At 48.1% G+C, this 71,322-nt stretch overlaps 1 long non-coding RNA gene across 2 annotated transcripts; it reads left to right on the top strand.

Annotated features, from left to right (window-relative positions):
* The first annotated feature begins 34,633 nt into the window (after window positions 1–34,633).
* On the top strand, window positions 34,634–62,300 carry LOC119142246. 2 transcript variants are annotated; one of them, XR_005102201.1, is made up of 4 exons: window positions 34,634–35,633; window positions 48,925–49,552; window positions 51,953–52,164; window positions 60,592–62,300. It is a non-coding gene; the product is annotated as an uncharacterized LOC119142246 (long non-coding RNA). The 2 variants fall into 2 exon arrangements; XR_005102200.1 differs by lacking the exon at window positions 60,592–62,300 and having other exon boundaries at window positions 51,953–59,454.
* The last annotated feature ends 9,022 nt before the right edge of the window (window positions 62,301–71,322 follow it).

Raw genomic sequence — 71,322 nt, 5'->3', positions numbered from 1 at the left:
CTTAAGAGCCTTGCAAGAACATTTTTTCTTATCTTTTCCTCCTAGATGTACCCTCTCTCCCATCCCAAATACCTCCCCTAAGTAATCAGTAGCACCAAAGTCCTGATGCCCTCCTCAGGTGGCAGTCCTGAAAGCAATAGAGCTACCCCAAGAGACTGTTTGGCCCTGCTACAACCAGAAAATTAACTGCTCCGACAGTCTGCTGGAAAAATAACCATGCTCCGTCTCTGCTCCCCTCTCCAAACTGCTTAGCAATGCTGAGCATTTGCTGGCTGCCTCTAACTCCCCCTTTAGATAAAGCCACAGCATAATGAGACATAGAAGGAGCGAGCCACTCGCCTCAAGACACCTCTTCTTTCCTCCCCTTCTTGCCTTGCAAGGAGGGGGGAGGCTCAGAGGCGCCTGCGCTGCCCCAGAGCCTTTCGCTTAAGCAGCATGCAGCTAACACCGCACAGCCCTCCCAAGGATTTCAGCTCATTTTCCCCAAGGCTGGTGTAGCATTAAGTTCTTATATCCAAAAGCAGCCTTTCAAATTGCTGCCTGGTGTGTTACATAAATCCTCACCAGGATCCTCGAAGACTGCAGGCAATTACACTAGGTGCTGAGGAAGCAAGCGAGAGCTCAAAGAAAGGTTAAAAGAAGAAGGAGGGGGGGGAAAGAAACAACAAAAATCCCAGCTTTGGTAGCAGCTTGGAGTGGGAGGGAAGCCCACATGCTCAAGACAAGGCTGCGTGACTTGTGTGGAAGTCACTACATCTTGGCCCATTTTGGCCAAGGCGCAAAGGAATTTCACCCATCTCTTAACCGTGATATTATTTGGTGAGGATCTGGAACATTCATTTAGGCCCTAAAACAGGATAAACAGTTGTCAACAGACCCCAGAGAGTCTGTAGATGGTTCCTAGAAGTGCATGCTCATGAAGGCATTACCTGGGTGCTGTCCAGTCAAGGACATTCCCCTCTGTATAGACCTCCCCATCTCCTCCACCCACTTCTCTGGGCATGCATGGGTGCTCTGGGAAGGGCTATTCACACCATCTCACCTTGCTCTTCAACAATAAATTGCAAAAAGCTGAAGTCTGCCTCCTTACAGCCAGCAGAAAGCATGAGAGGCTTCTCTGGAGAGCATTCAAAGCTGAGACTGGCCTGCTCCACGCATGTGTTAGAGCCCTCCCAGGGTCCATCTGCAGCCTGAGATCAAGTGAGAAACCAGGACCCAGAGACTGAATTGAAAGACCTGAAATTCCCTGGGGCAGGTCTGTAGTGCAGAGAAGACATCTCCAGTGATGAGCTGAGTGTCCCTTGTGCTCTGAGCAGGCTCCTCAGCTCTGCCAAGGCAGCAACTCCGCTTTGGGTCTGGCTCGGTCAGAGCCAATGTGGGATTCTCTCCAGTGCCTTAAAATCAGCTGCAAATGTAAGCTGTTACCTTCCTTGCCTCCCCATTTCCCCGCAGGGCAATAATATCCATTAGCAAATGTCTCCAAAGTGCTTCCAGATCAGTGTGTGGAGCCTGATGTCTCAAAAGCTTCCCCCGCACTTGATGCAGAAGTGATGTTTTCCCAGAGCTGCCCTGTGCCTAATGCAGGCAGCATGAAGTAAGCTTGCTTTCCCTGATGTTTTGCTCTCCGTTAGTCCCATAATGTTGTTATCCTTCATGACCTGACAGCTCTAGTGCCTGGCCGATAGGTAACTTTTGGGAGAAGGGGGGGTTAGGTTGAAGTGAATACATCAAATAGATTTAACAGGGCTGCCTGAATTCATGGTGCTCATAACACATGCATTTCCCTAATAGACATCGGCATGGATTTAACTGTCAGGCAGTTGCATTAAGAAAACGGATAGCAGATCCTGGAGACATCTGAGCTCTGGGTAGAGAAGGAGGTTTAATCCAGGTATGCTGTTCTGGCAAATGTGTCACTGACTGGTCAGAGGATCCAATAATAAATATCATTCTTAGCTATTCCCTGGTGGCAAGGCAGATCCTGATAACCTGCCTTTATCAGAAGCAAAAGCAAAGCGCAGGGCAGCTGGAACAGTAAGTCAGTAGCAAGAAAGGAGCCCACGTGCTAACCCACTGGACTGCTGAGGAGAGACTGCTGAATGATCCTTGGGACGGAGCACAGTCAGTCTGTGGACAACTGAATTAGCAAAACATCCAGACTCCTTCGGGGAGAGGGGTGGTGTGGTGTGTGTCAGGGAGCTGCAAGACAAGTGGGTGATGCAAAGCCATTGGTCAGTCCAGAGAGGGTGGCTGATGCTCCCCAAAGCATCCCGAGGAGCAGCACTGAGCAGCACTGGGTTGCTGCTTTGTTCTCTCTGCAGGTTGAAACATGGCCTCAACTGGGAAAAATCCCCATCTTTGGATGTCCAGGCACAGCCTCATGCTCTTGGGCTGTGTCCCCAGGCCCAGCAGTGCCTGGCTAAGGACCCTCACTTCTACGATATTTTGGTTGTTCCTATTTGACATCAGGCCCTTTCCCTATTTCTTTCCCAGGTGGGAAAGTAGTCTGCAGAACTGCCCCGTTCCTCCTCAGCGCAAGCTGACAGAGACAAGAGGCTGAAGAAGCTAAAGAAAATCTAAGAGAAGGGGGAGGAAAAGGAGAATCTGTGGGCCACTGACATCTTTCCTAGTACCTCCAAGCATCTTTGAAAGACTTTTCTCTTCCTTTGACAGAGCCAGCTACCCCTTCATCTGGGAACTGCACGAGTCTCAGACAGCTTCAAAGCAGGATGGCTACATTCACATTCCCAGCTGTGGGGACTTTCAGAGTCTATATTTAGGCTTTTCTATAGGATAAGGGACAGACAGCATGGTTTCTGCTGAAGAAAATTGTGTTTCTCTGACCCGCTTAAATCCTTTGGATGAGTTAAGAGACCAGTGGATAAAAGGGAATGAGAGAGTATATATACACACACTCCTTCTTTTGAATTTCAAAAGCCTTTTCTGATAAAGACCCTGACAGAGATCTATCGAGGCATGATGGTGACCAGGGGGTGCAAGTTAAAACCCCTATGATAGATTAATGCTGTTGGAGAGAATAGGAAGAAATGGGCAATTCTCAGCAGGGGAAATTGTGATTGTCAAGGGGTTCTTGCAGGTCAGTGTTAGATGGGAATATTGCTCAGTCTATTTAGTAATGGTTGTGGCCAGGGCTGACTAGAGAGGTAGGTAAGTTTGCTGATGACACATTGTTGTTTTCAAGACTACAAGGGAGTAGAGAGTAACTTTAACAGAGCTGGGAGTCTGCTGTCCTGATTTCCACCTCTGACTTAAGCTGGCCCAGCTCTGCTGCCAAGGAGTGCCTCTGATTTGCGCTCAAGGCCCTTTTGTTTGCAGGCGGTAAGGGAAGCAGGCTGGAGAGCGCTTGCGACTGAGCCGGACTGCTCATTCCCAGCTGCCGACATTTTCTGACAAGCCATGCTGCTTCGTCTGGCACATTCAGCTGCCATATGTCTGTAATCTGAGGGCTGCGGCCGTGAGTGCCCAAGTCAGGATAGCTTCCCAGTATAGGAGAGGGGTTCCTAATTAGTCTGCAACCCTGCCAGGATGTTGTGAGAAGGAAGTTAATTAGCAGAATACATCTGGACAGCTTGCCAGGAAAGTCAGACTTGTGCTTCACCTTTCACTCCCAGTTTCTCTGTCTGTTCCTCTGTCCACCCATTCCCATGCACAACCCTTTATCAGCCCCTATGCAGAGCTGTCTGCCTGTATCTACCTGTCCATCCAGCCATCCGTCATCGTTGTCCTGTTCTTCATCTCTTGCTCTTAGATAGATCTTACTGCTTCTCCCAATGGGAGCACCATTTGGGATCACACTTTTACCTGCTAGCTGAGTCCTGCTCCCCAGGCTCTGTGCACCAGGCATGAGCAAGCTGTGCTGGGCATCTTCTTGTAAGCAGAGCTAAGCTCAGAAGACCTGCAGATTCCTCAGGAGTCTCTACCACAGCTTTTCTGCCTCTGCTCCCTTCTCCAGCATGTCACCCACGCTCTCTTCTCTATTCCCCCACAGGAATTGTAGCTAAATTGAATTAGAGTAATTAACTTTTGGTCACACTTTTAATTGAATAGTCAGGAGGGAGAAAACAGAAGGGAAGTTAATTGAGATGAAAGGAGATGACATCAAGCCACAAGCTCTGGTTAATGTGTGCTGGTGAAGCCCAGGCAAGTGTTGCAGTGCTTGCACTGGTCATGGAAAACCTCTGACATCTTACTCATAGACCCTGTGTCATACTGTGCGCTGGATTTTGGGATGGGGAGGGATTCTCCTCTCTGAAAAGGACTGTTGGGATTGAATTTTTGTCATTTTTCTTTCCAAAATTTTCTTTTCACCATATTCGAAAATTATACAGTTTACACCTACACTGTGAATTCTAATTGGACAAATTGTTCTCGCTTGATGGGCTCCGAACACTAACATAAACTCAAGCATCTGGGTGCTGTGCTGGTCTGAGAAGACCTTGTGGAGTTGCCTTTCCCTGTAAACAAGGATGTTAGCTGCACATCCCATCACAGCTTTAAGACCCTCTGGCATTTCAATCTGCTCTAGGATTTATGAGCAGGATGATGATGTCTCATCTGTTAAATGAAGTGCCTCAGATAAGGCATTTCTATTTATTAAGACAGTTATTATATAGTAATTAAGCACCAGTTGCTGACAGAAAACGTATTTATGGGGGTTTAACAATGCAGCTTGTGAGAGAGAAATAGATGCTGTGGAAGTGACTGGGGTTTCACACATTTGCAGCTATCCATTAAACCTCAGAGAGAGGCAGAACCTGGTGCTTAGGACACTTTCATGACCAACAGCTGGATGAGAGCTGTTAAAAATGGGAAGTTTTTCCTGGAAAGGGAACTACAGCTGCTCTGTTGAGAAAAGGCACTTTCCAAAGCCGAGGGAGCCTTGTTCATGAGGGATCACACTGAGAGTCAGGTGTCCCCTTCATCCCCCTGCTCCTGCTGAAAGCCTTGAGGGCCTGGGTGGTGCTGGCAGCTAGACTACATAACGGAAAGCTTCACCTCTTCTTCCAAGAGTCACACTGAACATGAAGCTCAGGATCACCTGGAGCAGACCACTGCAGATAAAGGTGTCATCCTCTGCTTCCACCATCCCCATGGGAACGTACTCCTCCTGCCCATCCAAAATCTGCTCCAACCCTGTGCATTCATTGCTCCCCCTGATACCCAGTGTCAGCATGCCATGGCAAGGACTCCCGCTAATGGGGAGAGGAAGGAGCTTGCGTTTCAGAATGGCTGATTTTCATGCAGGAGGAGATTTCAGAAGGTGGCTGAGTTTCAGTGCCTGTTTGGCCTAATCCCAGTGCTCCCTGACTGAGCTGTGCTCCTGGAGAGGGAAGAGGACAGTAAAGGGCACAGGTTCTTGCTAAATACTCCTCTAATTAAGATACGTTAATCCTTATATACTACAGAAAATAGGTTGCAAGCAAGGAGAGGAAGAAGAACGACTTGCTGCCTTCTGTGAGGTCTCAGGAGTGTGACTCAGATGTGACTGGAGGTGGCCTGGATTCGAGTCCTACAGTTTCTTTGCATGACCCTGGCAAAAACCTTTCCTTTCAGTATGGCATGAGCAACCCTCAAAGATGCATGCTGCAGCTGCTCCTAATCTGGAACCGGTACCATCAAACACTGCCGGATACGAACATGCTGCCATGATGCAGTCTGTAGAAATATTTGCCCTTCCTTCAAGCTGTCATTGCTGGGTCCTTGCACGGCTGCAGGGCTGTGCCGGTGTTCACTTCTCTGACAGCCCAGCTCAGCTGCAGTAGCCAAAAGGGAGGAGGGTAACAAGGAGGGTGGAGAAATCGGGGGAAACATGAAAAAGAAAACTCTCTGAAGCTTGGTATTAGGCAGGAGGTTGGGAAGATATAAAAAGAACTTGAGATGCATTTTCTCTGGGATTAAGACCACAGAGTCCATCTCACTGTGGCTTTTAGCTGCCTTGAGGCTGTGTAACACAGCAGCTTCAAAGAGGAAATCTAGAGAAACAGAAAATTAATGGTGCTTCCTCTCCCTGTGCCCCGCCTGTCCTGCTGCACTCCGAAAGGGAGAACACTAAAAACTCAGGATGAGCAATTAATTTTAGAGATATGGTCCTGTTTGGAGGTCACAGGCTGCTTGGCTGCTGTTGGAGTGTTGGGGCACATGCTTCCTCTTAAGTCCATCACATGCTCAACCAGACATACTTTCAGGTGCTCCCTCCTGTCCACGTGCATCATGCAGGTGTCCCCCATTCCTGCCCACATGTGTGCAAATAAGAGGGTATAAAACACACACGCTCAGAGCATCTTTCCTCGTTCTCCCTTTCTTGGCATGTCATTGCTGCAGTGTCTCCTTTTTTTTAGACTGTAGTTAAACCCAATAAAATAATCATTATTGCTGCAATTATTTCCAAACAGATTAAATATCTGCCATGCTCCCAGTTACAGTATAAAACAGGAGGAACCATAAACTATCTCAGTGCATAAAAATGGGGAAGGGAGAAGGGAGGGATGACATTTCATCTGGCTTCCTCATGGGCCTGTGTAGTTACTGGGAACGTTTGCATATTTTTAATGCAGTGCCTCTTTAATAAATTCCTCCCTCCAGACACATTAAAAATGGTGTGCTTGCCTGAACATCAGTGAAGGATAGGGAGTGTTAGACTCTTATTTTTGCGGCAGAACAAACAAGAAGGGGTACACGTGTGGTATTTGATGGTAGGGGAGGAGTGTAGGTATGGAAAGAAAGGCAGATCACTTTTTTTTGGTATACACCATCAGAGAATACCATCTGTTTAATTTTTGACCTTTTTGTTGTCTGACCTCCTTTGAACTTCACCAGAATTCTCCAGGGTAATATATTTCTTTTGCATTCAGGGGCAGGATTATTTGCTATTAAATTGGAATTCAGGAAAGGAGACTTAAATTCTTTCCTGACCCGTTAATCTTCTTGTGGAGTAAAAATATTGCCTGTAATTACAGGGTTTTCTTTTTTTTTTCTTTTTTTGGCTTGAGTTCAGGCCAGACCCCAAACTTTCACTTTAAGCCTCTTATGGCAAATACCTCTTTTCTGAGAACAGTCTGTGCTGTTACATTCCCCTGTCAGCTGGAGATCGCAGCATAGCGGCAACCATGTCCTGCTCATCGTCACCAGCAGTGCTGCTGCCTGCTTGCAGCTGTGGATCCAGCACTGAATATGAAGGGAAGGGGGAAACTGGTGCTGGGTTTAAATATACTCTGGGCACAGGAGCTCGGCAACAACTCACATGCAAACCCAATAAGGTCTGAATAATCCAAGTCCATCAGGATGCTGTTTGAGGGATTCACCCAGGTTGTAGAGGTCAGTTTGTTTCCTTATCCTGCCACTGGCTCCCACTTTGACTTCAAAAGGACCTCCTCATCTTGCCGGTCTCCCTGGTGCCACAGATACCTCTTTTCTTTGACTTTTTCTCTCTGGTTCACTTCTTCTCACCCCCATGGGACTGCCTGGGCAGAGGTTTATGTCAGTATGATGATGGGATGGCAGATGTGGTCCATAGCTGTAACTCTGGCCAGTGCAGAGTGTTCCTCTGGGGTTCCTAATTTCTGAGGATGGTTCATATAGAAGTTTCTGGTGGTTTTTTTTATAGAAAATGTATCATTTTCTGAACATTATCATCTCTCCCCAGAAAAGTTGCTTTTGCTTTTCTCCCAGAACACCTGAAAATTGGAAGATGTCCAGTCCACAACTGCTGGAATTCCAGCAAAATGGAATAATTTCTATCTAGGTGGACTGACATGATGCTGAGCAAGACCTGTAATTTGGAGGCAGTTGATTCTTCATGTCCTTTTTGGGCCAGGAGCTCTCAAGGAAACTTCCATCTCCAGTGACGCATTGCAATTGCCATTTCTATGCCACTCCTGGCTACTGAAGGTGGGAGGCAATTGTAGTATATCCTGAAAGAGGGTGTCCACAGTGAACCCTACCTCTCGTGGAGCGTTACAGCATCCTCATGAGACTTCAGCATACTGAGGTTGGCTTGACAATTCTTTCCCCACCATCCTGTTGCTGTTGGTTCCTGGCCAACTGAAATACCACTGTCAGATGTTAGTAAATTAAGAGGGCTATGTTCCAGGGTCCTTTTTGCACCATACACATATTGGGTCTAATTCTGCCTGGCAGGCCGAAGGCACAGAGAATGCATATCGAATGAAGAATAAGAAGAGTTTTAGTTAATACACTCCAGAAAGTTGCTTTCCTCAGCACCTCAACTGACTATTTTATCAGCAGAACAGAGCACAAGAGAAATTGTAGATGAAACAAATACAGAAAATACATTAAGAGAGTAAGTAATGAGATCTGGGTAAAATTGCATCTTATGAAAAAGTAATCTGCAGCTTAGTGTGCAAGGAGGAGGAATTTGATGGAATGGAGGGACTCTCAAAAAAGGAATGAAGGAGCGCATTACAAACAGACAAAGACAGCCAGGTGTGTCATGCAACGCAGGGAAGTAGTTAAATTAGGATGTAATGGAAAAGGTTATTTTAATATTCTCCTTTATGGATATTGGTGTCAATATTATCTCACAGAAGGAGAGTGAGGGAGAAGGAAAGTGGTGTGTATTTGTAAAAAATGCAAATAAATTGCATCATGTGCAAATTCTGGAGTCCTTTCATCAGAAAGAACAAAGACACAAACAGCGGATATTGCTGGTGGTATTGTGGCAATATGCAGAAGTCGCAGGGTTTTCAGCATTACCACGCTCACAGCAACACAGCCACAAACACATTTATGTGTGATGGGATGGCAGCTTCTGCTTAGGAGGGCAGAGCCTGAACTTCCCGATTCCAGGGCCTGTGTCTGGTCTGGCTGTGATGGGAGGAAAGTGATCCCACATAGGACAGGATTATTTAGAGATGTCCCATGGCACAGCAAAACCTTCATACTGCTTCAGTCTGTATTTCAGTTATTTAGCCTTTTCCTGCAGCAGGATTTCTGTGTGTTCCAGTGCCACACAATACAGTGGGGAGAGGGGGAGAGCAGGGGTGTGGGACACAGAGACCTGTTCTTAGATTTTCCCATTTGAGGATGCTGTATGGAAGGGCTTCACTGGATGTGCCTTTCCAGTTTTCAAATCAAAGGCAGCCCCCTGGACTTTGCTCTACAGGCAACGGAGAGGCAGCAGTACCTTCTCCAGAGGTTTTGTCACCTGCTCCATCTACTGCAAATGTCCACTGCAAGTGTCTCTGCTTAGCTGCAGAGGGAGCCCAGATGCTGGATTTTGGGTGGAGGGGTAGATCCATCCTTAAATGACAGTCCCTGGGCACAAAGGAAATGGATGCATGGCACAGAGCAGTTCCTGAGGACGAGGCAGCCAAAACTCAGCCTTCCTCCTCCTTCCCTTCTGCTTGCATCCCTCAGCCTCCCCTGCAAGCACAACCTCTCCCATCCTGTGGCAGAGGGCTTCCACTGGCTGGTGAGACTTCACATACCTGGGACTTATTAGCCTCTCCCTGAGACAGCCGTAATTATGGAGTTGACTCATTAGACAGACAAGGGGAGGTCATGTTGACTTACCAAGGTCAGTCAGGCGTATCTGTAAACTGCACATTTGTTTATTCCTCCCCTCTTCTTGCGGAAAGCTGGAGGTGCTAATAAAGAGGAGTGGAGCCATTTAGGACACAGATTTGTTAAGAGGCGCCACTTGTGTTTCTCATTAATGAGCCCAGGATTTGAGCTGAAGCCTGGCATACACATTCCTTATTGGGGAGGTTTGTCAGTCCTGCGTGTTGGCCTTTGTCTCCTCCTCCAAAAATCTTGGAGGGGAGTATCTCCTGCTGTTGGAGATCTCTGGCACACAAGAAATCCAAGGTTCAAGTCTTCCAGCCAGCAGCCAAGGCTCCCAGCATAGAGCTGTTGTTCTCAGGGTTATTGCTGCTCTTGGCTGACTATAGAAAGAGTCAAGGCTGGATTAATTTAGTCCAGAGTGGAATTTTTGCTAACTAAAGTCTGATGAGCTCATTTACTACCTGCATTGCAATCTGGTTCTAACACCTGCCATTCCCAAACAAGCTGGGAAATGAATTCATTTCAGACCAAGCCAGAGTGGGTAGTTTTCTTTTGTAGTTTTGAATTTTTAGTGGATGGAGAAATCAGCAATGATTTCATTTGGGACTAAAGGAAATGCTTTGTTCAATCTCAAGTAAGAAGTGGGAGGATTTTACCCTTTCGAGTATGGTCATATATAATGGGAGTCTGTGTGAAAAGAGAAAGCCTTGTGAGCTGAGAAATTAGAGTGGTCCCTATGAAAAATGTCACACAAAAGTATTTCAGACATAGGTTGGAGGGGTATATTGCTTTCTGCTTTGGCTTTTTCAACTGGATATTGCCAACACAGATAAGCTGGGGTTTTTTTAGCCCAGCCTACGTGCTAATGTCACCCAGCTCTTGTGGCGTCAAAGGACTGACCCACAGGCCCCTGACCCCCAGTGTAATTACCCAGACAGGGAGTTCGCACACACTGTTCCTGTTGGTGTGTGCTCCTCCGACAGCACAGCCTCCTGCTCTGCTTTAGGCATCTTCAGCTGGGAGGTAAGGCACTCTACTGAGCTGTACCGGTTTGCTTCACGCCTGGTCTTTGCACAGCTTCATCCTCAACAGCTCCTCCTGTTTCTTAGCTGAAATGAATCCCACTGCATCCTCTCAATGTTGCTGAAGCGAAAAAAAGATATATTAAAAGGAAGCCTTTTAAAAAAGACTTCTTACACAGGCACCTTTTTTCCTGAAAAAGAGAACGGTATTTTCATAGTCAGGGCTGTTGAAATGAATGTAGATGAAAATGGTACAATGTAATTAATTAAATGATCTCCAAGACCCTAGGAGTATCGCCAATGTACAGAAGACCTAATTGCATACACACTGTCTGAATAGATCATTACACACACATACACGTGTAGACTGTGTGCCAAGTCCAGCCGCTGAAATCCAGAAGGATTACAGATGGACAGTCCTGTAGACCTACTCCAGCCAGCATCAGTGAGAGCCCAAGGCAGGGTTGCCTTCTCTGGGACTTTCCCAAGAGAAACGTGTCCTGACAAAACATACCACTCATGCAACGAACCTGGTACTTCTGCAACGAACCTGGTACTTCCAGGAATCACAGGATCTGCTGCACATCTGCTGCACATGAACACAGGCTTGCTGGGACACATTTTGGATATGCCAGGCTTTACTGTACCTGCATGAATCACCTGTGCCAGCAAGAGTTGTTTTGGCTAGTTTCAGAGTAGTTTCTCTCTGTGACGATAGTTATTACATGCCGAAGCACAGTGATTTTTTTATTTTGCCTTATTTCTTTATATTTTGGTAACCCGTTCTGTGTTGGAAGGAATCTAGTGTAGGCAGGACAGTGTAGTCAGCAGTCTGATGGACTAAGCCGTCTCAGCCTGCCTACATCTGTGTGCCATGGTTTGGGCTGATCTCAGCTTCTGGCTTCTCTGGTGGATTGACACAAAACATGCTGCCATTGAAAGATCTGTCACCTGATTTAATTGAATTTTAGACTGGACCATGCAGGGTCAAGGCAGATCCCCCAAAAAACCAGAGCTGCGAGAGAAGAGAGCCAGGGATTCATGAGGAAAAGGTGTTTTAAAACATTCAAGAAGAAAAGTGGCTAAGGAAAATGATTTTTAAAGCTCACTCCATGAAGACTGTGTTAGGGAAAGAACACAATGTGCAACGTGTCTTGCAGCACAAAAGATGCTCTGTGAGCAAGCAGAACAAGCTACCTAGTGATTAAACTTTCCAAATGAGCCACTGTTGGAGGAGCAGACAATAACTGGAAATAAATTGGTATCAAATTTCCTTTTTCTTTCTTGCCACAGGGAAGAAGGAAAATAACTTGCCATTAGCAGCTGCAGGAGCTCTGGGGAGGGTTCAGTGTTGCAGTGAGCTGTGATGGGCAGAGGCATGAAGCAGAGGCCATGGGGACGAGGGGGAGAGGTGAAAGAGCAGAATTAGGGCCACAGCAGAGCCAAGGAAGAGGTCAAGGTTGAAAAAGAAGAGAGACCAGAGGATGGTAATGAAATGCAGCAGCATTGCTGCTTTGTTACCCTGAAATCTTGCATGTCCCTTCCTGGTTAGACCTCAGTTCTCTCACAGAGGAGGCTGCTGCCCTTTGCTTTCTTTACGCATAGGGAAACAGAGGCATGGAAGAGCCAGGTGCCTGCCTGCTGCATGGGTGGCTCTGACGAGGTTTGGGCTCAGATGAGCACCTGGAGGAGCATGGCTCCTGCCTTGCCTGTTGTGTGCATCCTGGCCCAGAAGGCTGATGCTTGGGTGAAAGCTGCCTGCACGTGGAGTCCCCATTGACAGAGGCACCTAAGGCAGATATTCAGGCTGGAAAAGTCAACAGGAGGGTCCTGTTGTCACTGCTCTCAGGGAGTTCTTTATGGTCGCCACCAGCCCAGATCTGCAAATGTATTTTTTGCTGAGCAGCTGTGAATGAGGGAGTTTTTGCTTGGCAGGTACGAGCGCAACAGTGAGAGACCCTGGTGTTTCATAAATGCCCTCCTCCCAGCTGTGTCCCCAGGGCATGCTTTGGTCTGGGGCCTGCAACGGGCTTGGTTGTATGTCTGGGCAGTTGTCATGCCACTCTGTCCCTCCATGCCTCAGCCTTGGCATTCCTATCTTGATGACAAATTCACCGATCTCATTTACAAGATGCTTTTTAGGGGATGCTGGAAAGCACCGCCCAAGGCAAGGATGGTTCCAGGCAAGTCAGAATCGTCCCAAGTACATCGTCTCAGGGTGGGCTGCCACTTCTCAGAAATGCCACAGCAGTCGGTCTTGCCTACAGCCCAAGGCAGGAGATTGCTGGAGGGTTTCTAACACTTGTTTTCCTCTGGCTCAGCACCTCTTCAGATGAGGTGCTGGGGTCTGTAAAGCTGAGCTTGAGGGCAGCAAGGGGACAGGAATGTCCCATCTGGCAGCTAGCCAGCACAGTCTCCAACACCACATGCTTGAAGAACTGGCCATTTTGTAGGCCTGATCTAGGCAGCTTTGAAAGGACATGCTTTTCAAACATGTTTCCTGAAAACCAGGTCCATGAGGGGCACCACTTGATAGGACAACCCTCATGGCAATTTCTGCTTTGGAAAAATTAGGGGTTTCTTCCTCTCCTGCCTGTTATATGCCTCTCTCCTTTCCCTAACCCCTACCTTTCTCCTGCTGTCCAGCAAATAATTTCCTTTGGCTCCTTCTCCAAGGTACTTTGTGCATGTCACAAAATCCACAAGATCTGAAGAGGGGGAGGAAGGGGAAAAGTACAACTTTATAGCACAGGCAGTAAGAACCCAGTTTATTATTTATAATGCTCAGCTGTAAGCAATAAACACAGGCACCAAATGTAAATTCTGCCACTTCCCTTACCCTCTCTCTATAATTCCCTGGTATATTCACATCATTCACTGTCGACCTTAATGTGCTTCTATTTGTCTGAGTTACAGATTTCTCTGTGTGATTTTTTTTTTTTCTGATGAAATAATATCTTCATGGATAGTTCTCTTCCTCTATCTTTAGTCTTGTAAATTAAATTAATTTAAAATTCAAAGGGATAATATTCTGCTAAAATGATCTGCTATATCATTGCAGGTCATGGTGTTGGACTGTAAAATAACAGCCTGTTTATATCATTTACAAGTCTTTCTTCTCCCAGAAGCCAGCAGTGCAATGGGTAGAGCAGTCTGAGGAGTTGGAAAGATGTCGATTTTCTGTATAACCAGAGGGAGATATTCACATATCCTGGGCCTGTGGCATCCAAAATATTATCTAAGTGGACTTTTAAAATCCAACTCACCGCTGTTCGAACATCCCCCTTCCCCAAGGTCTTAACTTCGCTCTTTAGTCTGGTGCTTTGGGGAGTTCAAGGAGATCCAACACTGGCAATCTCACTGTTCCCATGCTCCCAGTTTCCTTCACTTAACACTGTGGTATCGAGCAGAAGCAAAGCCAGGAGAAAGACCAAAAAACCACATCCCATTTTCTTGTCGGGGATCTGCTCTTCAATATACTAAATTTCAGGAGTACAAAACTTGATTTTTTCTGAAGGGGAGATGAAAAGTTGCTACTTCAAATTTCCTCACATCTTGGAAACAGCAAAAAACTTCTGTCAGAATTATCCAAGATAACTTTCTTCAATATTTCATTTTCCTGTTATATATCAGAATGAAATGAAAAGATTGAGAACAACTTCACTTAGGTTTGTAATGAGCTAGAAATGTTATCGCTGTCAAAACCAGCTCCACTCCCACAAAATCTGTTCAGCTAGCAATACAAAGGAGTCTTTGGTTACTGCACGTCTAGAAACACAAAAGCAGCAGGTGTAAAATCTTCTCCAGCTTCTGCAAAGTGTTTCTGGAGTCCCCCGTCCTTAGCACTGGGCAATTTACTAAACTTGAGTGAGAGACACAGAAGTGTCACCTCCTTTTGATGGGGAGATTATGGAGAAAGACTCATTTTTGCTACCCTCTCCTACACCCAAGCCCCATTTGCAGGTACTGCTCCAGTGGTGCATTTTTTCCTGCTGAAGTACCCTTACCTCCAGTATCGAGAAATTGAACTTGCAGCCATTCCAGGCACTGCGGATGCTGCATTCCTCGGTGAGACAAGGCCAGTTTCCCCCTCCCTTACTCAGCTGTGAGCAGGAGCATGGCCGAACAGCAGCAAAACACGTCTCATTAGTGATGCAGCATGACTGACTTTAAGGTTTCTTCACAGCGCGACCAAACCCCATAATGGTTTTCTTTCAGTCACTTAATGAAGACTGTTTGTTCGCACTCCTCATACATCATATTTGCAATGGTTCCTTCGGTGTGGTTGGTGCTTCAGTGGTAGTTTTGTAATTTATGAGACTCTTAGTGGCTTAATTATGCCGTCAGCTCCATCTGTCACTTAACTGATATGAGGAATGATGGGATGCCATTAGCCAGCTAATAGTTGCTGTAAAGAGTATTGTTTTATGCCATTAAATAGCAAGAACATAAACAGTTTTTGCTCCCCGATATCCATGCTTGCTTTGGTAATGATATTTAAGAGGCTGGTCTTGACATCTGTCCCTCTGCCTGAAAAAGTGCTGGAGGAAATAAAAGGAAACTATCAGCAACAAGTCTAATTAGATTTGCCATCAAGATGATGATCATTTGGCTTCATTTTTTTCTGTGCTGATGGAACTTTTTCTTTCAGCGTTGGGGCCTTCCTTGCTTCCCATCTCAATCTCTCGTGGTTAAGGCAAGAATGTGGTGTCTTCATTCCCATGAGGTAATTACTGGACTTACAAAATTTGCATCTGAGCCCCTCAGCTTCTTCAGCACATCTTCCCTCTTTGCACATCCGTGAAGTATCATTATTCATTGAATAGATGGAGACCTGAGGTACAGGAGACCATGAATTAGATCTGCTGGAGGACAGAGGCACTTGGTTTCCATTTCAGATGACAAAGTTAAAAATTTAGAGCCTATAAATCACTCTCAATTATTTTTTCAACCCTGGAGCTACCTGGAACCTAGTTTTCAGCATTGGAGTTTCTCAGGTGTCAACATTCCTGCTTCTGAGCACACCAGAGATGGTTTCAGCCCCAGCAGGACTTTGCAGCTCAAAGCATCACCTGAACCCCTGCATATCTAGCAGTTTTTGGCAAGGTGTCTGCTGCCAGTCTCAGTGCTGTTGGACGGTGGGCATATGTGGAGGATGAGGGCATGGTAACTGGGAGGGAACTGGAACTGCAGAAGTGTGTGCATCTTTCTCAGTTCTGCTATTTTAATCCTAGACAGAGCTGTCTCACCCACCCTTGTTCTTCTGCTCCTGCTCATCCCATATTTGATTTGGTTTCTGCAAACATTGCCTTCTCCCTGCCTGACAGCATCTACTATGCCAAGCCAGGAGAAATCCCTCTGTTTCAGCTGTGCAGTGTTTTCAGCTTTTTCAGTTCTAAAAGTTGCACATGGAGAGCCCAGCACCAGAGGCAGGAAGCCCAGTGCCCAATGGGTTAAGGAGGCAGTGCCCTACGTGCCCAATGATCCTCTCTGCAACAAGTCTGTGAGCCCCATTCCCAGGATACATTAGGAACTGAAAAGAAGCAAATTGCTGAGAACACTCCGTTCCAGTCCTCTTGGACGGTGCCCAGATTTCCATTAAACTGCCGTGACTCCTTGACATGACCTACATCCTCATAAGTGAGGGGTTAATGCACGTTGGCTGCTGGTCACTCTCCTGCTCAGATAAGTAGCCATCAATCAGCCGGCGATCTGCTGTAGTCACACAGTAATAAAACTGGAGAGATTATTTGCTACTGTGTCATTCATAATAAATGTATCCCAAAGTGCTTTGTAGAATTAATTAATAGACAAAGGAGAGAGAAATTAAGAGCTGAAGAGTAGGAATAAAAGCTCATGAAATGAGATGTGGAAGGATCTCTTGAAGTAACTGTCTGCAGTGGGGCAGCAGCATGGAGGGGGACTGCTCTGGGGCACCATACACCACTGGGTGGTAAGGCAGAGAAAAGCAGTGCAGGTTTGGCCTGTAACGTGTCATCCCCCATGTCGCTGATGGCAGTTGAGGTTGCAGCTCAATACAGGAGCTCAGAGGAGGATGTGGGTGCTCCTGGCAGGCCCATTCCTGGCTAGCTGTGGATGGAACTGCTGCCTTCCTGTGTCCCTCAGTTTCCTCTGTATCAGGCAAAGACTGCTGTATTTTGTGGGGCACTGCACGGCTTCGTTCATCCGTGCCTATAAAGTACATGGCAGTGTCTCATTGAAAGGCACTCCATAAATCCCAGACTTTATGGCTTATCAGTATTTATAGGGACATGCCACTTAGGGACTCCCCCTCTATAAAAATGGTGTAATGCATCAGGGTCAGTCCAAGAACATGGGCTGTCCTTGGTCAGGGTGAGGAGGATGGAGACAGGAGGGGTAGAAGGGAGGAGCTCTCTGTTTTAATAAGGAGCATCTGTTTGCCTGCAGTCCCCTCCCACACAGTGCTGTGCACCTCGGCAGGTCACCAGCATTTTCAGGTTCTGCACAGTTCATGGAAGCAGGTGGAGGAGGAGGTAAGTGGCTGTGTTAGTATTGCTGCTGAGGGACAGGCTGCAGGTGTGCTCAACCTTTATTAGACACTGGAGAACCCACTTGCGAGCAAGGTGTTTGATTGTCCTAAGTGATGGAAAAGGCTCACTCAGCATCTCCACCTCTGCTGGGTCCAGGCAGTGGGAAAATCATCTCCACCACGTTACTGCTCACCAAATGAGTTGCTGTAGGATGAGACGTGCCTGGCCCTGGGGCAAGACACAGGTTTTGGTTCGTGGGACAGACCCAGAGCTGCTGGCCATCAGCAGAGCGGTGGGTTCAGCTCTGCTTAATGCTGCTGCAGTGCCTTGAGCTTCTGCTGAGCCCATGCTGGGGATAACCTTTATGTCCAAAGCGTGACCTTCATCCCTGGAGTCCTGGTGGACACTGGTCTCCAAAGTAGGAGGACTTCATTTGGGGCTGGGAGCAAGACAAGTCCCACACTGCTCATCAGAGCAGCCGTGTGAAGAAGCATGGGTCCTCCAGCCCTCATTCCCCCTTTGTTAAATTGCAGCGCTATAAACCAAAATGTCAATTTTCTTTTCAAATGTCTTTTATAGCAGATTTGATGCAGCTTGGCAGATTGATAGCCCTGGTGAATGACGGCTCCCATTTATCCTCACCATGCAGGCACTGGGCATACAGGCTTCCCTGGCACACACAGCCCTGGTGGGGAAGGAGCACTGGGAGGGGGCAGCAGGAGGAGGCAGTCATGGCCCTCTCAGTCAGTCCAGGCACTGTCTGCATTATCAGACTGCTGGGCTAGTTCATGGTGTCTGCTTCCTATTGGGCTGAATTATCCAACGCAGCATTAGATCTGTCTCTTGCAGTCAGCAGCTAGCTCTGAATGGACCTGTGCCACCATGACAGAGGGGAGAAGCTGGGTAAATTAACAAGATTGCTAATGAAGGTTGAAAGCGGGCTCCACCTCAGACCTTTGGGAGAGTAGCTAGAAATGTTTCACCGTCGGGGCAAGAGGGTGGTGGGCAGAGCTGCGCAGACACATCCCTTTCCAGCCAGGTGCTCTGCTGTGGTTTGGTGTGGAGGGTTTGCTGTGTTTGTGTGGAGCATTTCTGTGCAAGTGTGGGGAGTCATTTCTGTACAGCCTCACACAGTCCTGTGGAGCTGACAGCCCAAACAGACCCTGCACCCTGTTGGATGATGCCTGGGGTGAGCATCCTCCCCTTCCAACCCATCAGGGCAGGTCAGCCAACACTGCCCATAAGGACTGGGCAATGCTTCAGCACCAAGCTAACTCCAAGCCTTGCCCAGCATGTGTACACCTTCCTTTCAACTCCTTTCTTTTTTCCCTGTATTGATTCAAAGGGAGAAGAAGAAAGCAGGAAGCTGTAATACCAGACAAAAAGTCCCTGCAGTTGCAGGCTGTGTGGGTAGCGATGGCCCCGCCGTCTGTTCTGCTGACTTGGTGCTTCCGCTCAAGTGAGAAGACGCCGTTGGGAGCTGGCGGTGGGAAGGGTGGGATCAGCCGTGCCATTTGTGCTGACAAGAGCAATATTAGCATAACAAAGGCTAAATTTTTCAGCATCGGTAGATAAACTAAGAGATGCAGAAACAGCAAAGACAGCCCTGCGTAAATAGACTCTTTTCTTCCTCTTCTCATCTGTTCTTTCCTCTTTGCCTCCCTCACTTCATTGCTAGGCTTCATAGCACCTCCGACACACTCCAGCTGCCAGCAGTATCCAAAATAATCCAAGCAAGAAGTTTATCTGAGCTGCTGTGTTCCCCCCTCCCTGAGAGGATGCTCATAGAGAAAGGCAGAGCTCCTCTGAGCAGGAGTGCCAGCTGGAGAGGAGAAGCCCACTGTATGGCTGACATGCTCCCTGCACCGGTGCTCGGCCGAAGGAAGGGAAGAAGGCAGCTGTGCAAGGGCTAGCGAGGACAGGATGAAGGCCCTCTTGGCAAGGGGTCCCCGGCTGTTGGCCAGATTGGCCCGTTCTTTGACTGACGCAGCACAGCTGGAGTCAAGGACATGATTAACACCAGGACACCCTGCCAGCGGATTGCTTTAGACAAGGGTCACTGGCCCATGGAGATATGGCTTTGAACTAGGGATATCTGCACCTGGCAGCTCCTCTTCCCACCCACCATGGCTATCTTTCATTGTGGTGCTTCACTCAGAGGGTATGTCGTGTACAAGAGGTCAGATTCTGCTCCTTGCTGCAGAAAACACAGCCGTGTCGATTATTCATTTAACACATTCTTTGGCGGCAGTTGCTCAATTCACTGTGAAACTGGGTGAGAATGCAGAAAACAAAGGAGCTATTGTATAATTCAACTGCATCTCTTCAGTAGAACAGGCTTTAAAAATGGCACTTTCTCTGAGAAAATTCTAACAGGATTATTTTTTCCAATGGCTTAATTAAAAAAAAAATCAAAACCTCAGCATCTTCATTAAATACTTATCGGTGGTAAACCCTAAAGTTTCAATTTCTTGGCTTAAAAGCTTTTACCGGGTGACTGAATGTGGTCAGTGTTTGAACTCAGATGTCTCAGTCAAAATACTCTTCAGGTTTTGGACCACAAGTAATTTCCCAGGTTTGCAGACACTGTGAAAAGTTTGGTTTCCTTTGAAGCCTTTCTACTGAAAAGCTGTTTCATTAGGAAAGTGTCATCCGTCCTTCCCTATTAATATTAGAGACTCTCGGGGTTAATTTTAGCAGCCTGTGTAGTCAGGGGAAAGCAACAGAGGTGTTGTGTGGTGTCCATACCAAATGAACTCCATTAGTCTTGATCCTTCTTTCTTCTTTTCTAAAACAAAGTATAAATATCTACCACCACTGCCTCTTCAAAGGGGAGAAGGATGGGGGTGCCAGGTGAGCAAAACTACAAAAATACTCTATTCCTTGTTGGGCCTTTAATGAAGCATTTACAAGATCAAACAGGAAGAGGTGCCCTCCCACAGCCTTCTTAAAGCTGTAATTAATTGCAAAGTAACTAGCATATAATTGCTTTCCCAAGAGCACCCCAGAGAGCAGGGCAATACCTTGACAAAGGTGCTAGAGCAAGCAAAAGTTAATTAACATTAAGAATTAAGTGGCTAATTGCATTGTTCTGACAGCGCAGCTCACCCTCCCAGCGAGGTGGCATTCAGAGAACGTTTCCTCATGGCGCTGACCTGGGGGCCATTCCTGGCCGTGTCCTTCCACATGGGCTCAACCCACATTGATGTGCCATGTCAGGAGATGCTGGCAGCATTGCAGTGCCAGCGATGATCCAAAGGACCATCTTGCAAATGAGATTCTGCTGGATTTTGGTGGGTCAGTTCCAGCTCTTGGCCCCATGCTGGGGTCCTCCACCTCCACAGGGGACAAGGCAGAGCAGATGCTGTGGCTGCTTCTTAGCCAGCAGTAATATTAATGCAAAGCAATAGCAGTTAAAGTAAAGGGTAGAGGACACACCAGTCACCTCCTCACACAATAACCCTTGCATTTCTGGAGATTCCAAATTTCCATGTAAGCCTTCACCACTTCTAGGTGAATTCAATTAGCCAGAGGGGTCAGGAATGCCAGAGAATTAAAGGATTCAGCTGCCTGCTTTTAACATGGGAGCAGTGCTTCAGTCTCCCCATCTTCAGGACAATGAGAACTGCAATTAGGAGGATCCCAGTTAAGTTCCCAGGGTTGGGAGCATTACACAGATGTGGCTATCACTGCTACACTAATGCGAGCTGGGGTGGGGGCTTAGAGCTAGAAGCAGCCTTTGAGTTTCAGAAGGCATCTGCATGGCCTTAGGAGAAGGGGCGAGTGAGCCCCTTTGCGCGATGACAGCTCCAAGCACTGGCCTCCTGCATGTGGCTGGCTGGTCCATGGGGCAGTGAGCCAGTGTGCAAAAGATGTGGCATCTGTGGAAGGGAGAGCAAGACCAGTGTTTGAGGGAGCAAAGTCATGTGTCTGGGACATGGGTGGCCCGGTGGAGAACCTGACTTGGCATTGCAGAGGCAGACACTACCCATTCTTGTAGGTTTCTGCTGTATGGAGGGCATTTTCAACGCACCACCCGTGCATAAACCTGCTTCTTCTGGCGTGTCCCCCTTGCATGTGCTGAGCAAGAGTGCACACACAGGCTGGCCATGTGCAAGGACCCGTGTAACCATCACATCCAACCCACCTCTGCCTGAAGGGCAACCTATGGAGTAGGGGCTGGGGGGGCTAGCTGTCAGAGGTGTTTTACTCTGGAGACGTCTCTTCTTCATACTGCCCTGGCCAAAGGAGCACTGTATCTGCAAGGGTGTTTTAGCACTCCTGGAAGTCTGCTGGATAGCTGGGCAAGCAGGAGATTTTACCTTTCCGTGCTATTGTGTTTCACTCTGGGTAACAGGATGTGCTTTTCCTTCTGGCTTTGCCAAGCCAAATGCCACGAGCTTAATTGGTCATTTCTATTCCACCAGACTGCAGCTGGTGCAGAGGGGCCTGGGGAGCAGGCTGCAGCTCTCCAACACGACAGGCAGCAAGTGAGATTGAAATTGCTTATGTGTGGGCATGAAAATGTTGGAAAGGCCGTCCTGGTGCGGCTACCACCAAACATTGCTTGTGCTGCCTTGTTCCCACCCTGTCACAGGCTCCGTGATGGAGGTGCAGAAGGAAAATTGCTTGCTGGTCAGGGAGTCCTGAGGTGGGCATGGTCAGGGACCATGGTTGGGATTATCATCTAGAGTTCTTGGGGAGGGCGAGAAGGGCAGCTGCTGAGATTGGCTGTGAGGCAGCATGTGCTGGGAATGGTCTCCTCTCTTCCAAGTGGGACACGCCTGAAGCTGTCCTCCCATCTCCAGATTGGTCTGTGACACTATGGATTGATACTGTGAGATCTGGAAATGGTTTTCCTGTGCTACCTCCACCATGGGGCCAGATCCCCCTTGGTGGAAGGAGGCCAGTAAACAATGTAATCCATGGCTCTTGTCAGGGGGTGCTGTGTGGGTGCAGGCACAGTGCCAGGGCCACTTTGTTTGCTGCAGGGCTTGTGTGAATGCCCAGGCTAGGAGAAAGGTGTGACTTGCCCTGCACTGAGGTACTCTCATCTGACAGCTCCTTCCTTGGAGGCGCTTTAAAAACAAATTGAAACATATTTGCAGAGGATTAGTGAAGCGTGGCCCCAAGCTGATTCCACTGTGGGAGCTGTGTCGGGGGTGTGGCGAGTGCTTTGCTTTGCACAGGTTTTTGTGAAATGTGTTAAGTGAGAGGCAGTTTGGAAGTGGTGTACCCTTTGGGGATGGACAGGAGCTACTTGTTCGTGTGTCACTTCTGGCCTGTGCTGGGACACATTGCCAGGAGACCTGAGGGGATGCAGGGTGGACTGGGATTCACTGTGGTCTTTGGTTGATCAAAGAGCAGCATGTGTTTCGGCAGAGAGTGTGTTGCCTTCCTCCCCTGCCAGTCTGCTCAGCAGAGTTTGCATGGAGCAACTCCATGTCCATGGTGGTGTCGCTTGGTTTTCTAGATAAAACAAAAGCATGAACAAGAAAATAACCTGTGCAGGTGAGAAGCTCTTGGTTGGGAGATGTTGAAAAGGAAATTCATTTTGGTGCCAAATGCAAATGACAGCTCAATGAACTCAGCGCTGCAAACTACTTTCCACTGTTTGTTGTATGCAAAGATACGGACAGACACCCTGCAGCTCCCTTCCAGTCTGTTTCATTCCTGTTCATATTCAGGTCCCTTTGGAAGCAATAATACACCAAGCCCTGGTGCTTCCTATAGCTTGGACTTGCATTCCTGCTGCTGCAGGGACCCCACAAAGGACTGAGCACAGTACGTCACACTAACAGGACTGATCACACAGCATGTCTCATAGCCCTCTCGCAGCATCGCAGGGTCATGAACTGCGAGGAGAGGCTGTGAAAGCTTCATGGCTTTTCTCCCAGATGTGAAAGGCCAAGGCAGCACCAGCTCTGCAGGATTCTGGCAAACAGAGGCTGGATGACTGTGAGACCCACTAAGGGACATGGAGTTTTTTCCACCTAGCAAGGATGTGCGGTGGTCAAGCAGCACACTCAACCTGTGCTTCTTCAAGCCCTCTCCAAAATAAGTGGAGGTGCCTTGCTGGCCACTGGAAAGGTCTTCATCCAAAGCTTGGAGACTTGAGAGCTCCAGATCTGTGAGCAACACTGGGTTTATTTTATTTAAGATCTTGTATGCTTGACTGAGCTTATCCTGCCTGCTCTATATGCTCCCACTGCTTGTAACCAGACAAGCCCCTCTCTGGAGGGCACATCATGCCTCAGCCAGCAAAAATGAAGGTTTTCCCAGTATCATCTTCCTGAGCTTTTCAGTTCTTCATCCATTTTGACCCTTTCTGCTTTCCCCCAGTGTCCCCTGCATTTAAGTGCCTTCTGGATTCCTCAGCTCAGAGATTCAGCCTTTAGTGTGATGGGCTTCCTTCTGTCCAGTCTTTAATTTCTTTTGCTGAGAGTTTACAATCTGGCGTTGGGTGCTAATGAATTTCATCCTCTCCCTGTGACCAGGCCACCTGAAAGCAATAACTTGAAGTGTGGCTTCTCATGGTAAGCACTGTACGTATACAAAGACTACTCAAGACTTTAGGGACTTAATGCTCTTCATAGGACTAGACATATTTTCATGGTCTGAGCATTAGCTCATGAAGGCATGAAGGCAAAGGTGGGGGGAGGAAGAGGCCTGATTCTCCCCTGGTGCCTTGCACCCAACCTGCTGTGTGTTCAGGTGCTGCAGCAGAGAGGAGACGCCACAGTTCCCCTCTCGGGTACCAGGAGGGGTGCTGCTATCTAAGTACAAGCCGTTTGCAGTGAAGAGGGTTTATGAGCCTGTTTCTTAGATAACAGCACTTGCCTTAACCTCTCCCCTGGCTCTTCTCCCTCTGTTATGTTGCTGTTAATTCTGGGGATATTTCTTCATCTCCTGACAGTCCAAATGCAGCAGTGACAGTAATAAACAGAACATTAGCCGTGCTTTGTTAGAGTGAACGAGGTTTCTCTGATAGTCGCCGGAGCTCGACAAGAGGAGTTGCTCTCCCGGGCAACATCTTCATTGTGTATGGCTCCGAGTCATTTCCTCCCACTCAAGAGCCGTGCTCGCCTCCCAAAAGCTAGGTAGAATAGTGACAGCCCCAGTTCACCTGCTTGCTGTGGCAGGGGAGGAACAGACTGATTCTGTGGCAGTGGCCCTATCTGGGTCTGGGGGCAGAGGAGGAGGAGGTGGAGGAGGAAGAAGAGGAGGAGAAATCGGGTGTGATTCCCAGCAAGCCCAAGGGAGCCCTGAGTTGCTATAGCAATAGCTGGGGTGACCAAATCGGGCTGAGTTGGTCCTCACTGTGTGGGAAGAGGTGATGCGAGAAACTCCATCATTCAAGCCAAGGACTTGACAGTGGTTTGCCACCAGCCCTCAGGCTGCTTTTCAATGAACATCCCCAGGACAGTCTCCAAGGGGGCGTGTGGGGTTCAGTTCCCGCTGGATGGCTTTGAAGAGGTTCCTTTAGCCAGGTCCCCAGAAAGGGGCAGTCAGGTCCGTGCTGAGCCAAGATATGTCCTCACACTGACAAACCCTCACCCACTCGGTGTGCTGACACTGAGCTGGGTACAACAGGGGACCCACAGGGATAGCAGGGCATTAAGATTTGGCTCACTGGTGGGACAGCAAAATCTTGAAGCTTGTGTCTCGGTCTCACTCTGCTGCACATAGCTATGAATGCATACGTGCTTGTCTGAGCTGGGGAGACGGGGCAGTGGGATAGGATGGCAGCTGCCGTGCTCCTCGCTCTGCCCTCAGAGGCAGAAAGCGGTGGGTGAGTGTTGCAAAAATATCGCCCCACGGCACGATTCTGCTTGTGCCACCAGAAGGCAGGTGCCTGCCCTCAGACTGGGACAATTTCCCTGGCCCTCTGCCCTTCCCTTCCTAAGCATCCTGTCTGAGCATCCTTCTGCCCTTGCCGTCTCCCAGCCATGTCTTACCCGCCAGCAGCGAGTTAATACTGAAACGAGGATAATAAAGTGTGTCAGGCAGGGAAGGGAGAGGAGGCTGCTCGCTTGTTTGGCCTCTCGCATTCCTGTTTGTGTTTGGGTGTATGTGAAATATCTGCCCAAAGGGGCCTAATGTAGCAGAACACTGGAAATGCTTTCAGGCTGTTAGGTAGCTGCCCAACATGGCATTACCCCAACAGCTAATTAAACTGGTGCCCGTCCCAAAGTGATGAGTTTGCAGGGAGGCTGTGAATCTGAAAGAGATTGATGTTGCATGGCTTATCAATTTTCAATCTCAACACAGCGAGATATTTATCAGGCTGCAGAGAACAAACACTTGTAATATTTAAAGGGGAAAGACTTTAATGGAATCCATTGCAGATCACCAGTTTCTGTTCTCCTGGGCTCATTCCTTCCCTCTTCTTTCAGTCTTTTTTTTTTTTTTTTTAATCTTATTTTCATCTTCTTGGCATACAATAGTCAATGAAGGAAGGAGGTTTTCATTTAAAATTCTTGTTCCCTTCATCTCCTCCACCCTCTTTCCCTTCCTAAAGGTTTATGCATTTATTTGGATAAAAGGTTTTAAACAATAAAGAACTGTCTGCAGTAATTTGTGAAGATAATAGATTATCCTGGGAGGAGGCATAGGTTGAAAAATTTCCTACTGCAGAATTCAGTCCTTGTCATTTAGGTATTTTATTAGGAAAGGAAAAAAAAAAGGAGGGCAAGAGAGTAGGAGAGAGAAGAATACAATTACTGGACTGAATTAGTTTCTGGAGTAAATCCTCCCATTTTTATTGAGCAGAATCTGGTCCTTTCATACGCTTGCTCTCAGGTCAGGGCTGTGCAATCAGTACTGAGGGCTGCCAGGTAATTTTACTAAAGCCACCTCAATGGGAAATAGCATGATGGCTCCATCCCCGGGAAGTCAATTGGATATGGTCCTGGATGAAAAATACTCTTAAACCTTTCTCCAAGGAGGCCTAGAGAAAAATTGCCTGATCTACAGGAGCAACCCCAGGCGTGGGATTCAGGCAAGGTCAAGCTAAAATTCATCAGTAGTTCAGAGCTGGACCCAAGTTTGCCATTTAAGAGCTCAGCTTTAGATTACAGGTCTATTCATAACTGCTCATTAGTACACCGCAAAGAGATATTGTAATGAATACGGGCTGGCTAAATCACTAATCAATAGCTAAAGGGTTTAGCTGATTCTTTTCAGCCACAGCTTATAACTGTCTTCAACACCTTCCACTGAGGGCTTTAATAAACACATGCTGCTCCTGTCTAGGACATGCGTCTAAGATTGACTAATCACTTATAAACAACTTGTAAATGGATGGTTAATGAGAACTGCATGAATAATTGCTTTTTTATTTTACTGCCTAACCAGAAAAAATGCAAAATGAGATTTCTTTTTCGGAGTGGCCCAAAATAGAAAGATTTTCAGCTTTTCTCTTGCCATAAAGGAGCTCATGCACGCGAGCCCTCTCCACCTTCACAAAGCCTTTGAGATGAAATAGAAGAGTCTGTGTAATCCAAAATAAAACAGATTTCTGTTTCTTTTGTTTTACACTTATTTTCCTCACTTTTTAAGATATTTTAAAAGTTAAGTTGAGGCAAATGTAATCTTAAAGTAGTGTTTTGAATGGAAATTATTTTTTTTTCCTGTTCTGGGAATAAAAGATCTTCTGGCATAGAGAAGAAAAAGCCCTTTCTATCCTTTATTAAAGATCGCTGAAAGAATCTCAGATCATTGCGTTCTTCAAACACTCCTGTCATTCCTCCTGCAGCTCTGTCACTAGAAGGATGGTATGATTGTGTGGTGGATTGGCCCTGGCTGGATGCCACGTGCCCACCAAGCCCACCAAAGCTGCTCTTTCACACGCCTCCTCAGCTGGGCAAGGGGGCAGAAAGTATAACAGAAGGCTCGTGGGTCAAGACAAGGGCAGGGAGAGATCACTCACCAGTTATCGTCATGGGCAAAACAGACTCAACTCGGGGAAATTAGTTCAAATTATTACCAATCAAATCAGAGTAGGGTAATGAGAAATAAAAACTAAATCTTAAAACATCTTCCCCCCACTGCTCCCTTAGCTTCACTCCTAATTTCCTCTACCGCCTCCACCCCAGCAGCGCAGGGGATGGGGAGTGGGGGCTGCGGTCAGTTCATTACGCGCTGTCTCTGCTGCTCCTTCCTCCTCAGAAGGCAGGACTACTTACACTCTGCGCCTGCTCCAGCGTGGGGCCCTCCCGCAGGGTGCAGCCCCCCAGGCACAGCCAGCCACAGCGTGGGTCTCCGCAGGGTCCCCAGCCCTGCCCCAGCCCGGGCTCCTCTCCCCACGGGCCGTGGGCCCTGCCAGGAGCTGCCCCTGCGCGGGCTCCTCGTGAGTCACGGCTCCTTCGGGCACCCCCTGCCCCGGCGTGGGGTCCTGCCTGGGCTGCGGGGGGGGTGGGGATCTGCTCCCCCGTGGGCTCCATGGGCCGGGGGCACAGCCTGCCTGGCCGGGGGCTGCCCACGGGCTGGGGGGAATGTCTGCTCCGGGGTCTGGAGCCCCCCGCCCCCCCTGCCCTGGCCTGGGGGCTGCAGGGCTGTGCTCTCACATAGTCTCACTCCTCTCCAGCTGCAGTCGCACAGGGTTTTTTCCCCTGTCTTAAATACATTACCCCAGAGGCGCTGCCACCATCCCTGCTGGGCTCAGCCTCAGCCAGCGGTGTGTCCATCCAGGAGCCGGCTGGCATGGGCTCCACTGGACATAGGGGCAGCTTCTGGCATCTTCTCACATAAGCCACCCCTGTAGCCCCCCACTACCAAATCCTTGCCACACAAACCAAATAGAGATTGTAACCCACATATGAAAACTGACCTCCAAGAATATATGCCTGTGGACAATTTGACATTCCCACAGGCTTTCTGGATTTATTGGGTTGGTTGCTGCCTCCTTCCACAGATGGTTCCACCTCGGGAACTCAGAAAGTGGCATGGACTCAATGCAAATAGGATCTGGATCCAGTTTATTTGCACTTGCTCAAACTTCTGTGAGGATGTTTTATTCTTTTTTAATGGTAAATTTGGGTTTGGCTTATAAAACCAATGCCTAATTGAGCAAAAGAAATTCAAGTTTCAAATGCCCTAAAACAAAGTAGTTCACACCAGGTTATAAGCCCATTTTGCATTAAATCAGGTTTTCTCTGTAAATGAGACCTTCACTGTAATTGCTCTGGAGCAGCTTATTCTGATTTCTTTGCCTCTCTGGTTCTGGTAATTTTCCTCCAGCAAAACACTCAGGGCAGGCAAACCACAGAGGAACGCAGGGGATGCTCAGTAGTGCAAGTTTTGCTGGCACAAGCTTCTCCTGTCTTCTACTCCCATCTTACATCTGACCAGCTCCTCACCTGTGTCAGGAGGACCCTACATGGGAAGACTGAGCCCAGGTCAGTATCTCCTCCGATGAGTGACGAGACCTGTGACCTCAGTTTCAGGGGTTGGTTCTCTGAGCAGGAATTTGGGGACTCTGTGCGGGGTGTCTGGTGAATCAAGTGTCTGCAACCACTATACCCTCGTTGTGGTGATGGCAAACGGACAGAAGGCTGGGATAGTGGGGTTGAAAAATGAGTGCTTTTTGATCCCGGTAGGTGCAAAAGCCTTGCCTTGTTAACATGGTGGATTTTGCACAGCTGGACAAACGCAGTCTCACCTTGTATACTGGGAATGGGTTCGCATGGCTTTTTCCCCACAGGAAGGCAACACCATGGTACCTCATGGGCGTGCTCCAGCCCTTGCTCTGTGTAGCCAAATGCATCCCACTGTGCTGGAGCACAGGGAGTGGACCCAGCTCTGAGCACTCAGACACATCTGGGTGCAGGCACATCTGGGCAGCCACATCCCACTCTTGCTCTCACACCCTCCTGCCAGCCCTGCTGCCAGGGCACGGGCCAGGCTGGGCTTTCTCGTGCCATCTGCATCTACTGCCTTACAACCATGACAGCTGCTGGGGGGAGAGATTAAACACAGTAGCTGCTGGAGGTATTCCCAGTTGCAAGGATAAGGAGAAGAGCAAATACTGGAGACAGAGTAATCCGTGTGGTAAACATGACCAGTAAACATCCTCAGCAGAGTTGCACTGGCAAGGTTTCCATTACCAGCCTGTGAATGGTGCTTCTGTATCTGGGCTTGGGGTGGTGGCTCTGGTTACACTTGTATGTGCACCGTGGCATGGACACCCAGGCGATTTGGTGGGTGCAATCTGTAATAATCTAGGGAGGCAAACCTCCTGGAGGCAGCTAAATAAATAAGCCAGTGCAGCGACATCCACCACAGTTTAGTGAGCACAGCTGGTCTCTCAGAAGGAGTTCAGAGATAATTCCACCTCTGCATTGAAGACTTTCGATGACTGTTAATGAATTTAAATGATGGGGATTTTCTTTTCATGCTTCATTGCATATGCTCCTCACATTAAGATGCTAATTAAGAATACATCAGCCCAAGCTGGGAATGATGCGGACACTGAGCAAAGTGGAGCTGAGACAGCGTCTTTGGGGCTACTCAGTGGGACCGTTATTGGAGTCTGATAAATTATTTGCTTCCACCGATCTGCTGGGTACAGGTCCCAGAGTGAACTAAGATTTGCTGTGGCTCTTGTGTCTTAACATCTTGTTTGATCCCACTGGGATATCTGAGGGTAGTGAGGCATGCTTGGGCAAGGAGGGATGCTCGGGCAGCTGGGCTGTTGGCACTAAGCATAGACATGTGCATGAGGAGGGCAGTCATGCTGGGGCCCTCTGTAGCTAAGGGGAGAGGGCTTTTCTCAGGGCACAGCTGAGACAGGGGCACAGAGAACAAATCCCTCAAGGGCCGATGAACACAAGCTCGCCATCACTGGCACGGGAAGTGCCTGAGCTGCAAACAGTTGGAGTTTGTAAAATATTCTGGATGATACCATAACAGGTTTGTGCTTTTCTGCTATTCTTCCTAGGCAGCCAGCTTTGGAGACAGCTGGTCTGGGCCAGTGGCAGTGTTACTTTGTTTTCAGATGCTTGGAAGCAAGTCCTTGACTTCCTTTGCTGGGTTTTTGCTGGAGGTGGCACATGCTTTCAGTTTAGACGGTGCTTTCTAGGTGGCACCAGCTTGGGCCTAATATATCTCACCATCAAGCATCCTGCTTGTAAGGAGAGATTGGCGCTGGGGTGTCTTGATGTTTGGGTGGGAAATCTTCCCCTCTAATGTACCAAACCCTGCTGGGATATCTGAACAGCTGTGGTTGAGAAATTATTTCTAAAACCTGGTCTGAGCTGAAGTCTGTGATCTTTTCTTAAAGTCAAGGGAAGAGTGAGAGAGAAGAAAAGGTTTATATATCATGAAACCTATTAATCTAATCCTAGAACAAACTTACACATTCTAAAATGGATTTGCAGCGCCAATGGAAAAAAATGGATTTTGCAAATCTTAACAATTACTCCTTCCTAAAGAGCTTCTTGCTTTCCAGAGCAGCTTTGTGTTTGGGACAGTTTAGTGAGAGATTGTTCCGGCAGACTGCCCATGGCCTCTCATTATGAGAGGGATTGCAAATGCCAATTTTCAGGCTGAAACTCTGAGCTCAGTCCTGGGAAGCTCTGTCAGCTGTGTGGGGAGATGATTTCTTACACTTAACCGCTTAACTGCTGCTCGACTCTCTAAAGATATAATGACAGAAAATACCTGTAATTGCAAATGATTTTTGAAACAGTGGCAGCACTCTTAATAGCGCTAATTGGCTTCACAGCACCGGGGTTCTATCCACATGCATAGCAAGACTGTGGCTGAAACAGGCAAAGAAGTGGTTTGCCTGAAAATGTGCAGGATTTAGAACTTGGCTTTCATGCCTGTTAGAAGAGGGGCCTGGAAGGACACAGTGACCTGGGTTCATGGAGCATGGGAGAGTTGTGAGATGTGCATAGTCGCCAGCCCAGCCATGCACATACACCCACTGAGCAGGACAGAAGACATTTACTGTCTCCTGAAGGATTCACAGCAATGGAGTCACCATTGCCAAGTCACTGGGAAAGGTAATGAAGACCCTCTCATGTGGAGGGAGCAAACTGGGAGATGGAGAAACAAGGAGGTGTGCAGGTGAGATCTTAGTTTTGGCACAAGTGATCCCTGAGCCTCAAGAGAATACCAGAAGAAAACACCACCCTCCTCAATTATATCCAAGTTTTGGGTATAGTTACGATCTCATATACACTCCTATAAAAGAGAAAAGGCTTGGTTGTGGTGCAGTCACATAAGAGTAGTTTGTTAAAGGTTTTCACAACATGATGACTATTTTTGTGGCATCCATCCAATAACTGTAACAGCAGAAAAAAAGGCTGGCCAGAGGAATGAGAAGCATGTTTTGCAGTGGAGACTCTTGGCTTATTAAGCTTAGCAAAACAGAAGTTGAGTGGGAAGAGGATCACTCCCTCTGTGTATATCACGCTGAATAGCACCATGGAGGGAGAAGGATACAGACACTTAAATATAAAATTGGCATGGGAGAAAATGGGCATAAATACATTTCAGATGGAAATTTTAAGAAGATTCTACTGACAGAGGAGGGAGGTGATTGTCTTTGGCTGTGATGACCCACAAGAGAGATGCAATATAAGTTCTGGGCTCCTGAGCAACACGTGGTACCATACAGTGCCAGAGACAGTGGATGTGGATGGAAGGAAACACACAGTACAGCAGTATCAGCTTCTGCTGGGGAGGTTGTTTATTTCTGCAGTGATGGAAAATCCAGAACCTGGTTGGTGGGAGAGATACAGAGAAACCATACGCATGTGGTTGTGTGTATGACAAATCAAAAGGGACACGATAAATTAGGAAAGGGAAACATTTATTTTCTAGCTTTTGAATGTGTGTCGCACCCAGTTGAGAACAAAATTAATTCATTCATTAAATCCACTTGCTGTGTCAGACGAAGTGGTGGTGCCAGATTACGGGTGGCTGCTGCTTCACCGGGGGAGGCTGACGGCACGGTGGGAAGCAGAGCTGGCCCTTGCCAGTGGGGACAGCCCAGCCTTGCCTTGGGATGAAAGCATGGGGGAAGTTCAGCTGGGAGATGCTCCCAGCCAAGGAACCCCAAGGGGGAATTTTGTCTAAATCAAAGACAAGTTTACTCAGGGGGTTTTGTGCCTTTGCTACACAACAGCACATGGTATCTCAGATTTTCAGCTCCTGTGATGTCTGTAGGAGCTTCCACCTTTTCCCTTCCTGTTTTCAGTCTCCGATGGAGACTGTACCATGTGCTGACTGCTCACGCCCGGTGGTTATTCCCTCTTCAAGGGAGGCTCTTCTAGTTGTGCTGACACAGAACAGCTTTACCAGGGCCTTTTGAACAACAAAGGTGCAAAGCAATGAAGTCAGTGTGAGGAGCCCTGCCAGCTACCCTGGCTCCAAACAGGCCATGTCCCTGTGCACCCCGTTCAGGAGCACAGGCCAGGCACCGCGCAACAGCACGGCCCGTCTGACATCAGCAGCAAACACCATGCTTCAGTGCGCTTTCAGCACTGTAAATTATGCACTGGGCTTCAGAGCACACCTCTCCCAGCCTGAAATATGTGGTGCTTGGCAGTCCTGCCAGCTACCACACATCCCTCCCGCAGCCCCGCTCCCAGCGCAGGCAGGTCCCACGTCCCTGTCCGGGTCCACGTGCCATTGCACTGCCCACCCGGTGCTCGCTGTGATCTCTTGGCAATCCAAGCTCAGCAGTAGATACTGACATCTTACTGTTCTTTACAGCTTTCTGGAGGTGAGGGACTGGGATTTACTGGTGTACAGATTGCCCTGGGGTGTGATGCATATTGTGTTTATTTGGAGAGTAATGAATTGCACAGATACCTGAAAACTGGTATCTCAAATGTTATTCAAAGGGCAGCTACAAACTCATCTGACTGGACCCAGTATCCCAGCCTTCTCCACAGCTGTATCTGGGCCAGAGCATGAGCTGAAGCAGCCCGAGTGCCACTGACAGATCCTCTCCTGCTGTCAGGAGGTGGCAGGCACTCGCATGCATCCTCGCGCATCATTCTGTAGTGCCTCACCTGGGAGCGGTGGCACCAAGCCAGGGCAACGTGCTGGACAGGACCAGCTCTCAGTGGTGAGACATGTTCAGGAGTCCACCTCCGTGGCCAGGGGCTTCTGCTGCAGCCCCCAGGCTCAGCCTTTCATGCCCACCTGTGGACATGGCACAAGCCACTCCAGCAGCACAACCTCAGGGGTTAATGGGATGCTAAGACAGCACAGCTCCCTGCTAACTAGAGACACCCACTCCTGGATGGATGACAGCTTGCTGGAGCCCAGCGGGGCAGCGGGGGGGGGGTGGGTGGGGGATTGGGGGTGGGGTGGAGCGGGTGGGTGGTGGGGGCTGGATCTGCACAACACAGGCAAAAAGGCATTTTGGAGAGTTTGCAGCTTCCCCTGAGAAAGCCTCTTCCTGTTCAGAAGTTCACATCTGCAAATGATGGCCTGGTTTTTGCTGTACTTCTGGATTCCTCTCACATGGGAATGGCTGTGAATGATGTTTTCTGTCATCCGTAACTGGCAAGGAGATTCTACCTCATCCTGGCAGATAACGACCTGGCTTAAGTTATTCATGACTTCATCACCCTTTGGCCGGACTACAACAATGCGATCTCCTGGGCTCAGCGCCCCGAGCCAGCCCTGCACTATCTGTCAGTGCTAGGCCCAACAGCTGCTCCTGCCCTTCAGATGTCCAAATCCACACAGGACACCCCTGTCCCCCAGTTCCATGTGCTGAGTGCACCAAGGAAGGGATGGTCCCTGTGCTGGATGGGACCCAGGCTGAAGGAAGAAAATAAGGACTCGATAACTGCTCAGAGCAGTGTAGAGGTTTTGGTTGTGTCCACACTGGGCTCTGAAACTGATCTTGAGTTTTCCCATAACAAGAGTCCAGGACCTATGTGTGGATGGGTAAGACCTTTTACCTCTGTCTGTAGGTCTCATAGAGAGAGCCACTGCAGGCAGCCATGTATCTCCAGGACCTTCTTCATCTCCCATCTTGCTGCCACAGCTCTTTTGTGAGCCTCCTTGCTTTGCATTTGGACATTTGTCACTGCAGGCAGGCAGAGAAGTGGAGCAGAGAGCAGGGGACTGAGCACTCCTTCTCCTCAGCATCACTTGCTTATTAATTGCTGCTTCTCCCTTGGCTCCACAGGACATTTCACCCCTGAAGCAGGAGAGTAATTCCACACTACAACCTCAACAGGATCCTCAGCCACGCTGTGAGGCAGGTACCACTGGTTGTTTTGTTCCCAGCTCTGAATGTGCGCTTGGAGGGAGGGAAAGTGGACGATCTGAGATGAGAAAGGGGCTGTGATTCTTCCTCTCCTCCTTCACCGCTCTCCAGACAATGTATAAGAGAAAACCAATTTGTGCAGAAAAAACAGGAGCAAGGAGATTCAGCACACTTGCAGGGAACAAAACAAACTGAGAAAATAAGGCTATTGAAAAAGTGTCAAGTCGGGAAGAGTGGGAAGATGGGGCAGAGCTATTTATTAATGCACAGAGCTGGAGACTCTGGAAGGTAGACAGGGCCAGCTGGAAGGTCAGTTCTGGATCTTTATGTTTTAATCCTTTAGGTGCAAGATGTTTACTGTGTGAGTTTAGGGAAGCATTCATGGGATGTGGTGACAGCTGGGCAGCAGAGAGGATCATCACAGCGTACAGTCAGTGTGCTCAGGTGTTGCTGAAGGTGGGAGATGCATCTTTCTTGGGCCCTGAAGAAATCCACCTTCTGCCAAGGGACAGCAAAAGTCCTGCCATGAAGAAGACTGCTCTGCTGACACACAAGCAGTCATCACATTTTTGGGGATGAAAGTGGAGCCACACTTCCCTTCCTTTATTCCATGTGGGCTGCAGTCCAAGAGCAAGGCACCCCGCAGACGTGGGTCCCTGCAAAGGGCAAGGAGGTATTGCTGGAGTGACTGACACCTGATTTTGCATTATTGAGTCGGCATCGATCAGCTGTCTCTGCCCATAATAATGGTAATAGAGTCGATGCTAATCAGTCCGTTTGTTTCCAGAGCTGGATGTGGGTGCGTGTGAGTGTATGCCAACAAGGCTGATTTGGGCTGGGAAATTACAGATGGAAATGATGATTAATTCAGCCAGTACATTCCCTTGCACTCCTTGGACACCCCAGAATCACCCTCCAGATTGTGGCACACCAAGCCTTCCCATCTCCCCAGTTTGCATTATAAGAGGAGGCAATGGAGGCCTGGAAATCGGGTGCAGATATGAACTTCCAGACCTTGCCTTCTGTCCCTATTGGTAGCCCAGATTTGGTGCCTTATCTTCTGCCAGTGTTTCCTGATCCTGTAAGCAGAGAGCCACCAGCCCTCTCTGGAGGAACACAAACAAAACCTGTACACTGTGCACAAAATCTGTGCACCATGTGCTGTGGCCACAATGATTTTCATTTATTGCTTCTGTTTCTTTTTCTCCACCCACAATTTGATTTATACACTTGCAGAGGAAGCATCCCTTCTTCCTCTGATCCCACAGGGACGATGGCTGGTCCAGTATGAGACTCTGAGATAATCTTCCTTAGGTAAGTCACTGTCTTTATGCAGTCAGTGTATGCTCACACAGTCCCTGGCTGAAAGAGCTGTCTCTCTGCTCTGCTCAGTGCAATGGGCTTCTATTATCAGCAGGTTCTATCTGCAAAGCAATTGATAATAACAAATAATTAAAAATGCATTTCTGTTTCAGCAGCCTCTGGGTGCTCTCCCTAGCTAAAACAAGAGCTTGTCAGTGTGAAGGGCCATAGGAAAATGTGTTTTTCTCAGCTGTGAAGTGTTGCTCCTGAACCCTTTTTATTCCATTCTGTGTCCATCTTATCTGTTGCAGTTCTTCAGGTCAGAGGCCATATCTTCTCTGGTTCTGCACCGTGGGGTGCCAAATGCAGGCAGTTTGTTGTTATTTTTCCATGCTGTTTGCTTGCTTGATTGATTTTGGAGCTGAAATGACATGAGGAATGTATTGGAAAGCTCTGTTGCGGCTTTTAACTCTCTGTGTAGACAGCCTTCTTCTGGAATGTGAATGTGGTTTCCTGATTTAGCTTAATCTACTTCCATTTCTAACCTGCTTCCTTGCCTGGAGTCATAGTGTTTGTGAGGGGAGCTATCCTAGGGCAGCACATGCGGACAGCTGGCCTGTGGAGCTCCAGCCTAAAATCCCAGCCTCCGCCCCTGCAGTATTTGTGGTCTGCAGAGGCTGGAGCTGATTCCCAGAGCTGGCAGGGGGATCTGGGGACCGGCAACCAGAACAACTCAGAAGAAGCTAACCCCAAACTCCCTCGTCTTCCCATCCTCCAGCATTTATGTGGCAATTTAGGACATTTATTTATCTGGCGTAGATAAGCTTTTAGAATAAAATAATGTAGGCATTTGCAGAGGTGGAAGTGGCAGTGATGTGGATAAGGAGGCTGCACAGTGGCTCTCCCCGGGCACATGATACAAGGCAGGCACTGCTGAGCTAAGCGTGGAGCCACAACCCCCCGGGGTGCACCTGCTTCCCCCCTGCGTCCCATCTGCTACCCTGCAAAACCAGTGCGGGGTTCTCTCAGCCGGCCGTGCCACAAGCACGCGGTGACCCAGGGGCTCCAACCTCTCCCTCCACAGCCGAGTCCCCAGAGAGGCAGGTTCCCCCAAAAGGCCGTGTCCCAGCCGAGGGGAGAGCATGGACACGTCTACACCAGCAAAGGAGCCAGTGCTGCAGGAATCACTGAGCCACTGGGTGTCAGTAGCATCCCACTTCCCAGCTGCTTGTGGATGTGGAGGCCGGAGGATGAGCTCTCCTCCATGGAGAGCAGAGCTCTCCCCAAACACCCGCTCCGGAGAGTAGGTCAGGCTGCACACCCACTCGGGGGAGACAGCTCGCTCCTGTGTTCAGGGGAGGGTGGTACGAGCCCCATCACTAGAATTGCTGGTGGTTGGCTGGGTTTTCCCACCCCGTGGAGGTAGAAGGAGGGATGCTACTGCTCCAGGAGCCGCAGCAATAGACTCTGAGCAGTGGGATACCCTGCGCAGACTTGGCTCCTGGTCAAGTACTGTCTGTTCTGGTCAAGGTGCCTGGTTTTTCACAACCAGGCCCAGAACGCAGGATTTTCTCCCTGCCACCTCTCTTCCCCCTGCAGCTCCAGGGGGGAGCTCTCTTCCCCCTGCTCTGAACCTGTCCCTCCACTGTCTGTGTCACCTCTACCACCCCCCATACCCCTTCTCACCCATTGCCCCAGCTTGAAGGAAGTTTATGGCCCTGTGTGATGGTGCTGGCAACAATTTATTAAAAGGAAGCTTTTTGCAGGGGCAAATCACCTGTGGGGTGACATTTCTGGCTCAAACCAGAAGGAACGAAAAGTCCTGTGTGACAGGACAGCCAGTTAATCCACAATCCTGGCACCCACTTGAGTGGAGCTGTAGCTGCACATCCATCCTCACTCACAGTCAGAATCTGACCCACTGTTGTCCACGTAATCTGTGAAGACCTGACTAAAGAGCTTCCCCCTGGTGCAGGTGAAGTCCTCTCGCTTTGTCCTGGTGGAGATGTTTAATCTGCTGTTAATAACTCAGCCTTCCTTAGGCTGAAGTGAGGCAGTCTCCACAGCCTGCTGCTCTGACTTCCATCGGCAAGGTAAGATACACTTGCTCATGCTTTCCCTCTATCCCCACATAGCCTTGTGAGTCTCGTGTCCTGCTGCATCCATCAGGCTTCCAGGGATGAGAGATCTTTCTTCTGGGTGCACAAAATACTTGAAGACCTCTCAGTTCTCAAACCAGAGGGGAAAATGTTCAAGGTCTTAGAAATTATGCTGCTGTGGGACACCTGTCTGCTGCTGGCCAGCTGGCTGGACACAGGTTCTGCAGCCCATTGGGTTTATTGGCTCACTTGGTCATGGGCAGTGGGATTTCTCCCAGACTGTTCGCTACCTGGAATGCATTTTCTTCATCAAACCCAAACAGGCTGCAACTTGCCCAAAGTCATGTGGGGAAGTGGTGTTCATACCCAGCCCTCTGCCTGTGCTCATGGGAGAGTAAGGACCCCCCACTCCTCCTCCTATCGGCAGGTCCCTGGTTTCCCCAGGGCACCTGGGGGTGAAAATGCCCATTTCTCTGGCCCGCTGATTCCCAGCGATCGCTCTGTAATGCAGTTTCCAGGGCCATTATTTCTTGGCTGCCGATACTGGCCCAGGCACTCAGCTTGGGGAGTTAATGGTGTAATCGGAGCCGTGGTGTGAGGCCATGAGGGAGACAAGCTCCATCAATCCTTTTCCGTGTACACAAGCCCTTGATTAAAGGTTACGGGGTTAACTTGCTTTGGCTCACCGTGTGGAGGCAGGGAGAGAGGAAGGTGGGAGGAAGGGAACCGGCTAAAAGCCTTGTTTTGAGATGACTGCTGGGCTGTAGGCACTCAGGCCTGACATGCAGCTGTTATCCGCCATCCCACTCATCTTCCAAAACCCTCTTCACCTAACAAGAGCTGTTGGTGCCTCTCCAGGCTGGGAGGAAAGGAGCTTTGTGAGAAGCCGGGGTAGCAGCAGAGGAAGAGGCTGACTTCCCCCTTGCAGCTCCCTCTCCCTGCTCCTCCTCTCCCCTTGCACAGCAGGGTTGAATCCCATCAGCTCATCCCTCTCGCACAGGGTCCATGCCAGCCGCTCCGTGCTGGATTACCTGCCCCTGGGAGATGAGTTGCTCCCCTGAGTCCCAGAGTGGGATGGAGGAAAGGCAGATGTGTCCAGTTCGGGAGGGGACACTGCTGATGTCACCCAGCATGGGACAGGTAGAGAATAAGTCAGAGCAGCCCCAGGGCTGCTCTAGGTGATGCTGAGCCCTGGGCATACAACGAGTGGCCCAAGCTTCAGTCCCATCTGTGTCCTCCCTCTTTTTGCTTGCATGCAGTAACGAAGCCTGGGCCAGTGGCTCAGGCTCAGCTCCAGCCCCTGGGACATCATAAGCACCTGGGTGCTCTGTCAGGCACTGCTAATCCCAGAGATGCAAAGCAGAGCCTCCTATTTTATTTGACATCAGGCAGCAAACAAGGCTTACCCTGCACAGATAAGGACTGATTTGCCTTCACTTAGACTTGATTGATAGCTGTCTTACCCAGTTATCAGCAAGGAGATCTGTCATCCTCTGCCCAAGGGCCATAGGTTTTGCAGCTGGGGGATTTGTTTTAAGATGAGGATGCTCACGGGAGCTCCGATGCATTTTGGTGCTGGGGGCTGCAGGGTCAGCCAGCTCCTGGCTTGCTGCTGACAGCCAAGGCCATCTTCACACCTTCCTGCCCCTGTCCCACCTCTTCTGGAGATCAGCAGTGCATTTTCCTGATGCTCTTTCTCCAGGCAGACCAGGGATTGCTTTTAGCCTGGCAAATACAATGGGGCTACTGGGAGCATTCACCCCTGCGTATGTCTCTACCTTGCCTTTCTGCCTGCCAGGTTAGAGTGGAGAGGAGGAAAGTGGGAGAGGAGAAACCAGCAGGAGCACAGTATCCCAGGACAAAGAAAACCTGCCCTTTCTCTTCAGAGACTTTATCTTTCTTTTAGATGACAGACTTCTGTACAAGTATTTTCAAATTTGGGTTTATTTGGCAGCAGTGAAGTTGTGTTAAGATTAGACAGGACTTAAATGCTCTCCAGTTATGGCCAAGGGCTCGTTGACCCTGTGGCCTGAAGGCTATTTGATGAGGAGGGTGCTGAGGCCACGCGATATCAGTTCTTGTACTGAGCTTGGGAATGATGCTTTGTTCAGAGAACTACAGAGTCGTGGTTTGACGACGCCTCATCCACACCAGCCCTTGTGGAGTACACCGCAGGGAGCAAACTGTTGCTGGAAGAACAGCTCCCTGCATCGCTCATCTCCTTATTTTTGTGCTTTATACTTTCCTTTTCCCTCTTTGTTTTCTTTACTTAAGCAGCTTCAACAACCAGAATTGTTAACTCTTAGTGGTGGGGTTTTTTTTTTTCTTTTCTTCCTTCTGGCCCAGAATATTTCAAACTTTATTGTTTTTCTGGAAAAAGCTATTTTTTTCCTCTGCTGTTGCTTTCTGCTTTCATCTCTCTTCTGTTCAAGTCAGTAGTCCCCCTTCTTGTGAATCTTTTTTCCCCTGAGACTTTCCTGATTTTTTATCCCCTTTTCCATACTGTCTCCTGTCAGCTGAATAGTTTTTCAGCCTTTCTCCTCATTTTGAGCCCTTTACATTTATTTTTCATTATGTCCTCTCTCCTAAACCTCCCCTACATCACCACAAAGCCTTTTGCAAAGCAGCCTTCCAGCCTGGGGGGCAGAGCCTGAAGCAACAGCCTGTGCTCTGCCTTTACAACTTTCTGCGGATACCCCTGTAGCAAAGTCCCACAACATACCACAGCCCTGCACCAGCCCCAAAGGCCCATGTGTTTTCCAACAAGCAAACACACAGAAACGTTTGTCGTTGATGCTCGGGTTGGAAATGTGTGTGTGGCTCCTGCAAAATCTAAAGAGCATCCAGGGTGTTTCTGTGTCAGTGCATCCCAGCCTGTCCCTGTCAGTGTGCTGCAGATGGTTTCTCCTGATCCGTGTGGCAAGGTGTTACAAGGGTATGCAGAACCACATATGCTGTGGAAGATGCTTTTGAGCCCGTTTTCAGGCTCGCTCTCTATAGCTGTGGAGCCTGGTTCTAAAGATGACCCTGATGCCATTCTCCATGGACCTTTCAGAGATAACCCTGGGGTGCCTGGGGAGTGAGAGCTGTGCTGGGGAGCTGGAGGTCTTACGGTGCCTGTGTTGGGACAATTGGGTCGTTGCCACAAGTGGAGCTCTCCCCATTGCGTGGGAACATGCTTGCAGCCTTGTTTGTTCTGGGATGATATTTTAAATAGGTGGCTCTGTGCTCTTCTCTCTCCTGCCCCTCTCCCCACAGCCTCTGTGCTCTGCTTTCTCTGGACTGGCCTTGGTGGCCCTCACACCCCCCAGGGCTCCCATTGTCTCTTGAGTCCACTCACACACACAGCAGCAGTGGTGGTGGCTCCTGCAGCTCTCAGCAGCACGTTGGACCTCTGGGTGAGGTGCTGCCTGGCATTACCCCCACCCTTGTCTTGGCACAAGATGGGGCACAAGGGAGGGTCCACCCACCCCAGGTCCCATGAGGGTGGCTCAGCCAACAGCAGGCATGACGAAGTCACCTGGGGTGAAGGGATGGAGTCACCCATCAGCCCACATGGGCTCTCAAAGGAGGGTTTGATCACTGCCCTCCTGGATCCTAACTCTTTCAGGGTGGAGCCACCCCCTTGAGCTCTTTTAAGTATTTGCTTTTCCTTTTCTTTTCCCTCCTCTGATTTTTATTTGTGAACCTCGTTTCGGTGATTAACCTCAGGGCCAGCGCGTCTCCTAAGAAAGATGCTCTCACTTCATTAAGAGATAATGGAAGCTGTCAGAGATTTGAAGGATTGCACTCGTGATGGGAGCAGGAGGGGGAAGAAATATATTTGCAGCAAAGTTACATTTTCATGTAAATTGTTTAAAGATTTAAATGGTTTCTATTAGGAAGGGTCACTGGGGCTGTGTGGAGGGCTAAATTAGTCCTTCTGTGCAGAAGCATAATATTGTCTATAAATGAAAAGGAATAAAGCAAGCTGTTAATTTTTTTTCCCACTTTCATTTCATCTCACACTCTCTCCCTCTGCCTCTCCAGGAGCCTTCCCCCTGCCTTTCTTTGGTTCTTGGGTCTTTCTTCTGGTCTGTTCTCATCTACAGACTGTACTTGACAAGTCTGATTTGGCCTGGCCCTGCCCAATGCTGACTTCTGGCTAGCCAGCCCTAGCCTGCTGTCAATGCAATGATGTTGTTGTACCCATGAACCTCTGTTGCAAATGCAAATCTGCTGCAGATTGGGTTTCAAGGCACACAGGGCCCCTATGGGGAGAGAGAGACCTGGGTGATCAGTTAATTTGTTAATGAGTATCCCAAGTGGGTTGTTGGTTTGCCTGCTGACATGTTAGGTGGAGTCACTGCTCCATTTCTCTGCTCCAGGCTGGTTGGTAATTCATCCACAAACACATCTTCATATAAATAATCACAAGACAGTAATTTGCTCTGGTATTCACAGATGAACTTGTTTTTGCACACACCATCGCCTGTCTAAATGTGATGGCACCTGTGGGGAATAGGTCTCCCCTCCCCATATGGATCCCAGCCATCCAGCCTGTGTGCAAGTGGTTGCTGTCGAATGGGAAGAAGGTGATTTGCTTTTCCCTGAGAGCACTGGCCTCTCGGGCACTTGTGAGAGAAGGTATCTGATAGAACACCTTCAGATGTGTATCTCACATGTTTGCAGGTGAGACCACCTTTCAAGGAGCATTTAGAGACAAACCCACAGTCCTACAGGTATATAAAAGCCAGCAGAGATTTGCACAAGTGCCCTTTCGCTATTATTGTTCTTGAAATTTTGTGACTTTGTGCAAAGGCACAGGGGCCTTCTCTGTTCGTAGCTGTGTGTCTGTACTGCTGCATTGATGGAATGGTTAAACTGCGCTGCAAAGAGCAGTCCTGTGCTTCTCACCAGTACCTTGCTGGCGTTCACGTCAGTGACAAAGGCTAAAGGAATAAAATGTCTTTAGAGCAATCAGTGGTTTTCACTTACAAGGAGCTAGGCAGACATTTCCCCTTGGAGGGCAGGAGCAGAGCACAAGGTGCAGACACCAAGGCAGGGAGAGGTGTGTGCCTGTGTCCTATGCTGGTCCCTGCTAGGATGTCCTGATCTTTGTGGCATGCTGTAAAGACTCCTAAACACCTAAGCACATTGCATTAAGCAGAATTCAGCCCTCTGGTTCATCCCTCACATGCAGAACAGCAGAGATCAAATTCATCTCTCAACTCTGGAGGCTCAACTCCAATTATTGGAGGTGAGGCACTGATTGCTCTTCACACACATGCATAAGGCACCTGTGGAGACCTTGGGGGTGGGAGGTGCTTGGGGAATAGCAGGCAGTAGTGGGTTTTGCATGCTGATGACTGGGAAGGGAGGAAAAGCAGGGGAAAGAGGAAGACCTACATGAGGACAGCAGAGGATAAAAAAATGTGGCTGGGAGGACGAGACTGTCTCTGGGCTAGGTTCTAAAGGATTTTGGCAGCAAACAATTAAAAAAGGTGATTTCTTTGCAGATAAGGAAAGCTAGGATTTCCATTCCTTCACAGAGAACAGAGGAGTAAACTCACAGCATGTCAAGAGGTTTGCAGGGAGGGTGGGTTTGCATGGCCAAATGCACACAAACGTACCCAGCAGAGAACAGGAGCAGCCAGGCACTCTGTCTCTTCCTCTTTCATGGACCAGATTATAACTGGAAACACAAGGACAGTGCAGTCAGTTGGTACTACACCACGTAAAGCTGTACAGTGCATATTTGTACCACCTAAACTTGGGGCAGGGGTGATCATCTTTCTGTGTTCCTTCTACACCCAATGAGGAAAGATTGGCAGATCCAGGGGGCAACTCTTGTCCCCTAAATGAACCTATAAAGTGCAAGCAAGTCATTCATTTCTTTGGGCAAGGCTAACACTTCACGCAAGAGGCCAGCTGGTATGGTAACAGGTCTCTGGTTTTGATCTTGGGAAAGAAGGAGATGTCTTTGCTCCAGTTTTCAAGATCTCAGAAACAAGCCTGCCTTTCAGGATGAGAAAATCTAGAATACAGAGCAAATTTCAAGCCAGTTAGTAGAGCACAGAAGGAGGCACACCCCCAAATATATATGCCAACATGACAGCATTACTGTTAAAAAAGAGGCATCTTGCAACTGGCTGTTTCAGGGGTAGAGGGACTGCGTGCTGATCAGGATCTCCTAGCCATCAACCTGAAATTCCCCTCAATGAGAGATAACAGCAACATCCTCCCCTTCCTAAACAGATCTAGTTTCTTGCTCAGTTTCTTATCCCTTGCTAACCTGAATTGGAAGGTGTGCCACAGCTTTGCTCTTTTCATGGTGAAGGATCCTCTAATTCCAGCTGAATGATGTCCTTGGGCTTTTTATCTCCATCTCTGCTAATGCCAACCTCAAATCACTCTTCTGCCTGCTCCCCAAAATGTTCCTCTCTCAGCTATTCAGGCAGCAGTTCTGTCCCCTCCCTTTGGAGTCTACTTTTTGCCAAACTCTTGCAGATCCACAAGGAAGAATCTTCATCCCATCCATTCTCCCACTTCTTCTGTTTTCAATTAATCTCTGTTGAACATGGTTGATTGCAGTCATAATGGTACTCCAAACAAGGCCTCCTCAGGGCTTTGTGTGATGACAGAAGCAGTCTCCTTTCTCTAAAGGGAATATCTCCTTTGACACCTTCTGCTATGGTATTTGCCCTTTTTTCAGAGCCACATTACATCAGAGATTTATCATCAGCCCATGATGGACAAGTTCATCCCTGCCTTTCTCCCCCTTGCTTGTTTCCAATGGGTGAGCTCCCCTTAGAGCAGAAGCTCCTTTTACAGGAGATTTTGTGCAACTGCTGTTTCTCAAGGTCACCTAATTTCTCCCACAGGAGAAATAGATTCCTTTCAGCATTGGGGAGTCAGCAATCTTCCTAAATCCCATATGTCTCTCTGTGCCAATTTCATCAAGGGATATGCCAAAGATATGAGTCCCTTGGTCATTGTTTGAGGAACTCCATATGTACTCATCGAATTCACCTCCTGCACTGCAGAGTTGGTGCTGATGCCCACATGGATTAGATACACCAGGCTTTTCATGCCTAAAAGAATTGGTCCCCTTTTCTAAGAAGGATGCCAGTTAGTGTCACTAGATTTGGACTGATGTCCTTATGGGTCAGTTCAAGGTCTTTCAGAGAAATCTCATTTTCATCACAGGAGTAGCAATCCTGAGTGCCTGTCTCCGAAGGGTACCAACTCTTTGAAGGTGATTTTTGCTCCTGGGCTTCTCAGTGAGGAAATATTTGCTGTTGATTCAAGCCCTGTCTGATTTTTGGCTTGTTGTTGGGATCCTGTTTGTAGAGTGTAGCCTTGGGTACGGTTGTGGCCACTGGGTGATGTGTTTGCACAGCCAACATGGCATGACCTATTCTCCATAAAAGCATATTATATTGGACTCTGTTCTCTGCTCACCTTAAAAATTGGCTAGAAATCGAAGTGTACTCTTGAGGTCAGAATAAAGGCTCTTTAGCAGTCACAGTTACTCTTGCCCCATTTCCTTAAGCGTGGGTGCTCTATTTGGTAAACTCCAGGCATATGTTTCCACTCCCAGTTTTGTTACATGCAGTAAAATTCCTTGTTGCCATGTTGGTAATTTTGTATGCTAATTCATTGCATATAGCTTCAGCTACTGACCTGTTTTAATATCTCCTTCCATTTAATTTAAATGGCATCAACTTCTGATCACTGGACCCATGTTTGTTTTCTAGGTCAACCTTTTCTGTAATGACTTCACATTCACTGAAATACTACCGAAATAGCCTTGTGTCTTCCTGGATCAGTAACCATTTGGAGACAAAGTCTGTTTATTATCATGCGCAGGAATAAGTGGTGCCTGCAATAAGCAACATTTGCTCTGCAATCTGTGCCTCAAAAATTAAAGCCTCCGTGATGACTCGGTCCCATTCTGACTGAGGAGTTCTAAACCCAGTCTCCAGCACAACCTACCAACTCATTGCAGAGTCCTTCCCCAAACAACTTTTATTCTCATCAGCCCAACCCATCCTAGTCTTCTGGTCTATCCTTGCTAGTCTGATTCCACTCCCTATGTTGTGGAGGTGGGTACGGTGATGATGTGATTCTCCTCATCTCTCTATGCGTCCCTCTTTTTCTTACAGCACTTTTCTGAGATTTGTTGTCTTTAATCTCAGCATGCAACACCCAAACCTAACCAGGAGGAATTTACTCTCTGGAAATAATTCTTGTACCTTGAATAGCTTAGCGCCCTCAAACCTTTCACATGGCATTGGCACATGGTGAGCCTGTTGGATTGCATCCTTTTGGTGTGCTTGGCTAACTGCAAGAGCAGCCTCTGACAATCACTCGAGTCTCTTCTCTTTGAACACCTTACAGCTTGGTGCTGGTACCTGCAATCAATTCCTGTGGGATTTTGCCACTGTTACTGTCCCAAGGCAAAGGATAATCAATAGCTTTTAACTTAAACTTATCTTTTTTCTTTTGTCTTTTTTTTCTCCATTTTTTAACACCCTGACAGACACCACAGCCTTCTGTTCTTTGGTCCCAAAGCAATAGCAGGCTCATCATTTCTTCTTCACAAGTCCTCACTCACAGATACCTGCCTTTTTCCAAGGTTGTGCTGGTCTGTTTTCCTGTGCTTCCCCCCTATCTGGTCTTCCTCCTGTTTTCTAATTGTCCTGTTTTCCTTGAAGTCCTGTGAGTAGTCCTGTCCCTCCTTAGGCTTCAAACCGTTGCAGTCTTCGCTGGAGCATCCTCTTTTCTGCTGAGACTGGTTTCACTTCCCATTCAGAAGATCCCTGTCAGTCTGGGGCTGGGAGCTTCCAGGTGCAAACAATTTCTTTCAAGAACACCTCTAAGAGTGACGCAGATTCCAAACCCCCTGATACCTGTTGCGTTTATTACCCTATTGTTTGTGGGGCATTTCTTCTAATTGTCACCATTTTTCCAGTCTCTAGACTTAAGCAGTGAAAATCTCTCCCAAATTCCTTCCTAGGTGCTCTCGCATGAGATCTCTTGTTCGGTTTCTTGTCCCTTTCATGTTTTTTTGTTTTCTCACTTAGTGTTTGGTACTTGCTCTGCCACACCCTGTACTTGATGCTTTATTCAATGTGTTTTTCTACAGAACAGCAGCTAGAGAGGATGCTTTATGAAAGGAGATATTTCTGGGTTTCAGGTTGCGGAGAAAGAAGTTTTACTCTATTTCTAGCATGCTGGGGGGATTGAGTGAAAGGGATGGAGTTGGATAGCCATCCTTGTACAAACTGCCAGTCTATTTGTCTGGCAGTGTGCCATGGCACCCAGAAGAGTGGAAGGGATATCCTGGGTTGACAGTATCACACCTTTCCTTCCTCCCATTTTACCAGCCCTCGACTGTCAGTGAATCTGAGCTCACCCCATGTCTCCACCGACCTCCTGGTAATGTCAGGACACTGATAATCTTATATTTTATTCCAAAGCTATCTCAGAGTCAGTTCATGCCTTGTCACAAGGGGAACACCCTGCTACCTGCCTCATTCTGCAGCCTTTTGTGTCCTCCCTCGGTGCTTTGGCATCGGGCATCTCCTGCAGCTCTTGGCTTGAGTTTTGAAGATCCACATCTCCAAGGGCCATGCCTGGCACAGCCTCCCCACACAGCTGCCAAAACACTGGCAGTCTTTTCTTGGAGGCAAGGAAGTGTCCCAAACCCTTGGCTTGCTTCTCCAGGTGCATGGGGAAGGTGAAAAAGGTGGGGAGGTGCTTGGGAGAGGGGCAGCAGCAGTCTGCAGCTGTGCTAGGGTTGTGTTTCACAGTGGTGAAAAAGGTGATGGGGCTGGTCAGGAATTCTCAAAAAATCCCCATTTCCCCCCCCTAGAGAAATCTCAGTTTCCTGAATCCTGTCTCCCCCTCCCTTATCCAAACAGGACAACTTTGACAAAACTTAGTCAAGAACAGTAGCACAACTCCATCATAGACTTTCATGTCAAAATGAGTAGTAGATATCCACCAAAATTAACACTTTGCTGTGTTTGTTGTAGAGAATCTCAAGCTCCATTTCATAGATGACTACAGTTACCACCAGCCTGGGTGTGGGAGTGTGTTGTCAGAGACAGACAAGTTGTCTCTGTCATTCTTAGAACTATTCCTCTTTACAGGAATAAATAAGTACTGAATGGGTAAACTGCATCTTCCAGGAAAGGCTGACCCTGTGCACTCTCAAGCAGCCTCTGTTCTTCTGTCCTGACCCACTGAATACTTAAGCTCTCTCCCAGGTTTTGTACATCGCTGTGTAAAATGTAGATTCTTTGGGAGGAGGGAGGGGAACCCAACCAATGAGGCCTACTCTGTGCTTTGGTGCCTGGCAGAAACCTACAAAGTTGACAAAGAGAGAAGACGGCCAACCCAGTTCATGGATAATTCATCTCATGCATAACTCATGCCCACACATTTCATGGATAATTTAGGATAAGGGCTTACAAGATCAGGATCTCACATGGAAGTGAAGGGTCTCTCATGAATAAAGCTAATGGGAAACTCTAGCTGTGGGACAGAAAGTTTCTGAAGGTGGCAACATGCCAATGGCTCGGAGAGCAGAAACTGGTGTGGTCACTTGAATGTTGGTATCTCCCAACCTGGCCAAACTCAAAATACATTTGGCAGTTTCCTGTCTCTGTGAATGGCCGAAATTGCTTCGGCCAAAGGAGATCTGAGCATCCTAACTCCACCGTGTGGAAGCAGGAGGCCTAATATCCTGGGTTTGTCCAGAAATCCAGAAAAAGCACCTTCTTTTGCAGTCCAAATGCCCAGCTATAGCAGAGAGATGACACTGCCAAAGGAACTGGACTTCTCCCTGCAGATTACAACAGCAGCTGGGACATTACCTTAGGTGGGGTTCAGGACCAGCACACAAGGCAGCAATCACTCAGTGAGATCGTTGTGCTGGTAGGACCTGCTCACAGACCCTGATGTTCCTTCTGCTGCCCCAGAGCTGCTCAGAGAGACCAGCATCCTCAGCCACAACGTGCTTTCCTTGCAGCTGGTGGAGACTGACCCAAGGCCCCAGTCGCCTTTCTGTGCCAACGTGCTTACAATTGTTGTGTGGTTTCCATCCCTTTTGCTACAGTCTATGTTGGTATCTCTAATACAAGCAGTATGTAATTAATCATTTTTATCCTTATTCATCATTACTACTTTTTTCTTCTTTTCCAAACACAAACCAGAATGGGATGGTTGATCTTCTTCCTATGGTGTGAGAGCACCAGAATTTCATGTATTGAAGGAAGAAATCTGTGATCTTACTTAGACTTGGGCCGTACCGTGGGAACATGTTTAAACCACCAGCGAGGAAGGCAGACAGCACCCAACTGGAGTCCAGCTCCTTGGATTCATAGGAGGCTGGATCTTAAAGCTCAACTCACAGGCATTAAACATTTAAACAGACCAGTCGAAGGCTGAATTATTAAAATCACCCTACGTGAAATGCTTCTCTGCAAGAAGATGAGCACTCTCCTTCCCTGGTTCATTGTCTCTGCGGGGTGTCAGAAATACTGAGGCTCATTCTGCCTTTCCCATCCCCCTTGAGATACTTGGAACAACTGAAGCACTCCCAGCTGCCAAGAAACACTGAATATTTATGAATCCCCTTAATCACAGAGGCAGGGACCATTCCAGCCAGCCTAGTTTGGCATGCTTTTGGCCTTGCCTCCTAGAGGGGATCAGAACTTGCTCTTAGAAGTTTTTTTCACCACCCTGGAGCTGATCAACAGGCTGTCCAGTTCAGATGGCAAATCCTAGCAGTAGCTTCAAGGACAGAGATACTTCATACCTGCTCCTGCACCACCTTTTGGGGTAAGAAATACAAATGAAGTTGTCTCAGGATTTGCCTCCACAGCTTCAACGTTGCAAGGAGAGAAGCAGCAAATCATAGGGGAAATCCATTGTTATCCCATTACTGCACTGCATATGGTGTTTGCATCCACCTCCAAAATAAATGTAAGACCAATACAGCCATCAAAGTGAAGCAAGCAGTGATTTGATATTTTCCCTTTCCCCAGCTTACAGTAACAGAGGGAATAGGGAGAATTAATCATGAGAAAAGAGGTTGTTCTTTGGTTAGAATGAAATCCAACTGGGAAGAGCAGGGGGGTTCTCTTTTATCTTTTCATTTGTGTTCCAATGTGTACATAAATAATGTTTGAAATTCTTCGTAAGCATTTGGTATGAAAGGAAAAGTCCTTGGTTGGTTGGTTGGGGGGTGTTGTTAGGTTTTTTTGTTTGTTCCTTTTGAGGTTTTTTAATTATATTTTGTTAAACATACTTATTGCCTTCTTTTAACTGGCTCTATCATGTAATACATTCAGAGACTCTGGTTTGAGAAAGCTTCTGAAACCATATGTCTTTGAATGATCAAGGCACTTGTGTGAACTCTTTGTGGGTGCTGCAGCCTTCACAGATAAGGCTAAGAGGCAAGTTATTTCCAGTTGAGTTCACTGAGAAAACATCTGGCTTTTAAGCACATTTCCAGGTAGAAAACAGGGTGTGAGGCTTGTGCTATGGTGGAAGGCTGTAGGAAGGCTTCAGGCTGACCTATTGATCAGCTCTGGTGCAGGAGAGGAGCGTAGGGTTTTGTTGCTGTTGGGCAGGCTTTGCAGCAGAGCATGCAGGGACAGCACCATGCATGCCCATGAATTACTTCCAGTGCTCACCAGCATGGACATAAACCCAAGATCTTCTAAACCCAAAATGCTGTAAGAAAAGCTACAGTGAGAGTGGTTCTGATCAAGTAGCAAACTATAAAACTCTCAACAAGGAATTGGTGTGCGGGGAAGCTGAGATGGGTCGATGATAGCTGACTCTGTTAGTCAGCTATCTCACTGCTCTCACTCCTGAGGCCATCTGGTTTTATGGAGCCTTCTCTGCACTTGGCATTGGCCTCCCTGGACTCAGCAGGAGCAGAAAAGCTGCTCAAATGTTTATTAAAAAAAAATTTATGTTCTTGGAAGACTCACTGAAATCTTAGATGCTTTTCTGTTTGGTCCTGTCTGACGATTTACCGTCTTCAAAACACTTCTACAAGGGACTGGATGCCATCCACCCTAGCCCTGGGGGATTCTGGCAGAGGTTGTGCATTGCCATTGTGATCGGCAGTTAGCAGAATTAGCAGAATTCTGGGCTCCAGGTCACAAAAGACCAGGCTCTGACCTCGTGCAGCACAGTGTGAATGCGATGTGCCTTCATCTCTGTTGAGATGTTGTGCATGACCAGAATGGGAAGGATCTGAGGACCATAGATATTGCATGACCTCCCACCACTTGACTGGAGATGTCACTGTCCTCTAAGACATGGGAGTTACAGCTCCCTTGGAGACCACTTGTCTCACCAGCTGTTGGAGGACACCCATGCTGTGGTCACAGGCTTGATGTCACCCTGCTCACACCAAAGTTGTGATAGCCGCTGTCAGCATGTGTCCCAGTTCCCTCTATCACATGGCCAGGCATGCAATCATCGCCCATCTGTATTCTGGTGACATGATACACCTGCTCACACATGGCTGTGGCATGCTTGCAAATGTGGGATTTGGGGAATTTTCAGGAACTCTCTCGGTTTTTAAGTCCGTCCTCCTGAGCTTGTCCTGTGTATAGCTCTCTAGTGAGCAAAGACCTCTATGATGACTTCACATGCTGTGGTAATGCTGCTACCAGGCTGAGCAAAAAAAATCTGGTACCTCATGTCATATCAGAGCTACATAACTCCAGGCTTGCTGAAGGTATAGCAGAGCCTGGTACACTTCTGTAGGGCTCAGGGCTTCCTGTCCTAAAACATTTTTTGTGGCTGTTAAACAGCTTGCTGCATTAAAACCCATGAATGAATGGGAAGTCATTCTTGCAAAGAAATAGGTTGCAGGATTTTTGGCACTCTGGGAATTGGGAGTAACATTGCTTTGTAAATTAGATCTATTAAATACTTAGTAATATCAAAATTTCATGTGGTACTTTTCTTCAAAGAAGTCTGAGGTGGCTCTGTTCATCAAGCAGTTTTCCTTTAGACTGACCTGGCCTTTCAGAATCACCTGGGAGGTCATATTTGATCCCAAGTTAATTCCTAATGAGATTTCCTACTTCCCCAAGGCTTTCCACTGATATATATGAAAAGACAGACCAGACCAAGCCTTTTATCCAGACATTTCTCAGCTTTGAAGAAGTTTCTGCAATACCAAGCATTGCCAATTACATGTCTTTCTCTTAACAGGTCAGAACTGAGTAGTTCTGGTCCTTGGGAATCATGAGCCTGGATCTGAGCAAGATGGTTCATTCCTGCAGTGGGTGATCCACACTGTTGCATGTATTTTATTGAAGAAGAAGCTGGGGTGGTCCCACTGAGTTTTGGCTTTGTGCAACACTCAGAGGGTGGTGATTGCAGACCTCCAGCTGTAGCTAAGAGACGCTCCGCGGAATACCCAGGTAACAGCATGAAACTGTAACCTTGCAATCAGCACGTCCTTATAATAAACGAGCCAATGACCCTCTGAATGTGAGCGCTTCTGGTGGGGCCAATGGCATTTGCTGGTTTTATCAGTTCATCCCAGAGTTGCTTAAGGCTGCCTTTAACTGCTGATCTTGTGCGGTACAGCACACAAATCACTAGCCCCTGTAAAACACAGCTACCGCGGGACGGAGCTCGAGGAGGTATTTAGCAATGCACAACAGATTCATGAAGCGGGCGGCCCAGATGCTGGACTGCTGGAGATTCAGTTGCAAAATCTCTCCAGACTGGAGGTGGGCTAGTGGAGAGAGAAACCCTCCCACCTGGAGCTTACCTCTTACATGGGGAGCCCACACATCTAACCCACCAAAGCCCCACAGCTGATGGAGCCCTCCTCTTGCAGCCACATCATTTCATAAGGTGCTTTTATTCCTCTGCATTCATCCGTCTTGTTTATTCCTGCCGTGGATTGATACAACAGGTCATACATTTGGAAGAGGCTGCCAAAGATAATATACATCCTGTCATAGTAACAAGATCATCAGAAGGAAAACTGAAGAGATAATAAACCAGCAGGAAAGCTGAAGAGTGAGAAACAAAAGAGGAACAGAGAAGAAGTGACAATGTTATCTTTGTTTAATGCTCCTCTGAGTCACCATTAGTTATTTAAGATATTCATCTGCTAGCTCCCAGCCCTGTCAAATTAAGAGATCCAAGGGGTGGGGTTTTTGGTTTTTTTTTCATTGCCAAACAAGTTGCTGTGGTCCGAAGGGAGAGGAGACTTCCATGAATGATGGATGCATTTTATTGCAGCTCACTTCAGAGGCTAGAAGGAAGCAGTTTGCCACCACACAGGGCTGCATGGTAACACATGGGCTTTCTTCTGGGTATGAATGTTCCTGTGGTGGTTGGTCCACAGAAGCCATAATGCGAGGAGAGTAAGGATAAGGAGGACATTATGGATAAGGAGGTCAGCAGCACCAGCCCATTCCCACAGCTGGAAACCAGATGCTATATGGACAAGGCATGAGGCTGGGAGCAGCGCAGGACAACTGTGCTTTGGAGAGAGGTTCTCAAATGGGGGAAAGTATCTCCAAATCAGTTGCTGCAGTTGTCCAAGGAGAATGAGTGTAGGTTCATTACAGGGCAACCACAGGCATCCAGGAGAGATGGTGCTGTGGGAACTGAGTGGGCAACCAAGATGTTTTCATAGCGTCAAACCCAACCCCTGGCCCCTCCAGACACCTGTACCAGGCGACACCTCTGAGTCATCATTTCTGCCATCTCACTTCTCCTTCACTCCCAAAGACAGATCCCCAAGTCAAGTGGAGAGACCCAGGAGCCATCTGTCCTGCTGCCAGGCGAGGCTGCTGTGTACGGGACCACGTGTGCACCCACATGTGCTTGTGTCTTTGGGGAAGCGCCTCTTCCCTCTGCCTTTTGCTCTTCTCAATTAACCCAGGATCCAAGAGAGTAGCAAGAACATTAATATAACATATGGGCTCAAAATAGTAAAGACAGCCTTTCCCCGAGGGCTTTGCAGAGAGAAAGGAGGCACCTGGCAGGGAGAAGTGGTGAAGAAGGAAGGAAAGAAAGGAAACGTGACTGGCTGCAGGCTGCCCAGCTTCCCTTGATTCATGTCTAGGGCAGGGGAGAGGGCAAAAAGGGTAATAGGGGTAAAATATATTAAAACAAAATAGAGGTAAAAAGGGGATGGAGAGCACAGGCTGGATGACTTGCCCCCTTGCAGTGGGGCAGCTCTGCAGAGCATGTTGGCCAGGGCCTGGAGCAGTATCTCCCTCCCAAGTTCCCCCAGGAAACCAGAGGCCTGCAAACTGTCGAGGCGTGGGATTAAATAAATTAATGATCTGAGGAAGGTGGATAGGAATTGTTGTCTTGCTGGTAAAAAAAAAAGACAACAAACCACAAGATCTAAGGATTTATGGCAGGGGTCAAAGGCTCACAGTCCCTTCTGGATCCAGGCTGAAATCTCCATGGGGTCCCTCATCCCTGAGTGGGTGCACATTTATTGCCAGCAGGAAGGAGCAGGACAAAAATTATCGCAACCAAATAATTAGCAGCACAGCAGCCAGAAGGGCTGCATAGACAGATAATGTTGCAAAACTGTTAAACAGCAGATTTTAGCATTGTCAGGGGTTTTCTACTGAATCTGAAAAGAGCAAGGGAAGATCTGAGGCATCGGATGGGGGAACTCTCCATATAGCTTAGTTGTCAGTGACTGATTCAGACCCCGTGTAACTCCTTTTGCACACTACGCCTGCTATATAATCTGCTGTATGAAACCATTTTGGCATAAACCAATTCCAGCAGAAGCTTGCCTACCCTCTTCTTCAAAACCTCTGATAATGGAGGCTAAAACCCATCCTGGTCCGCACAGCAGCCTGCGCCAGCATTGCTCTGAGCAGGTTTTCTTGTGCTAACTTGTGCAAATCCCCATGGACCCCAAGCACAAGACATGCCACCAAGTAACAGAGCCACCAAGTGGCACCTCTTTCCAGGGTGGAAGAAGAGATGGGAGAACTGAGCTGTCCCTCCTATGGAGAGGGTTTTATTGATGATGGGAGAGACCCTGTGACTTGTCCCTGGTGTGGGCTCGGTGCGGTGCCAGGCAGCTGTCCTTGCCCACTTGGTTGATGGGGTTAACGGGGTCTGCCTGCATGGATGCTGATATGCACCATGGCCACCTGCACGCTGGAGCTGGCCCCAGCACCCCCAGCCCATTTCACACATGCTATCAAACATCTGCTCGGCCGTAATGACTCTCCGTCACTGCCGACCAGGGCCGTATTCGAGGCGGTGACCTCGGGCTGGAAAGCACCGGAGCCCATCGCCAATCTGCCGGACCAGCTGTCGGCCACGTTAGCAAGCCGCCATGGGCAGAGCAGGGCTGGCCAAAGCCTTCCTCCCACCGCACACGAGGCTCAAACCGAGGGCTGGCGCGCCGGGAGCAACGCGGGCTCTTGCGGCTGCAAACACCATCAATACGAGCTGACAGCTGCCAGGAGGGGCTTCGGGAAAGGTATTAGAGACCTCAGTGCTCTGGCCTGGCAAAGCCCCAGCCTCCCGTACGGTGAAAAGAACCAAACAAATATTGTGATGTCCTCTGCTTTTATTTTATGTGGTTATTTTATTTTGTGTGTTTATTTTCAAGGGGATTACCAATAAATTTAATTTCAATACGGTTAATCCCCATATATATTTACTGAGGACAATTAGCTGGCATTTATATTAAATATACACAATAGAGAGTTGAATATACAGTTTATATAGTATAATTAGATATATATACACATATAAATAGATGCATAACTCTGTCTGCAGTGTGAATTGGTGAGGAAGGACCAGGGTAATGTGCCGTGACAATATTTATCTCATGCCATATTTATACCCTGATAGCTGGAGAAGTACAGCGGGGCTCTACAGGAGCGGTTCTGGGAGGAGCCGCAAGCAGAGCGGGTGCTGTGAGGGAGACAGACAGATGGGTGCAGTGCCAGGGTGATTCCAAAGGAAACAAAAGGGGGTTTGGGACCTGGGGAGGAAGCAGCAAGGGAAGACTTGAGCAGAGTAGAGGACCCAGACCTGAGGGAAGGTGCTGCTAACCCAGGGCAGAGACTCAGGAGCTGTCCCAGAACAAAGGGCACACAGGTGGTTTGGGGGCTTTTCTCCACTTTGCTTACAGTATTTCTGTGCATTTTGCTGTACTGGGTATATTCTAAAAGTCCTGCGTGTGAGCAGTGTAGCTGACACAATGTGGAAGAAACCTCCTGTTGCTAGGCTGGTGCCAGGGCATTGCTTTACCACAGCATCAACCCCATACAGTGAGCAAGAGAAGCCAGTTCCCTTCGGCACCAGGACAGGGCTGCCCAAGCCCCCGTCTGGGTCCAGGTGTGGGAGCAGATGTTGGAGGGAAAGTCGATCTCTGAAACGTGAAGGCTGCCAGTCTTCCTTGGCTTTTTCTCCAATATTTGTTCCTGGGGTGAAACTCTTCCTCGTTCCAGCTGGAGTCTCCCTGGTTGGGAGACAGTGGTGGGGAACTGGCTGGATGCTTTCCCATTCCAGCCTGGCAGCTGCGCTCTGCTTGGAGGATCCACCAGCCTTCCCAGAGCAGAGAGGGTGAGGGAGACCTGGCAGGCCATGGTCCTGCAGCACTTGGCTTCTCTGGAAGCACAGGACAGCAGCTGAGAAGGGCAGCTGGATTAGGGGACTGGGGAGATTTTCCTTTATTTCCCACATCTTAAGAAGTCCCATGGGAGCTGAAGTCAGCCGTCATCTCTAGACCTCATGCCACCGGGAACAGAAAGGACTTTGGAGGTGGTTGGAGACACAGATTTTTATACCCAGGAAAGTCTGATCCCTGTGGAAAATTTTATGCTCTTACCCTAGCATCAGGACCAGGTACAAGTGTTTGACCAACGTGCCTCTTCCAAAAAAGCCATCAGTTATCTGGATGTAGCAAAGCCTTGCACTTGCAAACTTGCAAAAGCACGTAAGATTTGATAAACATGCAAATTAGTAGTTTATCACGAACAGTAATAAAAACTAACACTGCCATTTTCCCTGTTCAACCTATCCAGCGGTCATTCCCACTCCTGGTGGAACTGAACGTCGGAGCAACGGGAGCTGTTCATGTGCATGCCTTCAATTCCGTCATCCCAAACGGCTGTGAGAACAAACAGCCTCCCTCTTTCTGCATCCAAAAGATGTGGACCGTCCTCAGGCAGACCATCCCAGAGCTCAGTGCATGGCTGAGTCAGTCCCAAGTCTAAACCCTTGTTTGCTTTAAAAAAAAGTCAATTTACTTCTTTGTACGCCTTCCACCTGTTTCTATTTGGCTGCCACCAGCCTGTTTTTTAATCACACACAGCTTTCACTCTGGATTTCACAGGCAGTGTTAAAATCCTGCCTGCAGCTAAATGTGGTGTGAAGCTGTGCTGCCTTTGGAAGACTCTCAAAGTCCTCAGTGTCCCTTCTTAGCTATGGGCTTCTCCAGCCTTGGCCCAAAATCAAAGGACTGGCTGAACTCTGGGAGTATGTTGCCTCTCGCCTCCCCTCAGCTCCGTCCTGCTCCTCCAGGGCAAAGTAAGCCAGACAACGGCGTAATTAAACCTTCTCCTCACTTAAAGTACTGTTCAGGGAATTTGATTCCCAACCACTATTTATGGCTATTGATTTCTGCACTTCTTATTACCGTGGTAAGTGACCTGTAACCAGAGCGGCAACTGGCGGGTTTATCAATCTCTTTCAGATAATTAGTAACACAGGAAGTTGGAGAAGGAAATAAATGGTACAGTTGAGAAAAGTTTGCTTACCACCCAATGACGGCTACCAGAGACAGCAGAAGAGGCAATAAAGACCTGGAGGAGCTGGCCTTGGATGCTGCTTCTGGTGCTTGGTCAGGAGTTGGACAGTGGAGAGGACAATACCTGTCCTGGACTCTTGTCCCATCGGGGCCAGATGCCAACTCCTGCCTTAGGTGGTGCACCCACCCTCTGATGAAAAGCCCTGTGCATGGGGGCGCAGCCCAGGGATGGAAGGGTTAGATGAGTGGATCATGCACCAGCATCTGCATGACCATCAGTGGAGCCAAAATGCAATAAAGCCCTTTCAGACAGATCCCCATGCATTATTCCTTGGAGATGAAACCAGTCCCATCCCCCGTGGCCTGCCAAGGCAAGGGCTTCTTGGTATGCTCAAAATCAGAGCCAAAGGGTTAATTATCTTTTTGGCCTCTTTCCTATTGAAATGTTGCCTGCAATTAACTCCTACCAGAGGAGCCAGACAAATCATGGCTCTTGTTCAGACCCCTGGAGGATCGACCTGCAGAGCAGGACTGGGTGCAGGGATTGCCTGGGATCAGCTGAAGGGCTGCCGATGAGTGAGTGCCCGGTGGTAGTTGCATTGATCTCACACTATTTGTCGTTAGATTGCTGTAAGCAAACTCGGCAATCTGAAGATAATTAAATGAACCAGTCCTGCCAGAATAAACCCAGAGCTTTTATTTGCAAGATGGGAGCAGCAGGTTATCTGCAGGTGTGTTTAAAGCCCTTGTGATGCTCCTGCACTTTTCTGCACTGGGCATTGCCCCTAATCATTAGAGCTGGGGACAAAGGGATTTTAAGGGGGCAGAGGGTGGCTGGAAACTGGGAGTTAAAAATGAGAATTAAGCCCCCCCAGTCTCCTCAAGGCTGGGACAGGGCCTTACCCCCAAATAATCACTTTGCTGCTCCTAGCTGACCTTTTCCCCATGCAAACAGCTTTTCAGTGGAAGGCTAATTCATTCTCACAGCTAAAAATGATCATTGCGGTGAGAAAGTGTTCTGGGCGTGAATCCTTTTTGCAGCAAATAGCAGCATTAACAGGTTCATTTTCTCCCAGCAATGCTATCAAAATCTCTTTAAGCTGTTTCCAGAGCATACCACAGATGCACTAAACCAAGCCTGCAAAATGGGTGGGAGATGTGGTTGTAGTCAGACCTCCCGCCCCAGCCTCCAAGACCCAACTCAACCCTTGCCAAGCAACATCCATGCCTGACGGCTGTAAGAGTCTGTGTTCCCTCCTGAGGTGCCCCAGGAGCATGTCCTAGAGATGGCTCCACTTCTAAGAAAATGCACAGGAAATTTCTGCTTTTTCACAGATGGACATGCAGAACTGCTGGAGAATGGAGTCATATCTTCCTGCCCCATCTGGCTTCAGTTTCTGGGATTTCTGGACATCATTGTTTGTCTGCATTCAGTTGCCACCTACTGCTAATTTGTGTGACTTGTCCCACGTGCCCCCAGGCAGACCAGCCTTTGGCTGCTCTTTCTAAACCCTATGCCCAACTGCGGTATCTCCAAGCACTGGGTGGAGGCCAGGTGTAAGCCTTTATCTCCTGCAGTTTTCCCAGAAACTGAAGGAATAAGTAGTTAAAGCCCTGAAATCATCAGGTGGATCATTGCAAAAACTGGGAAAAGAAACATGAGCTGTTGATCCTCTGCTTTATCCATCAAGCAAAGCACGGCTCTCTGCCGCAGTTACAGGTACGGGTGCTGTAATGCAGGCTTGCAGGTGTAGTGCTCCAGCTCAGGTACGTACCTAGGAGCCCTGTTATAGACTTGATTTGGGGCAAATTCCAGCTGCTTGTTTAGACAACTTTTCCAAAGGCGGCATTTTCCCAGGGACTGGGTGACACTTGTGCAATGCCAAGGTCTAACCCCAGCTCTTGATGATCACAGAAAGGTTTGGGTTGGAAGGGATCTTTACAGGCCATCCAGTCCAACCCCCCTGCAGCGAGCAGGGACATCTTCAGCTAGATCAGGCTGCTCAGAGCCCCATCCAGCCTGGCCTTGAATGTTTCCAGGGATGGGGCATCGTCCACCTCTCTGGGCAACCTGTGCCAGTGTTTCACCACCCTCATTGTAAAAAAAATTCTTTCTTAATCTAGTCTGAATCTACCCTCTTTTAGTTTAAAACCATTACCCCTTGTAATGGCATATTACATTACATTACAGGATGGTATATTAGAGGTTTCTTGCGGCGCTGGAAGAAGCGTGGAGATGCAGGTCTGATGCAGTCAGGTTTTGAAGCAAGAGGGAAGGCAGGACTGAGCAGCATTTCACTCAAAGCAGACGCAGCCACGAGGCTGTGGATTCACAAAGCCCAGGGATGTGCTGAATGCAGCAGCTGGCTCTGAGCAAACGCTATCCAAAGGTCATCAGCGATGCTCCCTTTGCAAAAAAGCCCACACACCTTCCCCATGACAACCTGTTACATGCTCCAAAGGAAAACAAAATTGCTCTTTTTATTATTATTTACATTAAGACTGAATTGCCTTTCGCATTCGGCAAAGCTGCTGCTTCTGCCTTGTAAATCCAAATCATGACTTTTTGGGGCGATGTGAGTCAATCCCTCTGAGGGCTGAACTGATCATTTTTATTGACCCTGTGGTGCTCTGCCAGTGTATGCTGCGGAGAGCCGGTTGAGTTTCCTTGGCAGTGCTGGGCAGGAATGGGGAAAATGGGAAAATGGAAACAGGGATAATGGAAACACTGGGACCAGATAACACTCCTCGTGCTCCAATTCCCTATCACAGTGATGCAAACCTGGAGTAACATGGCAGGGAAGCAGAAGCTGCAGTTTGGTGACCATGGGGAAAAAGAGTAAAAGAAGGTGGAGATCCCATCTCTGGAAAGGGATAACACTCAGAAGATCTTCCAGGGAGCCCTGGAAATGATCATGTTTTGCCATGGCTATGCTTTCCTTCATCCATCTCATCCCTTCTACACTTCTTAGGACCTGGCTCCTTTGTCCTGCTTCCCTCTGAAAGGCAAATAAAATGTCCCCATGCTGGTCTTGCTAAGCTCTCTGTTCACTTGATAAACTGCTCAGCCTCTTTCCTTCCTCAGAAGCAGCTGAGATATCGGTGCCCAGCAAGGTCCCAGCAGGACTGCATGCCAGCCCCATGGCCAGAAATGTGTGAGCCGCCAGCTGGGGCAGGCGCACCAGGTTGATCAAGGTGGGTGCCAAGAGCCCTGCGAGTCCCCGGGATGCAGCAGCGGGCAGGGAGAGAGCTGGAACTCCCAGGACATTGAGGATAACTCAAAATGGCCACAGAAAGGCAGGATCTGAGCCAGAATTACGGCACAAAGACTTTGAAGAGGCATTTAATAGAGATGTCACTCTATTAAGTTCACCTGACCGGAAAAGCAGCTCCCAGGCAGAGAACAGGAGCTCAAGCACCAACCTCGTGCTGCTTCGTGGCCAGTGCCCGAACCCATATGGTGCTGAATATGTCCCCTAGGGCTGAGGGGACATTTAATTGCCCCTGATCTTAGGGGACCATGCCAAGGAAGGGGGTAAACTAGAGACCCAGCTCTTATTCCTGGATCTGTCACACACCCCCTCAACTACCTTGGACAAACTGCTCACGCTCCCTTAGCAGCAAAATAGCATTAACATTACTGTCCTACTTTGCAGTGATGTTCTGAAGACAAATTTGTGTTTCCCTGGGGAGAGGGACTAGAGTAAAACCTGTTCACCAACCAAAACAGGATTTAGCCACCTGGTTTGTAAATGGCATGCTAAGGAGCCTGAAACTGCTGTCCCCTGGGAGAAGCTTGCGGTTTTTGCCTCCTTTTTTTCCCATGGAGGAAAAATTATCCAGATTAATTCACGGATGTAAAATCAAAAGATCTTTGGTAACCTCTTCGACTATTAAAGTAAAATAACGATAATAATGAGCACTGCAGTTTCACTCATCTCAGAAGATAAAAAAAAAAAAAAAAGTCAGGCCAATTTCTTTTTGCTTGCCAGCAGATAAGAGCCTGACCCAGATTGGCAGGGCTCAGCTTCCTCCACAGCTTTGATTTTCGTGGGGGAGGCTTAGTTCTGGCTGTCAGACCCCAAACCCTGAGGTTGGAAACCACAAGCTGAGCTGCCAGTCAATTGCACGTCCTGGTGGGCTGGTGGGGTGGAAGGGGTGGAGGACTTTCGGTGAGGTTTTCGATGGGGAGCACCACACTTTGCTCTCCTGCTTTTGATGCAGCTGAATTTTTCTGCTAATCTGCCCATCAGGCTCACAATGAGAGCTGCTGGTTTCTGAACACACAATCTGGCAATTTATTCAGGTGACTAAATAAAAGGAAGGGGGAAAAAAAATCCTGCTCCAAGTTGTGAGCGCTGAGCCCTTGGGAATCACAGCCCAAAGTATAGAGAAATAGCAAATAAATGCTGTGGAGAGGACGACGTTTGTGCTGTCCCTCCTGCAGACATAATGCCTTTATATTAATTATATTTAGAAGTAATTTCTGCGAAGCCTTATAGTTTAGTATTATAAAAAGTTTCTTTTGTCACTTTTTTCCCCTTTTTTTTTTTTGCACCACTGTGAAATGGCAAGTTAGATGGAATAGGCTAAGATAATGCGATCTGATTGAATAATGAATAAAGATTAATGAATTTTTGCTAACGTAAATGATTGCATGGTAATTGCTTTAATAATATAAAATTATTTTCTGCTACAAACTATGATTAATGATACCAACCGAGCATTTGAATTGTGTGCCTTGTTTTTTGTAAGTTCAGTGATTAAATAACTAATACAATAGTTTACTCTTAATTTTTCTATAGGCAGCGATCATTGGCTAATTGATTTGGACACAAAGGTTGAGTGAACCTACGATTTTATGTATCAAAACTCTTAGTCACTTCTTGACTCCTCACCAACAAAATTAGAAGGAGCAATAGCTTCTTTTCCACATCATGAACTTGTTCATTAGTTGTATTTTAAAGGTAGTGAGTTGTTGGTGCAATGTGTAATGGTCCGCGCAGAGCCCAGGACCACATGCTGGGAGCAGAGTGGGGATCTGATATTAGGGCGAGATGGAGAGAGACTGAGCAGTGTTCTGCCTCAAAGCCTGAGGGCCAAGGAGGGAAAGAAGAAAAAGAGATTCCACCACCCCACCACCCCATTTTCAGGGGGAGACACCTCCATTTTGTAGATGTTTCATGCCTATGAGACCTTCTGGGGCCAGGGGACCTCCCCAGTTTGCACCCTACTTTTGGCAACCATTCTGACACCTCTGAACTATTTGTCTCTTTGGCGACAGAGATGAATAAGCCATGGCCTGCCCCCCCTTTGCAGGATGTTAATGAAGCGTTTAATCATTTGGTGTTTCTTTTGCTTTGGCTTCTTTTTATTTTAGTTTGCAGGAATCAGAGAAACACTCGAGCGTGGAAAAAGGAGGCTATTGAACGTCTGTATCTGTTATTTGCCCCCATGATGGGGAATTAATTGCCTTTTGATTAATGAGCCCTTCAGAGCTTTGCCTGAGCTAGGACTGAAGGAAAGCAGGAGAGAGAAGGGGGGAGAAAATCAGCTGCTCTGCTCTAACCTTGGTGTTTTCTGGGATGCTAAGAAGGGGTTAAAGAGCCAAAAGCCAGTGGTGCTGTGGGGTGGTGTCGATGGTGGGAAAGCAGGGGGGGAAATCGTAGTCTTGGCATGTCAGAGGGGAGAGAGAGAGAAATTCAAGCAGCAGTTTAATTTTATGAGTGCTTTCACGCCCCTTGAATGGAGAAGGGGAGAATTATTTAATTAAAAATATATTTACTTTTAATGCAACCATCAATATTTCCATCCATGCTGATTGTTAAGAGGGTTTGTGTGTTTGCATGTTTAAACACTTCTAGGCTTTACCTCTCACTTACTCCTTCTCCATCAGCAGCCGCTCATGCACACTCGCACTGATCCCTGTGCACACTCACCCATGCCCCCGTGCACACTCATCTAACCCCCCTGCACACTCATCCGGCCCCCATGCACACTCATCTGACCCCCTTGCCTTCCCAGGTTTGGGGCTTGGCAGCTTTTGGTGATTCCCCAAAAGGGGAACATTAGCTGTCTCCCACCCTCCAGACCTAGCTCTGACAGCTCTGGATTTCAGGCCCCCCATGTCCTTCCCATGTGCACAGCCTTTCTTTTGGAGGTACCAACCAACACCGGGGCCCCCACCGCACCCCAAACTCCGGCCTCGCTGTGCCCATGGGCTGGTTGCGATGTCTGCAGCAGGAGGGGGCTGTGGGGCCGGCTGGGTGCCAAGGGAAGGCGCTTCAGGTGCAGAGGCTGGGCGAGCAGGTAGGCACGAGCATCCCCTGAACACAGGAGCTGGGAGCTGCCTCTGCTGCTGTTTCCTAGATAATTTAGTCAATTGAAAATGGCAGGATTCAGGGATTTTGGCAACAACATGCGAAGAGTTCTACAGTAAAGCTCCAGCAGCCCTTCTGATTTGTATTCCTTCCCAGTGTCAAAACGCTTCCCAGTTACCCATTTGCCTTTCTTGTTCCTACACTACACGGATGGATTTAAAGGATTTCTTCACAATAGCCTTTAAATCTCCTTGCCGGGTGCTGCTGAATGGCGGCACAGTTTGATGCAGCTCTGCTGTCTGGGTACTCCCCGCATTGCTTTGCAGCTGACCACACGAGGATGGCGGCTTTGTGTGAAATACGGCTGGAGGAAGGTGTGTTTGGGAAACAAGAAGTTTGGCTTTTAAGGGAAACAAATAGCCTTTGTCAGTTTGACCTTGAAGCTCAGCCACCACACCACTAGAAATGGCAGTGCTTGCTCAGTTATCAGCTTTCTCTCTCTCCAAAGTAGCTCTGGTCTCCCAAGACTGGCAGCAACATTCCTTATTTCTAAGGCTTGGACTGTATTGATTTGATTGATTGATTTTATTGTTTATTTGTTGGTTTTGTAATATTTGCGAGGCCACCAGGAACAAGCCCTACTTTCCGCAAGGCTGAGTAGGTTGGTCTGACCATTTTCAGCCCAGTCTTTCCTTTTTCATGGTTGTGGCAACCTGGGATGAGGCTCTGGGTGGAATTCCAAGCTATGGCACGGGGCCCTGCAGCACCCATGCAGGCGATGCCAGCAGGCTTTGAGCTCCCATCCCCGCTGGTGCTGCAAAACCAAAGGCAAAGCAGCAGCTCTGCCTCTTTTTATTTATGCAGCTCACAGCTTCATTTCCGCTCTCATATTTCAAGTGGAAAATTTGGTGAAAACAAAAAATTAGCAGGACATTCTTAGTAGAGTAGAAACAAGCAGTACAATCTATTAGCAACAGCCTTTTTTGTGCATGCACAGTTATTGCTTGGCGTATGTTTACAGCAGAGTTGCTAAAGGATAGAGCCGTCACTGAGATCTGAAAGACTGTGAATCTTCCTTCTCCTGGCAGGTTTCTGGGCGCAGCCTGTCAGAGTGGCCCCATCACTCCATGTCTCCCTGAAGGAGAAGGCTGCTCTGGAGCCCGTATCCTCCATTGAGACACAAATGCAATTTGCTGATTTTTCTGAAAATGCTGTTGAAAGGATATTAATCCCTGGCTCCACATGAAAGATCAAAAGAGCCAGGGAGGCAGTGTCAGGCACGGAATGGAAATCATGTTCTGCAGAAAGAAGAAAGAGAATTGGAAACTTCCTGGCGGAAATACCCGTGTATTTAAACCAAACCCAGTGGCAGCCAAAGTTGCCTTTGCTGGACCCAAACCACTGAACAGAAACGAGGACAGAAAGCCCCAGAGGGCTTCTGTATTTCACTCCCCTGTCTGGAGAAGGCTCATTCTGAGCCATTTCTAAGACAACGCTGCAGTCAACCCTTTGCCTTTTATTGCCACAGTCTGTTCCACTTCTCATCAAATACAGCCCTGGATCTTTATCTGCCAAGCTGCTGCCCAGCCCATTGTAGCCCATCTGGTGTTTGTGTGAGCGACTCAACATCGAGCTGTGTGCTGGTCCTCCCTGAATTTCATCAGCTTTATAGGATATCTCAGGCCCTTTCTCCAGTTTCGCATCACTGGGTCTCAAGTCTGGTCTGAATTTGGTTTTGTGTCCTCCAAAGTGCTGGTAGCCTTTCCTGGGGTGAGCCCTCTGCAGATCTAATAAACATCTCCCCTCTTCCATCATCCAGGAGGTTAATTGAAATATCGAATTGTACCAGATCAAGAGAGGCCCCTGTTAGGTGCATCCCTCTTTTCTGACAGGGAACCATTGATAATCTCTCTCTAGGTACAGCCAAATTGCAATACGGAGCAGTTTCCCAGTGTGCTGATGAGAATGTCATGGGAGACAGCTTGAAAAGTCTTGCTGAAGTAAAGACAGATGACATCTCCTGCATCTTTGCCCAGAACCAGCCCTGCCACCCTGTCACTGGAGGAAATTAGATTGGTTTGACCCAATTTGGTCTTTACAAATTCACGTTGGCTGTTATTCATTTTCCTGTGCTCCTCCAGGTGCTCGCGCAGACTTTGTTTGCTCTCAGTATGCTTCTGAAAATTTGAGGTAAACTCATTTGCCTCCCTCCCCTTTCAAAAAGGCAGGTGTTGCAGCTGCCCTTTTCTACATTTTTGCATCATCATCTTCTCAAATATCACTGTGTTGGCTCCAAAATTGCATTCAGTGGTTCTTGATGTGCCCAGGGATGGAGCTAGCACAGCACAGCCGATTCAAAAACGCCTGCCTTAGCTAAGTAAGCTCAAAACTTTTCTGTCCCTTCCGAGCCTGATATCTTACTCCTCAGTGTTAATTGTGTCAGACACCAACTCACAGTTGATCTGTTTAGTAAAGACTGAACTGAAAGAGGCTTTAGCCTTCTCAGCATTGTCTGTTGATAGCTTTCCCTCTTCAGCCACTCTGACATTTTCAAATAGGATTTTAATTTTTTTTTAAATTCAAAGTGACTTTTTCTGCTGTTTTAAAATGTAAATCAATTTCTTTAAAAAAATAGAATCATTTTAATAACAAGGCTGCAAAGGTTGAAAAATAATGCTTTGAAATAGCTGAAGCAAAACGTTTCTTGCCACTAGAGATCAATTCTCTTTGGAATAATTATTGATGGTGGGGCCAGAAATTGGTTTTTTTTGTCCCTATTTAAGAAAGGTAAAAGACTCAACCCCCAGATTGTCATCATTTTGTTTTTCAGTAATCAGAAACACCATGCTCGCCCTGCCACGTGTTGGCTCAACCAGAGCATTCAGTATTGCTGCAGCTATTTCCCTGTAAGATTCCTCTGGGCCAGAAAACTCTGGATTCTCACGCAACTCCATCTGTATCAATAGCAATTGGTGCCACCAGCCTGAATCCACAACAGGGAAAATTGGACGAGTATTGAGCAGAAATGTGTCTTGTCCCACGCACAGCATCTGAAAGCTAGTTTTAAATGCAAATAGGATGGGGAAGACTATGGAAATTCGATAGCAAGTGTTCTTTAAGTTTCTTTCCATACAGCACGGATCATTAGGCAGAGCTTTAGCTGCCCAGAGACCTCTGGCATGAAACAGAAATATGAAATCAGATCTTTCAGCTTCACTCAAGTCGAAGCCAGTGCCATCCTGGGTGACGCTGTGTGAACTTACTCACCTGTTTCAGCTCCGTCTTGGAAAAGGGTGGTATTTTTTATCCCCTGATCCCATCAGAATATCATTCCAGGAGCCCATCCCTCTGGTTAAAACCTTCTCCTGACTTCCAGTGTGAATTGATTTGTGGCCTAGCTCCTCTTATGCAAACATTGTCCTTTAACTTAAGTAGCTCTTCTTTCCTTGTGTCTGGGTGATGGATTGAGCAAGATCGTGTTTGCCATTTCAGCTGTCTCCCACAACAGCTGCTGCTTCAAGTGAGAGAAGAATGGCGGTTATCTGTACAAACAGCTTTCTCTAAAAAGTGATTGTTTCCAAAAAGCAGTGATCAACTTTCTAAGATCAACACTTAAGCACTTTTAGTTTTTCATTAGAGAAATGAGTCGGGGGGTTCAAGTGCAAAGAAAATGACAACTTTTCTTCAAAAGACAAAGTTTCCATTTTTTCCCCTTTAGCTTTGGCTGACAAGCCACCTGAACTAGAAAAAAAGAGTTGTTTCATAGGAGAAATCTCCAGGCTGTGCAGCCTACCTGGGATGGAAACCTGAGACTCAGGGTCCTGAGGCCAATTCCTGCATCTACTACTGGTTGGCAAGGGATGACTTTGAGCAAGTCCTTTGCTCCCTGCCTACGTTTCCCCACCTGTAACGCAGGAAAAGGGAATTCACCCAGTTCAGGGAAAAGGGGCTAAAAGAGATTGTGGGGTTGTTTGAACAGCCATCAGAAAGCAGAGAGGTGGGAATGCCAGCCACGAGAAATCCTGCGCAGAGGAGAGGGACAGAGATGGAGCAGAAAAGCCCCAGCGCTGTTTGGGGCAGGAGAGGGCGCAGGGACCATGGAACAGGGAACGTGGCTGTCCAGTCCCGTAACTGGCCACCGTTTTGCTGGACTCCAATTTCACTGCAGTGGTTGTTGGGGCAGGTGAATGTGGAGCGTTGCACTGGCAGACACAACGGTGAAGGCTGATGTTCATGAGTGGCTGCTGCTGTTCTCCCAATAGCTCTGCTTTACGTGCGGAAAGGGCACAGCACCGTTTCAAAGGTGACCCGTGCCCCACTGTTATGTCATGCCAGGGAGGGGGAAAAGCAGGGGAAGGATGTGCTTCGCCTCAATAACTGTGGCACAGCCGTTTCCCAAGAGCATCCAGAGAGCAAAGTCTGTTGTGGAGGGTACTTAAATCACTAATTAAAGCTGTTACCCTCTGGATGACACTAGTGCGGCCTCTTCTGAGCCTGCTGGGAGGCTAGGGAGGGGTGGAAGAGATAGATCATCATCTTGTTTTTCTGTCTCACGCCTTTCCCTTCGCTTTTTTCCGTCATCCGTGCTGCCTGGGATTCACTCCTTTATCCTTACACATCTTGCCTAACTCCCATGGTTTAAAATTAATATAATATTGATCGGAAGGGTTTGGAGGGATTGCAGGTCATTTGCATTCTCCCGTCCCTCTTCATTTCTTCGCCCAAGCCCATCCGGGTGAAGTTTGGCAGCTGGAGGGAAGGTCTGGTTGCTATAGCTACCAGCACTGCCTTCCTCCTGGCGAGGAGGAGGAGACCACAGGCCTTCAGAGCAAAGCTGTTTCGCACAAACTTCTGCCTTTGAAACTCAGCCAGGGGCTCTGGATCACCCTTGGGGCACCCTTCTCCTCAGTCCTCCCCTCCAGCAGCAACGCGATGCCAGCGAGGAGGAACCACCACCTGCTCCCCACAGGCCAGGAGAACCTGGCTGCAAAGCTGGGGATGGGCAGCATCTCCAAAAAAATCCTGTTTGTCCCACCTCAGACCAGGCACCTAATTCAGAAGCCATTTCTGTCCTCCTGGAGAACATATTTACCATGCTGGGGAAGGGTGTGGGGGGTAGTTCATAGGTACCTAGAGCCCTTCGGGACCCCGTACCTTCCTGGGGCTGGCAGGTAAGATCTGGCTTTCTGGGGTGGCCAGGGATGCTGGGGTGGGGTGGGGTGGGGTGGGGTGGGGGTGTGTGCGGGTTGTGCAACCTCTCAGATGGCATTCAACACTCAAAATGTGGGGACTGATCCCTTTTTTTTTTTTTTTTTGGCTTTTCCTGTTGCATCCCCCAAGTCAGTACAAAGGACTGAGCATTGCACTAACCCCCCCCGCACCCCAAAACCTGGGGCTTCATCTCCCTTTAGGCTGTGGAGGGTATGGGGCCCATGAGGAGGAACAGACCAAATAGGTCTTGTATAACACGGACTCCCTTTGTTTCCAGGTTACTCTGGGTTGTCTGTAATTATGTCTAGGGATGCATGCCATGATAATTGTTGATTATTTGCAGCTCCTGTGGGACTGCTTCCTTGTGAAAGAAAGGCAAAGAGCCTGCACGTAGCATAGACGAGAAATTCAGATCAGCAGTATCTCTGGAACAAGCTCAAGAACTGAATAAATACGTGAATAAATTAAATAAATAAAAGGTGTGGGGGAATGAGTGAGATGGCCTTGCCGTGTCAAGATAACTGTACCTTGTCCCCCTGCTCTGCAAACTCTGTTGAGCAGATTTATTAGTTTTAATTAACAGGAGGGGGTGGGGGGGTGGGGGGGAAGGAGCTGGGAATACATCCAAATTCCAACTCACAAAATCACTGCTCCTTCCTCAAGATTGAGAGAGAAAGATGGTGAATGACCAGAATAATAATCAGGAAAGAGATCTGGGTGCCAAGAAAGCCATTTCTCCGCCCAGCCCAGCCTTTGTGCTGGCTCCTAGGATGAGGAGGAACTTGTTCACAGCTGAATGGGAAGTCCTGGTAGGGTCAGAGTTTAGGGCTGGAGCCTGTGTAAGGTTTGGAGTGGGGCAGATGAAAGCTTCTATCAAAACTTCTCCTTCAGTAGAAAACTGGAGCTGGGTTTAAGCTTACGTCTGCGTGTGAAGTACTGTTTTTCATTGAAAATGTGATTTATTTTTTCCATGATAAGTCCTCCTCCCCAAGAATGAGTGGCTTGGGGTCAGCCAGTTGCTGGTCTACCCTCAGTGGGCAGGGTAGTACCCTGGCAGTGATGCCATGCATGTGCACCCCTTCTCTGGACCAGGCTCCTTTGTGAAGTACCAGCATCTAGGGCATGACAAGGGGTGAAGTAGTGACATTGTGGCATTTCAGAACACCGATATTTCCCTTTTTTCATTCTCCAGCCCTGGTTTGCAGGCAAACCCAAGAGCTTGGGAAGGCTTGGGAGACTGTGGTGGAGGCACAGCCTGGCTGAGGGCTCCATATTCCTGCTGGAGGCACTGCACGTGGCCAGCTCTCCAGGGACCGACCGATGTACCCACGGGGAGGATCTGGGTGCACAACATCCTGCTCTCTTGCAGAAATTAGTGTTGCTGGCAGCTCCTCTGCCCCTTGCCACCACATCCTCAAGACATCGTGGCCAGCCCCCATCACAGGGACATGTCCCCATGCTGCCCTGGGCACTGGGGGATGTGATTTTTCTGCCAAAACAGAACACCCATAGGGTGCGCTCATAGATGCTAGTAGAAAGGTGTTTAACTGGGGTGTTGCTTAGTTCCAGTAGCAGAAAAGAGTTAGAAAAATAATAAAAAGTCCACTTTCAGTCCAGAAAACATTGACAATTCAAACCATCCAAAAGAAAACGGTGCTTTCTTTTATTTATTAGGGGTTTTTTTTCCTGTTGGCATCAAGTTGACATTTCCTGCCAAGGATTTGATGGGGATGAAATACATTTTCTCCCTGTCAAAATGGTCTGTAAGGGAGCCCTGGTCTGTAAGCCTCTCCCTCCCTCCTGCACAGTGCAGCACAGTGCAGCACAGGGCAGAGCCCCCTGAGCAACTGCTCGCTCCAGGACCAGCAAGAGTGCAGCCTCATTAGCACAGCATGTCTATCAGCTCATTAGCCTTGATGAGTAACTAAAAGCTAACCTACCCTTGGTCTTCTGCAGATAGTGTTGTTTCATTGCATAGTAGGTCCTGATTCAGGGAACTTGCCTCTTGCCTGGTGTAGAAATTACCTTTACAGCCTCTGCATCGTCATCTTGTTCCTCCGGCAGGGCTGAACCCCTTCATGTGTCCCTGTGAAGGTCCTGAGATCTGCAGGAACTGGAAGACAGCTGCAAAGCATAGACTGGGAAGGAAAACGGGATTTGGTTTTTCTCCCATGTTGAAGTCGTTCCCTTTCAAGTTTTCTTTCAGCCCATTAGGAGCCATTTCAGAAGAAAAGCTGGAAAGAATGGACTTGGATCTGGCTGCCAGCATGTCCAGGGTTCAGAAG

The sequence above is a fragment of the Falco rusticolus genome, chromosome 1, assembly GCF_015220075.1.
Source record: "Falco rusticolus isolate bFalRus1 chromosome 1, bFalRus1.pri, whole genome shotgun sequence".
Classification (NCBI taxonomy): domain Eukaryota; kingdom Metazoa; phylum Chordata; class Aves; order Falconiformes; family Falconidae; genus Falco; species Falco rusticolus.
This window is presented reverse-complemented; position numbering and strand designations above follow the sequence as displayed.